Source organism: Equus asinus, chromosome 3, assembly GCF_041296235.1.
Source record: "Equus asinus isolate D_3611 breed Donkey chromosome 3, EquAss-T2T_v2, whole genome shotgun sequence".
In the NCBI taxonomy this organism is placed as follows: domain Eukaryota; kingdom Metazoa; phylum Chordata; class Mammalia; order Perissodactyla; family Equidae; genus Equus; species Equus asinus.
The window spans coordinates 77,533,860-77,605,948 of record NC_091792.1 but is presented as its reverse complement, the minus strand read 5'-3'; the positions used below and the strand labels follow the sequence as shown (position 1 = coordinate 77,605,948).

General features: G+C 42.8%; 1 long non-coding RNA gene and 1 pseudogene across 1 annotated transcript; both read left to right on the top strand.

Annotated features, from left to right (window-relative positions):
• Positions 1 to 36,923: 36,923 nt before the first annotated feature.
• Positions 36,924 to 37,883, top strand: LOC139044944 (olfactory receptor 2AE1-like; annotated as a pseudogene).
• Positions 37,884 to 44,260: 6,377 nt separating this feature from the next.
• Positions 44,261 to 70,717, top strand: LOC123276715 (uncharacterized). The gene is made up of 4 exons (XR_011502083.1): positions 44,261 to 44,816; positions 48,147 to 48,242; positions 64,057 to 64,121; positions 70,472 to 70,717. It is a non-coding gene; the product is annotated as an uncharacterized lncRNA (long non-coding RNA).
• The last annotated feature ends 1,372 nt before the right edge of the window (positions 70,718 to 72,089 follow it).

The following is a 72,089-nucleotide window of genomic DNA, read 5'->3' as shown; positions in this document are numbered from 1 at the left end:
ACAGGCATATGACCACTATAATTGAATAGAGAGCCCTGAAATAAAGTTTCATACGTATGGTCAAATCATTTTCCCCAAGGATGCCAAGATCATTCAATAGGGATATGACAGTGTTTTCAATAAATGGGCTGGGAAAACTGGATATGCAAAAGAATGAAGTTAGGCCTTTACCTTACATCATAAACAAAAATTAATTGAAAATGTATCAAAAACTTAAATGTAAGTCCTAAATGTATAAAGCTCTTAGTATAAACCATATGGGAATAGGTTTAGGACATTGTATTCGCCCAGAGATTTCTTGGATATGATAGAAGAACACAGGGAACAAAAGTATAAATGGATAAATTGGACTACATCAAAATTTAAAAGTTCTGTTCAGGACACTGTAAAATAAGCAGAGTGAAAAGGCAACGTATGGAATGAGATAAAATATTTGTAAACCATCTATCTGATAAGGGTTGATATCCAGAATACATAAAGAATGGCTACAACTCAACAGCAACAATAAAAGAACTCCATTAAAATATGAGCAAGGAATGTAAATAGACATTTCTCCAAACAAGGTGTGCAAATGGCCAAGAATCACATGAAAAGATGCTCAACATCACTAATCATTAGGGATATGATTAGGAAAAATAGACTCAAATTGGATTAAAGACTTGAAAGTAAGATCTGAAACCATAAAGCATTTAGAAGAAAACATAGAGGGTAAGCTCCTGGACATTGGTCTTGGCAATGAATTTTTGGATTTGACAACAAACACACAAGCAAAAACAAAAGCAAAAATAAACAAGTGGGACTTCATCAAACTAAAATGCTTCTGCACAGCATAAAGAACCATCCACAAGCTGAGAAGGCCACTTACAAAATGGGAGAAAATATTCGCAAATCATATATCTGATAAGTAGTTAATATCAAAGATATATAAAGAACTCATACAACTCAGTGGCAAAAACCCCCAAACTATCAGATTAAAAAATGGGCAGAGGATCTGAGTAGATGTTTTTCCAAAGAAGGCACACAGATGTCAACAGGCAAGTGAAAAGATGCTCATCACCAGTAATCACCAGGGAAATGCAAAACAAAACCATGATGAGACACCACCTCATGCCTGTCAAGAATGGTTGTTATTATAACGACAAGAAATAACAAGTTTTGGAGAGGATTTGGAGAAAGGGAACCCTTGTGCACTGTTGGTGGGGATGTAAATTGGTACAGCCACTATTGAAAACAGAATGGAGATTCCTCAAAAAATTAAAAATAGAAATATCATGTGATCCAGCAATTCCACTGCTGGGTATATATCCAAAAGAAGTGAAATCACTATCTAGAAGATATCTGCACTCCCACGTTCATTGTAGCATTATTCACAACAGCCAAGACATGGAAACAACTTAAGTGTGTATATATGAATGGATGGATAGAGAAAATTTGGTGTATACATATACAACAGACTATTAGCCAGCCATAAAAAGGAAAGAAATCGTGACATTTGTGACACCATGGATGGACCTTAAGGGCATTATGTTAAGTGAAATAATAAGAGAAAGAAAGACAAATACTGTATGATTTCACTTATATGTGGAATCTAAAGAAACTGAACTCAAAGGTACAGAGAACAGAATGGTGGTTGCCAGAGGTTGGGGGTGGGGTTGGGGAATTGGGTGAAGGTGGTCAAAAGGTAAAACCTTCCAGTTGTAGAATGAATAAGTTCTGGGGATGTGTGTACAGCATGGCGACAGTAGTTACAAATACCATATTGTATATTTGAAAGTTGCTAAGAGAATAGATCCTGAAAGTTCTTATAAGAAGAAAAAAATGTGTAACTTTGTGAGGTGATGAATGTTAACTAAAATTATTGTGGTAATCTTTTCACAACATATGCATATATCAAATCATTGTGTCGTACACCCTCAATTAACACAATGTCATATGGCAATTTTATTTCAATAATACAGGAAAAAAAACCTCACCCTTTCCTAAAAACATAAGCAAACACCACAATGAGACACCACTTCACCCCAATTAGGGTGGCTATTATTAAATAAACAGAATAGAGGTGTTGGTGAGGATGTTAAGAAATTGGGACTCTTATGTGTTCTTGGTGGGAATGTAAAATGGTACAGCCATTGTAGTAAACAATTTGGCAGTTCCTCGAAAAATTAAAAGTAGAATTACCATATGATCCAGCAATTCTATTTCTGGGTGTATACCCAAAAGAATCCAAAGAAGGATCTCAAAGGGTTTTTGTACACTCCTGTTCATAGCAGCATTATTCACAACAGCCAAAAGTAGAAGCAACCCAAGTATCCACTGATGATGAATGGATAAACAAAATGTGGCATATACAAACAATGCAGTATGATTCAGCCTTAAAAAGGAAGGAAATTCTGACACATGCTGCAACATGAGTGAACTTTGAGGGCACTACGCTAAATGAAACAAGCCACTCATGAAACGACACGTACTGTATGATTCTAATTATGTGAGATACCTAGAGTGGTCAAATTCATAGAAAGAGAAAGAAGAATGGTGGTTGCCAGGGGCTGGGGAAGGAGGGGTTGTGGAGTTGTTTCATGGGTACGGAGTTTCAGTTTGGGAAGATGAAAAGAGGTCTGGAGATTGGTTGCACACAATGTGAAGGTGCTTAACAATGCTGAACTGTACACTTAAAAATGGTTAAGATTGCCAATTTTAGGTTATGCGTATTTTATCACATTTTTAAAATTTATGTAAAAACTTAGCTTGGTTTTAATACAGGGCACTCTCATCATTAATGAGATATTCATTAAATGGCAACTAGAGTTTTGGTGGTGAACATGAGGGAGTCTATACAGGAGTTGAAATACAATGATGTATACCCGAAATTCATGAAATGTCACAAATTGTTACCCCAATAAAAGAATAAACAAAATTCATATAGAAGTTTAAGAAGTTGTATGATGAAAAACTTACTACAAACAAGTTTTAATGGAAAAAACCCACTGGGAACACTTTCACTAAAACCAAGGACAGTAAAAACTCACAATAATACTACATTTAAAAGAAACAGCCCATTTGATCCCTGGGCTGGTTGCTCTTAACTGCTGTATGATGTTAACTATAACAATTTTGACAAGTATACACCTGATTGGATGTATTATTTTCACATGTGTTTGCTCTTAGGAAAGAAAAGTTACTCCAGTTGAAGGAAGTTTAGATAGTTACTCAAGTTGGAAGGACACTGTGCTTCTCCTACTGAGCTGAAAGAGGTCCTGAAAGTCCCCACGGCCGGGCTCTGTTCTCAATAGACATGGGTCATAAATATCCAGCAATGAAACTGTGTCCAACCAGCCTCTTTAAACCCAGTGGCCCAGTCTATCTATTCTTCATATATGAAAAATCTTGACCATTGGAGCCTGTGGGACAAATTATTCTATTTTCACCTGAAGCCCAAGCGCACCAGGAAAGTTCCAAAAATTCTATCTTACTCTTTCACAGAGATTCTTTGCTGATCCAAATATACCAGGTCTGCAGCACTGTTGTCAAACTCGACCCTCTTCAGAAAGGAGTGGAGCTGGAAAAGTTGTAGTTGGGTTGTAGAAAGAATCCTAGATTTGGACACGAGAGACTGTTAGCTGTGTGACTTTGGAAAAGTTCCTTATCTTTTTTAAACTTTAAATTTAGAAGTACTCATTTGTATTATAAGAATCGAATGACGTAATGCATACGAATGTAACTTGATAAACTAAAACTTAAATGTAAAATACTTAAATATCATATAATATTTATGTGATTTATGCATGTGATATACATACAGATATATATACACACGGAATTGTTATGAGATAAATTTTGTAAATTAGCCACTATGGTTCTAGACCCAACATAGGCACTTTCTTGTCAGTCACTTACTTGAATGGATGCTTGAGAACATGAGAACAAAAAAAATCTATGCTTGAAATTCAGAAAATATTCGCCAGAGAATCAAATTCAGATTCACTCATTTGTCAATAGTAGTCTCTCAAAACTTCTCTTTACTCTTCTGCTAACTGGGGATAAAAATATTGCCTAAATAATTATATAATATTAACCATACACACATACAAATATATGTCATATATCAAACATCTCTCCCTCTCTATAAATATGCATAAGATAAAACATTTAAGCTAGCTACTATAGTGCCAGACCTGACATAGGCACTTTGAGAACTAGTGTTCTTTTTTTTTTTTTTTTAAAGATTTTATTTTTTCCTTTTTCTCCCCAAAGCCCCCCGGTACATAGTTGTGTATTCTTCGTTGTGGGTTCCTCTAGTTGTGGCATGTGGGACACTGCCTCAGCGTGGTCTGACGAGCAGTGCCATGTCCGCGCCCAGGATTCGAACCGACGAAACACTGGGCCGCCTGCAGCGGAGCGCGCAAACTTAACCACTCGGCCACGGGGCCAGCCCCAGAACTAGTGTTCTTTCTCCTCACATTTATGGCCATCACGGAAGAACTGCAGACCTATGATAAAAAACAAAACAGCCCACAAGATTGGCAATACTCTGAGGCTCTTTGTGACTCAGAGAGTTCCCTTTGGCCCATAAATTTCAGAATTTCATCCCTGCTATGGGCATCTATTGCTCTATGATTTTTTCTACATGAACAAATTGAATTTGAAAGCATATAAGACTAGATCTCCATCTTAGGCAGTGAAACTAGTAAAGAAGCTACTGTGACTCTGAAGAAAGAATCCAAAATGCTGATTTCCTATAGAAGTTCTGAAAAAGTGACATTTAACTATGTGTTTGGACTGGATCTAAAATTTCTAGATCATCAGATGAGAAGCAGCTCGATTTGCAACATTACCTGCAAAGGGTTAAAAACCAGCCTCTCTCTGTTTCTTATCTTTTTTTTTTTTTTTGAGGAAGATTAGCCCTGAGCTGACTGCTGCCAATCCTCCTCTTTTTGCTGAGGAAGACTGGCCCTGAGCTAACATCCGTGCCCATCTTCCTCTACTTTATATGTGGGACGTCTACCACAGCGTGGCGTGCCAAGCGGTGCCATGTCTGCACCCGGAATCCGAACTGGCGAGCCCCCGGCCACCGAAGTGGAACGTGTGCACTTAACCACTGAGGCAATGGCCGGCCCCTCTCTGTTTCATATTGGTTGCATGCTTGACTGCTGAAGAAGAAACATATGAAGAGTTTGGCCCACAGCATACACAGCATTGTAACACAGTAACTCCTGCCAGCCATGGTCACATCAAACTTGTGCAAAGGGAGAGACTCCAAAGAGGCATTAGGTGAACAGTCGTCCGATTTTTCAATGTCAGTTTCAGAAACTGAGCAATCGAAATACAAGTTCTATCATTTAGTGAGGTACAAGTCATCTGGGTACTTAGAAGGGTATCTATCTAGAGAAACTGTGTGAAACCAGGGATCTCACTATCCAGTTGTGAAAAAGTGAGAGTCCCATAGAATGTGCCAAGCAGGGGATAACTTTCACTAAAGATAAAATCCCGTTGCAAAATAGTGATCCAGTCATTCCCTGTCACCAAAAGGTTCCACTCTGAAAAGCTCAGTCCTAGAAGTATGTCAGAGTCACCATAGATGCCAAACACATTTGCTGATGAATCTCTTCCCTGAAGTGAAATGGCCAGGCCAATGAGAAATACATGCCCTTGGCGATAGGAAACTTTTCCAGAAAGGCCATACAGATGCCATTCTTATCAAACTCTCCTCTCAAGCCCCAGAGAAAGTGAACCCCCTTCTTGTCTTCTGAAACAACCAGCACAACCCAGATCCAATCAAAATGCAGCAGCAACAAGACCGTGCCAAGGGCCAGTGCTGTGTTTCTGGGGGCCCTCTGATAGAGAGATGGAAACTGGCCTTTGCCACTCAGGATGGGATCAAAGAAGCCATAGGAGAGCTCAGTGAGAAAAGAAAAGCATGATCCCATGTGAGATCAGAGGAAGCAACATGAGGACGGAATGAAGCACAATTATCAGCCCATCTAACTTCAATTAACTGTTAATGGGCATCAGGCCAAGCTGCCTGGTTGCTGTTCAGCTCAAGAGTTCCCTGCTGAAAGGAATCACAGAGAAGCCTTGCTCATTCCACTTTTATGCCTCACTCTCCCTCTGAAAGTTCTCTGCAAAACAATTGCCAGAGCTCAGAAATCCCCAAAACTTTAGCCAGTTAGGGCGTGCCCATTTTCTCCTTCTCTCTCACTCTCTGCAAGAGATTGAATTATTGACCCAAATCCTTCACCCCTCACTGTACTATTGGCCTTTGTTTTATAACTTTGCAGTTACTCTTGCTAGACGTGGAATGTACTTCCCTATCCTTTGACCTTGTTTATACTCAGCGTGTGACTTGATTACACCAATGGTATGTTAGTGGACACGACATAAGCAAAGTCTTGAAATGTGCTTACTCAATGGGGATTGACTTTCTGCACTTTTCCCATTATCATGAGAAAATTTTTTTCCTAGGACTTTACTGCCCCTTCAGCCTGGGCTTCAAAAGGTGAACACATAGAGCAGATGTGAGAGCAACCACCAGCAAGGAACAAAACCTGCACTCAGCAGAACCCAGCCTAGATCCGCTGACCAGCCAACCAACATAGAGATACATTCATGAGAATAAATAATTGCTGTAAGTTACAGAGTTCTATATGTTTTTGGATGTAGTATTATGATGCTAATAACTAATGGATATAGAAATTGGTAAGTAGAAGCAGGCTTCTGCTTAACAAAAGGATAGCATATGCTAGTAGTTTGGGAACACTGTTATGGGTGGTGAGAGAGCTGTTAGAGGGGGTTGGAAAATGGCCATAAAGCTATTATAGGGGACAGAAAATGGTGCCCCATGTTATGTAGACAGAAAAAGGTGATGAGACTGTCATCTGTGATAATTAAGAAAATAGGAAATATACTAATAAACTCGTGGACTTGAGCAAAATAGTTTTCCAGGCAGAATTTGAACTCAGATACATATAAGAAAGAGATGAGCTCAGAAAAGAACTGGCTCATTTGCAAAAGTAGAATTTACTGCGAATAAACGGAGTCTAGAAATTGTACTGTTGGAAAATCAAACCACTTCTCATAGAATCGATAGATGTAGCTTTTATTATATAACCTCATAAAGAAGACCAAATTCAGGTCACTGCCAGTAAAACACAGCCTCAGAGTAAAGAACAAATGGTTTTATTGATATTACATTCCTTTAAGACCTCTGAAGAAATAAAGTGGCTAGTAGCTTCTAGTAAGTTTCAAGGTATGATCCCACAACAATCTGGGGTATCTCAAGTACCATTGATTAAGTGTAGAAAGCGTGGTGTGTCTTAAAAAGAACTCTGAGCATGGCTTTTGACACATGGAGTTGACTAGAACCAAATATACAGAACACTCACAGTTTCTGAGAGTTTGGATTGGCAAAAGCACTGGCAGCCTGTAATAAAAGACACTTAGAACCTTTGGGATGTAAAATATTTGGGATGACCTCTAAAGCACCAATTTTCTATAAGTAAGAAACAACTCAGAGCTGGCCCAGTGGTGTAGTGGTTAGGTTAGTGCCGTCCACTTCCACGGCCCAGGGTTTACCGGTTTGGATGCTGGTTGTGGACCTACACACCACTCATCAAGCCGTGTTGTGGTGGCATCCCAAATAGAAGACCTAGAAGGACTTATGACTAAGATATGCAACTCTGTACTGGGGCTTTGGGAAGAAAAAAATAAATAAAAGAGGAAGATTGGCAACAGATGTTAGGTCAGGGCCAAACTTCCCCCCTGCCAACAAGAAACAACTGAAAAATCTGAGGGCATACTTTGGAACACCCTCCTTACAAGTGGCAGGGAAAAGAATTGTGTGCTATAGTGGAAAAAAAAATAAAGATACACTTCTAGGAATTTAAACTGTGGCCTAATCCAGAAGCTCTCTCTATTTCTAAGACCTGGCAACATTGACACAGATTTCATAATTGCATAAATCAGGGACTACCCTGTGCTTCCCAGTGTTCCTCTTTATGAATGGAAGTGTTTACTGCAGTTATCTTGTTGCTTTTCCAGCTTTGTATGCTGGCTGGGTGGGATGCAGTTAAGTTGTCTTGTTAATTCATAGGTCTTATATCAGGAGAAAGTGCATCCAGAACTGATGTGAATGCCGAGATCTTGGTCTTTGAGCCTGATGCTGTGATTCCATGAGACTTCTGCGGCTCTTTGGGGTGGAGTAAGCATAGTTTTCATGTAGAGGATCATGAAGAATTGTGGTCCAAAAGCACAGACTGTGGTAGATTGAATTACCAGTCTCAATTATTATCTCCTTCTATACATGCCCTTTGCCATGTAACTTTTAGCTCCTCCTATTAGAGGTGGAAAGTACTGCCTTACCCTTTGACCTTAGGTCTGGTCCTATAACCAGCTTTTGCCCATAGGATATTAGTAAAAATGAGTGAGCAAGGGTTTGAAACATGCTTGTCCAGTTGTGCTTGCCCTGTTAAGCTTCCACCGTTGAAATGAAAAGAGTTTCTGCTGGGTAGCTGCTTCTGCTCTAGTCTGGGCCTCAGAATCGACACAGATGGAGAGAACTTGAGCTCAAGACATAGCATGGAGCTAAGCTCAGTCAAATCCACATCTTGAAGCAGAGCAAGCAAGCTGACCAATGGCTCACATGTGCATGAATGAGAACGAATAATTGTTTTAAGTCATTCATCTTTAGGAAGTTTTGTCCCACAGCATTAATATTGTTGTGACAATAGGTAGCCAAGACACCCACCCCTACTCAAATAAAGGACGGACACACACACACACACTCCCTCTCACACAAACTCTGTGTTATATTTGTGTCTCTGTGAAATGAACTCTCTTGTTTCTTCTTACTTTTCTTAGGCACCTAGGAGCAGCACCCAAGGAGGAAAGATTCCATTTCTCCCCACCCCATCACACCTTACCTGTGGGTAATTGTAGTGTTCCAGCAGTGTCCCCATCTGAGCTGAAATGGCCCATGTGGTTCCTGCAATAACCGCTACAGACCTGTTCTCTCTCACACAGGTGTAGTTAGGTATCACATTGCCTAGTCCAAGCAACCACATGAGGGAACTCTCCAAAGTCCTTTGCTCACTGTGCAATGCATTGTAGAGATCCCATCCTAGGGATACGTTGGGTAAAGATAGGGGTTCTCTTTATTGTCTCAGTGGCAAAATCAAAGGCAAGAACATACTGGTAGTGTGATGAAAAAGCCCTGTATGGAGGGCATAAAGATCCTTAGGAAAGGCTCAAACCATGTGATTTAGGATTATTTCATAATTGAAGAGAAAGGACACAATATTGAAAGCAAAAGCCCAGTAAACTCATTCAATGAGAAGAAATAGCTGTCTTTACTTAGACATTAGAATTTGGACTTAATTACTTATTTAACTGGAGGCCTTGAAGACTGTCACTTAATGCCAAGTTTTCTGAGAGGGGATGTCTATATGAAAAGAACAAAGGGAGTAAGGAAGATTCAGATCATGTTCAGGGTGGACTAATAGGTTTTCTTAATGTTGGACTCTAAGTGTATGACGTTCTAATTAATGATAATTAAATACTGCACTTTGGTGATGCATTAACATGAATTTGGAGGTGGACATGGGAAGGAGAGTATTTTTCAAGCTGCTGCATGTGGAGAGCCATCAATTCAGTGCCAATAACCCAGGTAGACATAGAAAGTTAATGAAATAGGCAGATCGAGAAAGAGGGCTCAGCAGAATAATCGTGCTGCCTAAGTTGGTGCCTCACTCAGAAACACATAGATCTGCCATGTCCAAAAGTGAGGAAACGAAGGGCAGCATTTCAGAGTCCTCAGGAAAGGAGTCAGGAGAGGCACTGACTTTGGGGGAAGCATAAAGCGGCACTGACAGATTATGACTTTTGCCAAATCTAAAAGAACTAGGAACATTTAGGTGTTTAAGAGGCAACACATTGCAATCTTTTGGTGTCCATTTATGAATTTCATACATAATAATTTTAATACATTACATTTTTATATAAGATTATAATTAAAACTGTATCATCTGCAGTACCTTCTTTTTATCTGTTTTCTACAAGTTATAGCCATTTTCTTATTTCTCCTTCCAGCAGACTTAAGGGCAATCTAATAGTATCTCTGAAAGAATCATGCTGGTTACAGAAAATTCCCTGCTTTCCTCTTACCTGGTACAGGCAATTAGAACAGTTGTTCAACAGAAGGGCTTCTTTGGGTTACTTTAAATTCTCCCATCTGCACTGGTCTTTATCACACCAATAGTTTGCAATCAGTTGAAGGTTCTTTGTTGTAGAATACATGTTAAATTTTCATGACTGTGTTCGGTATGTTTTTAAAAACAATGTATTTTTTCTCGTTGACAGCAAGGTGTCTACATATGTGCAGTAAAGAAAACATTTTATACTTCAAATATTCTATATTTTTACTATATTTGTTGGTTTGATCTACTGACAATTGAGAGAAGTAAGTTGAAATCTCCTACTGTGATGATAGAATTTCTTTTCTATTTTTCCATATTTATCAATTTTTACTTTCTGTGTTTTGGGGTTATATTGTTGTCACACAACATTAGAATTGTTATATATTCCTGGCAAATTTGACCTTTTATCATTATGTAGTGACCCTTTCAACCTCAATGAATGCTTTCTGTCAAAGTCTCTTTTGTCTGATGTTAACATAACTAATTTAGCTTTCTGCTGAGTGGGATTTGCCTAGTATATCTCATTCCATCACTTTACTTTCAAGTTTTCTGCATATTTATGTTTTACATGTGTATCTTGTAAACACTATGTGATATTTTTTCTTTACCCTTAGAATTTGTTACAGAACAGTCCCCAAGATTGCTCACATTCTTTGCCTTAAAATAGACCTCAAGAAATTAAAAAGCATATATAGATATTTAAATTTGAAAGACTATATAGTCAAATATTAAATATATATGTTTGAATTTTAAAGACTATATATATTCCATGATCAAAATGGAATTAAACTAGAAACCACAAAGATACTGGAAAATCCCCAAATATTTGGAAAAGAAACAACACTCTTCTAAATAACGCACAGGTCACAGAAGAGATCACAAGAAAAATTAGAAAATATTTTGATTTGAATAAGTGAACATACAACACACAAAAACATATCAGACAATTCAAACTGAGTGCAATTTTCAGCGTTAAGTGCTTATATTTATAAGGAAGAAAGGTTTTTGTAGTGGGCAAAATAACTGTCCCTAAGGATGTCTACAGCCTAATCCCCAAACCTGCAAATATGTTACCTTACATGGCAGATGGAATTAAGGTTGCTGATCAGCTGACTTTATAATGGGAAAATTATATTGGACTAACCAGGTGAACCCAATCTAATGATACAAGTTCTTATAAAAAATGTAGAGAAAAGCAGAAGAATGGATTAGAGAGAGACAAATGGGACAGAAGGTGGAATAGGAGACGAATTGGAGAAGGAAGAGAAGGGGGAGGCAAGGGTGAGATCCAAAGTGTGAGAGGGACTTGAACTTTCATTATGGGCAAGATAGAGAAAAGCCACCATGGGCCAAGGAATGCAGTGGCCTCTAGAAGCTGGGCATGGCCCTTAGCTGACAGCAAGCAAGGAAACTGAGACCTCAGTTGAATAGCTACAGAAAAGTGAATTCCAACATGAATCCAAATGAGCAAGGAAAGGGATCATTTCCTAGGCCGTCAGAAAGGAGCACAGTCCTGCTGAGATGCTGATGTTAGTCCAGTGATACCTGAGTTGGAACTTTCATCTACAGAACTATAAGATAATATATTTGTGCTGTTTTAGCTGCTAAATTTGTGGTAATTTGTCAGGGCAGTAATAGAAATCTAACACAGTCTCTGATCAATTATTTATGTTTCTACCCTCAAAAACTAGAAAAGAAAGAGCAGTTTCAACCTAAATCAAGAAACAAGAAGAAAGTAAGAAAAAGCAGAAATTGATTAAATAGAAAACAGAAAAACAGTAGGAAAAAAGAAAAGAAAGGAAGTGGTTTTGTGCAAAAGTTAATAAATTCTCAAACTTTTATTTAGCCTGATTGAGAAAATAAATTAAACCAAAATTTCCAATAACAAGAATGAAAGAGGGAACAGCACTAAAGATCCTACAGTCATTAAAATGATGATAAGAGAATATTATGGATACTTTTTGGCAATGTATTGATAACATAGATAGAATAGACAAATTCCTTGAAGATCCAGTCTACCAAATTCACTCAAGAAGAAATTAGCAACGTGAGTAGCCCTATATCTATTAAGGAATTTGAATTCATAGTTAAAAACATTCCTACAAATCAAGACCCAGGCTCAGATGGTTTTCTTGGTGAATTCGACTAAACATTTATGGAATAAATATTGTTAATTTGCTCAAACTTTTCCAGAAAATCAAGAACAGCTTCCCAACTCATTTTGTGAGGCCATCATGTCTAATCCTAAAATCAAGAAAGGCATACAAGAAAAGAAAACCACAGACTAGGGTTCTTCCTGAACATGGATGCACAAAGCATTGACAAAATACGAGCAAATTGCATCCAGCAAGGTTGGTTCAATATTAGAAAATTAGTCAGTGTAATTCATACGATAAAATAAAGGAGAAAAATCATAAATTATCTCAACTGTTGTAGAAAAATGAAGTGCCTAATCGGAAGCAAATTAGAATTCTAAGAATATGTACCTGCCAGTTCAGTAACATTCCTTGATAAGGAAAATCCTAGATCATCTGAGATTAGACATAACTTGGCTAACATAGTATTAGGTAAGACAGTACAGCGAGTGGTGGATACGGCATGTGCTGCCCAGGTCCCCCTTCAGTGAAGGATGTGTTGTCCCAGCTGCTAGGGGTGCTGTCAGTCCCTTTAGGGATTGCTCAGCTGCAGAAAGCCTCCTTATCCAAGGTTTCGCCCCTTCCTGGGGTGACCCACATCCGATGAGAGATTGAAGTAAGACTACAAAGGCCTGACCATATTGGGCAAACTCGGAACAACTCTTAAGGGCCATTCTAGCTCCAGAACCCCCTGTGGTGTTGGTCCAAATTGTCCTTAGTCCTGCATCACAGCTCAACCTATTCCTCTGTGCACTCTTGCTTTTTCTTCAATCCTTCCACATGCGCTGATCGCAAGGGTACTCCTTAATAAATATCCTGCATAATAAACTCTGTCTTTGCATTTGCTTCCCACGAAACCCAATGTGTAATGGTTGGTATAGGAGATGAAGAACAATGACAACAAAAACAACCATTAAAATTGGGTTTTGGCACCTGATCATTCTCTCCTCTCTGGTCAGGTGGCAAAGAAGGCCCCACCATTACTGGTGTAGGAAGCAAAGATAATCTCTGGGGAAGATGAAGATCCAATTATTAATTGGATGAATTATGACGATGAATTGTGGATGATGAAATAATGAAACGTGATGTATTTGATTGTGTGATATACTAGGCATTTGAGAAAAATATGGGAAATACTAACTATAGTGGCAATGGAATTGAGTGACTATTGATAGACTAGATGGATAATATGGAAAAAGAAAATGAAAAGGTGAGAGCAATTAATTGCCAATTGTAAGCTAAGTGTCAAAGTCAAAAAGCTTACTAGATAGCATGCAATGATACTCTAATTTCCTTCAGTGGAAAGGCAGAGAAAGCAGACAACCAGAAGATTGCAAGAGCTTAGCCAGGAGCATGCTTTTGATATGCAAACTAATCAATCCAGATTCATTCTTCTCTTTGGTCCATAAACACCAGAAGGCAAAATTCCTCTGCTTTAATCATCCCATGGCCAGGTCCAGAAAGCTAGGGACCATCCCTATAGCTGAGAGCGCACTAAAATTGTTCAAACTAGCCAATCCTAAAGTGTTTACTCTGATCTTCCTTTGGAAACTCCAGTAATGGCTATGGCCTAATCTCTCACCTTGGTCTTGACCCTTTTGCCTCCTGACCATCACTGGTGCTTTTCCATGTGGCTCTTCATGGCATGCTGTCCAACCTCTTTCTATGAACTGTGAGTATAATAAACTTTGATTTCCCAAGGATCTCCTGTGTCTCCACCTGTGGCTGCATCTGACTGACTATAACATACAAGAACACAAAATAAATAGCACAATTAGGCTTGGTAAAACATACGCACCCCAGAGGATGGTAGATAAACCCTTCTAAATTTCAGGGGCCTGCCTGAGTTTCAGTAAAGTTTTTTGTGTCCACTGATTAGGAGCATGTTGGCACATCACACACAAAATAAAAGACAAATTATTGCATCTTACATCTCCCATAATAAATAAGAAAGTATATGCCAGGTAAGGCTTTTCAGTTTTTATCAGCAGCATATTCCACACCTGAGATTCTGCTTCAACCCATATATACCAGGTGACACGAATGCCTGCTAGTTTTGAGGGAGGCCCAGAGTAGGAAGTTGGTCTGTAGCCACCATGCTGAATATCACACCCTTTCCCAGGGTAGCCCAAAGCAATGACTGATTGATGAAGGAATACAAAGGTCTAGACACTTTGGCCTAACTTGATATGACCTGAAGGGTATTCTGTTATTAATTAATTAATTGCAGTGACATTGGATTATAACATTATATAGCTTTCAGAGGTACGTTGTAATGTATTTCAAATTCTGTGTTGATTACATCATGTTCACCACTCAAAAACTAATTACAGTCCATCCCCTCACATGTGAGCCTAATCAACCCTTTTGCCCTCCCACCACCCATGGTAACCACCAATCCATTCTCAGTTGCTATGTGTTTGATTGTTGTTGTTTTTATCTTCTACTTATGAGTGAGATCATATGGTATTTGACTTTCTCCCTCTGACTTATTTCACTCAGCATAATACCCTCAAGGTCCATCCATGTTGTCATAAATCGCCGGATTTCATCATTTATTATGCCTGAGTAGTATTCTATCGTGTATAAATACCACATCTTCTTTATCCATTCGTCCCTTGATGGGCACATAGGTTGCTTCCAAGTCTTGGCTATTGTGTATAATGCTGCAGTGAACATAGAGGTGCAGGTATCTTTATGCCTTTGCGTTTTCAAGTTCCTTGGATAAATACCCAGCAGTGGAATAGCTGGGTCATATGGTAGATCTATTCTTAATTTTCTGAGGAAACTTCATACTGCTTTCCATAGTGGCTGCACCAGTTTGCACTCCCACCAGCAGTGTACAAGAGTTCCCATCCTTCTACAATCTCTCCAACATTTGTTGTTTCTTGTCTTGTTAATTATAGCCATTCTGACCAGAGTGAGGTGATGCCTCATTGTAGTTTTGATTTGCATTTCCCTGATAGCTAATGATGTTGAGCATCTTTTCATGTGCCTGTTGGCAATCCGTATATCTTTGGAGAAATCGCTGTTCAGATCTTTTGCTCATTTTTTAATTGGGTTGTTAGTTTTTTTTTGTTGTTGAGCTGTATGAGTTCTTTGTATATTTTGGATATAACCCCTTTTCTGATATATGGTTTGCAAATATCTTCTCCAAATTGTTAAGTTGTCTTTTTATCTTGTTGATGGTTTCCTTTGCTGTGCAGAAGCTTTTTAGTTTGATGTAGTCCCATTTGTTCATTGTTTCTTTTGTTTCCCTTGCCCAGTCAGACACGGTACCTGAAAATATGCTGCTAAGACCAATGTCAAAGAGCGTACTGCCTATGTTTCCTTCTAAAAGTTTCATGGTTTTGGGTCTTACATCCAAGTCTTTAATCCATTTCGAGTTGATTTTTGTGCATGGTGTAAGGGAATGGTCTGCTTTCATTCTTTTGCATGTGGCTGTCCAGTTTTCCCAACACCATTTATTGAAGAGACTCTCCTTTCTCCATTGTATGCTTTTGGCTCCCTTGTGGAATATTAGCTGTCTATAAATGTGTGGGTTTATTTCTGGGCTCTCGATCCTGTTCCATTGATCTGTGTGTCTGATTTTTGCCAGTACCATGCTGTTTTGGTTACTATGGCTTTGTAGTGTATTTTGAAATCAGGGAATGTGATATCTCCAGCTTTGTTCTTTTTTTCTCAAGAATCCTTTGGCTATTCGCGGTCTTTTGTTGTTCCATATAAATTTTAGGATTCTCTGTTCTATTTCTGTGAAAAATGTTGTTGGAACTTTGATAGAGATGACATTGAATCTGTAGATTGCTGTAGGAAGTATGGACATTTTAACGATGTTAATTCTTCCAATCCAAGAGCACAGAATATCTTTCCATTTCTTTGTGTCTTTAATTTCTTTTAACAATGTTTTATAGTTTTCAGTGTACCAATCTTTCACCTTGTTGGTTACATCTATTCCTAGGTATTTTCTTCTTTATGTTGAAATTGTAAATGGGATTGTATTCTTAATTTGTCTTTCTGCTACTTCGTTGTTAAGGTATAGAAATGCAACTGATTTTTGCGTGTTGGTTTTGTATCCTGCAAATTGACTGTATTCATTTACTATTTCCAGAAGTTTTTTAGTGGATTCTTTAGAGTTTCCTATATATAAAAATATGTTATCTACAAATAGTGGCAGTTTTGATTCTTCTTTTCCAATTTGAATCCCTTTTCTTTCTTTTCCTTGCCTGATTGCTCTGGCTAGGACCTCCAATACTATGTTAAATAAGAGTAGTGATAGTGGGCATCCTTGTCTGGTTCATGTTCTTAGAGGGATAGGTTTCAGTTTTTCTCCATTGAGAATGATATTAGCTGTGGGTTTGTCATATATGGCATTTATTATGTTGAGGTATTTTCTTCCTATACCCATTTAACTTATTTAGACTTTTTATCATAAGAGGATGTTGGATCTTGTCAAATGCTTTCTCAGCATCTATTGAGATGATAATTTGAATTTTATTCTTCATTTTGTTAATGCGGTGTATCACGTTGATTGATTTGAGGATGTTGAACCATCCCTGCAATCCTGGAATGAAACCAACTTGATCATGATGTATGATCTTTTTAATGTATTGATGTATTTGATTTGCTAGTATTTTGTTGAGGATTTTTGCATCGATGTTCATCAGTGGTATTGGCCTGTGATTTTCTCTTTTTGGGTTGTCCTTATCTGAGTTTGGCATCAAGATAATGTTGGCTTTGGAGAATGACTTAGGAAGCCTCCGCTTCTCTTCCATCTTTTGGGAACAGTTTGAGAAGGATAGGTATTAAGTCTTCTTTGAACGTCTGGTAGAGTTCACTAGGGAAGCCGTCTGCTCCTCAACTTTTATTTTTGGGGAGGTTTTTGATTACTGTTTCAATCTCCTTACTTGTGATTGGTCTATTCAAATTCTCTACTTCTTCTTGATTCAGTTTGGGAAGGTTGTATGATTCTAGGAATTTATCCGTTTCTTCTGGATTATCCAATTTGTTGGTGAATAGATTTTCATAGTATTCTTTTATAATCTTTCGTGTTTCTGAGGTGTCTGTTGTAATTTCTTCTCTTTCATTTCTGATTTTCTTATTTGAGCCTTCTCTCTTTTTTTCTTGGTGAGTCTACCTAAAGGTTTGTCAATTTTGTTTATCTTTTCAAAGAAGCAGCTCTTGGTTTTGTTAATTTTTTCCATTAGTTTTAGTCTATTTTATTTATTTCTGCCCGGATTTTTATTATTTCCTTCCTTCTGCTGATTTGGGCCTTTGTTTATTTCTCTTTTTCCAATTCCTGTAGGTGTACTGCTGGATTGTTCATTTGGAATTTTTCTTGCTTGTTGAGGTACTGCAATCCAGAATTGCTATGAACTTTCCTCTTAGAACCACTTTTGCTGTATCTCATAGATTTTGGAATGCCATATTTTCATTTTCATTTGTCTTCAGGTATTTTTTGATTTCTCCTTTTATTTCTTCATTGACCCAGTTGTTGTTCAGTAGACATCCTGTTTCTTGATCTGTGTCCTGGTTACCTGATGGGTTTACTTTGTGAAAATTCATCATGCTGTGCTCTTATGATTTGTTCACTTCTCCTAAGGTATGTTATGCTTAATAGAAGGTTTTTAAAACACATATTGTTTCTACAATTATTAGAATTGAGCAGGGGGTTCAGAGGAAATAATTAAAAATATACAGTTCCTCTGTCTTTGACAAAATTAATGGTCAAATAGATCACACTTTCTAACCTTGAGAACCTCATTCAGCAGCTCACCAAGGAATCAGTATGATTTGGGATCTAATTGATGAGGCCACAAAGAACGTTTCATTTAATACCACAATGTAGGGAACAAATTAAATCAGTGTAATGTAATGATCAGTTTCACAAAGAAATCTTCATTCAGTGAGGAAACAAAAGTAGGAATCAGAAAATAGTAGCAAAGAAGTGAGGAGAAGTGTGGAGAGAGAGAGGGAGAGGATAGGTTGGTAAGTGAGGTGATGGAGCGACGCTGAAATTTCCCTACCCTTCACTCACCCTGAAAGAATGTCAGCAGTCAGCAGCTCCAGCCCCACCTAGGAAATGGAATATATGTAAATGAAATAAAATGATAAAAATGTTTCTGAACCACATTTTCAAAACTTTTTTTTCTGGAGAGAAAAACAGGAAGCCCAAGAGAGGGTCAAAGAATGAGAGAGATTTTAGACAAATACCTAGAAAAGAATACAAGGCAGGTGCAGAAGATATCTAAAAGAAAAAAGAGTGGCTGGCCCCTTTGGCTGAGTGGTTACGTTCATGTGCTCTGCTTCAGCGGCCTAGGATTTCACCAGTTCGAATCCTGGGTGTGCACATGGCACTGCTCATCAGGCCATGCTGAGGAAGCATCCTGCATAGCACAACCAGAGGCACTCACAATTGAACATACAGCTATGTAGTGGGGGGCTTTGGGGAGAAGAAGAAGAAGGAAAAAAAGACTGGAAACAGATGTTAGCTCAGCTGCCAATATTTAAAAAAAAAAAAGAAGGGGGTCAAACTTCCTACGTAAAAGGACCTCATCTGCATCATCCCTCCCCAGATGCAATGCTTCCTGCGAAATTTGTGACTTTAACTCATATGGCAACTGATACAGGTGTTAATGTGAAGAGGTCGTGTCATTCTGAAATGTATTCCCATCTTTCTCATGGGGAAAGCAAAATGTTGCACCATCATATTAACAGTCCATCAGACATAGGACTGGCGCAATTTGATTAAATATAGGGAAAAAAATGAAAGCTTGTCTTTATTATCCTGAAACCACTAGTAAAACAGAATGCAATGGAGAGAAAAGACCTCATAGGCTATTCATTCCCTTCTCCTTTCCTGGCATGTAGACATAGGAAGCTTGGGCCATTCCTAGTAAAATACAGAGAAAGTCTAGGTATTTCACAAATCAAAATGATATTTACATAAAATTCTGTTTCTGCAGGTAGGACACAAAAATTTTATTTATTTATTTATTTTGGTCATAACAGCTTATAACATAGCGAGATTTCAGTTGTACATTATTGTTTGTCATACACCATATAAGTATGTACCTTTACCCCTTGTGCCTACCCTCCACCCCCTTCCCCCAGTAACCACTAATTTATTCTCTTTATCCATAAGTTTGTTTATATTCCACATTGAGTGAAATCATATGGTGTTTGTTTTTCTCTGTCTAGCTTATTTTGTTTAACATGATGCCCTCAAGCTTCAACCATGTGGTTGTGAATGGGACGATTTCGTCTTTTTTATGGCTGAGTAGCATTCCGTTGCATATATATACCACATCTTCTTTATCCAATCATCTGTTGAAGGGCACTTGGATTGCTTCTATCCCTTGGCTATTGTGAATAATGCTGCAATGAACATAGGGGTGCACAAGTCTCTTTGAATTGTTGATTTCAAGTTATTTTGGTAAATACCCAGTTGTGAGATAGCTGGGCCATGTGGTATTTCTGCTTTTACTTTTTTGGGAAATCTCCACACTGTTTTCCACAGTGGCTGCACTAGTTTGCATTCCCACCAGCAGTGGATGACGGTTTTCTTTTCACCACCAGCTCTCCAACATTTGTTGTTTTTCGTCTTGGTGGTTATAGCCATTCTAACGTGTGTAAGATGGTACTTAAGTGTAGTTTTGATTTGCATTTCCTGATGATTAGTGATGTTGAGCATTTTTTCATGTGCCCAGTGGCCATCTGTATATCTTCTTTGGAAAAATGTCTGTTCGTATCTTCTGCCCACTTTTTAATTGAGTTGTTTGTTTTTCTGTAGTTCATTTGTGTGAGCTCTTTATATATTATGGAGATTAACCCCTTATCAGACATAAGATTTGCAAATATTTTCTCCCACTTGGTGGGTTGTTTTTTCATTTTGATCTTGGTTTCCTTTGCATACCAGAAGCATCTTAGTCTGATGAAGTCCCACTTGTTCATTTTTTCTTGTGTTTCCCTTGTCTGAGTAGACATGGTATTTGAAAAGATCCTTTTAAGTCTAATGTCAAAAAGTATACTGCCTATATTCTCTCCCAGAGGTTTTATGGTTTCAGGTCTTACCTTCACGTCTTTGGTCCATTTTGAGTCTATTTTTGTGCATGGGGAAAGATAATGGTCTACTTTCATTCTTTTGCATGTGGCTGTCCAGTTTTCTCAGCATCACTTATTGAAGAGACTTTCCTTTCTCAGGTGTATGTTCTTGGCTCCTTTGTTGAAGATTAGCTGTCCATAGATGTGTGGTTTTATTTCTGGGCTTTCAATTCTGTTCCATTGATCTATGTGTCTATTCTTGTACTAGTATCATGCAGTTTTTATACTACTCTTTGTAATGTATTTTGAAGTCAGGAATTGCCATGCCAACAGCTTTGTTCTTCTTTTTCAGTATCGCTTTGGCTATTCGGGGTATTTTCTTGCCCATGTGAATTTTAAGATTCTTTGTTCTATTTCTGTGAAGAATGTCATTAGGATTCTGATTGGGATTGCATTGAATATGTAGATTGCTTTATGTAGTATGGACAATTTAACTATGTTTATTCTTCCAATCCATGTGCATGGAATATCTTTCTATTTCTTTATGTCATTATCAATTTCTTTCAGTAATGTCGTATAGTTTTTTTGTGTAGGTCTTTCACTTCATTGCTTAAATTTATTTCTTGATATTTTATTCTTATCGGTGCGATTGTAAGTGGAATTGTATTCTTGAGTTCTTGTTCTGTTAGTTCGTTATTTGAGTATAGAAATGCTACTGATTTCTGTAAGTTGACTTTGTACTCTGCAACTTTGCTGTAGTTCTTGATTATTTCTAAAAGTTTTCTGATGGATTCTCCAGGGTTTTCTCTATGTAAAACCATGTCATCTGCAAACAGTGAGAGTTTCACTTATTCATCGTCTATTTGGATTCCTTTTATTTCTTTTGCTTGCCTAACTGCTCTGGCCAAAACCTCTAGTACAATGTTGAACAAGAGAGCTGAGAGTGGGCACCCTTGTCTTGTTCCTGTTCTCAGAGGGATGGCTTTCATTTTGTCCCCATTGAGTATGATTTTGGCTGTGAGTTTGCCATATCTGGCCTTTATCATGTTGAGGTACTTTCTTTCTATACCCATTTCATTGAGAGCTTTTATCATAAATGGATGTTGGATCTTGTCAAATGCTTTCTCTGAATCTATTGAAATTATCATGTATTTTTTGTTTCTCATTTTGTTAATGTGGTGTATCACGTTGATTGCTTTCTAGATGTTGAACCATCCTTGTGCCCCTGGTATGAATCCCGCTTGATCATGGTGCATGATCTTTTTAATGTATTGCTGTATTCAGTTCTGCCAATATTTTGTTCAAGATTTTTGCATTTATGTTCATCAGCTATATTGGCCTGTAATTTTCCTTCTTTGTGTTGTCCTAATCTGGCTTTGTTATCATGGTGATGTTGGCCTCATAGATTGTGTTAGGAATATTTCCGTATTGCTCAATTTTTTCAAATAGTTTGGGAAGAATGGGTAATATATCTTCTTTGAATATTTGGTAGAATTCTGCTGAGATGCTGTCTGGTCCTGGACTTTTATTTTGGGGGAGGATTTTGATAACTGTTTTAATCTCTTTACTTGTGATTGGTCTATTCAGATTCTCTATTCCTTCTTGATTCAGTCTGGGGAGGTTGTAAGATTCCAAGAATTTATCCATTTCTCCTAGATTGTCCAGTTTGTTGGCATATAGTTTTTCATAACATTCTCTTATAATCTTTTCTATTTCATTGATACCCATTGTAATTTCTGCCCTTTCATTTCTACTTTTATTTATTTGAGCCTTCTCGTTCTTTTTCTTAGTGAGTCTGGCTAAGGGTTTGTCAATTTTTTTTTATCTTCTCAAAGAACCAGTTCCTTGTTTCATTGATCCTTTGTACAGTCAGTTTTTGTTTCAATTTCATTTATTTCTGCTCTAATTTTTATTATTTCCATCCTTATGCTGACTTTGCCCCTTGTTTGTTCTTTTTCTAATTCTGTTAGGTGCAGTTTAAGATTGTTTATTTGAGCTTTTTATTATTTGTTAACATGGGCCTGTATTGGTAAAAATTTCCCTCTTAGGACTACTTTTGCTGCGTTCCATATGAGTTGGTATGGTGTATTTTCATTCTCATTTGTCTCCAAATGTTTTTTGATTTCTCCTTTCATTTCTTTGATAACCCATTTCTTGTTCTGTAACATGTTGTTTAGTCTCCACATTTTTGTCCCTTTTTCTGCTTTTTTCTTGTGGTTGATTTCTAGTTTCATAGCATTATGGTTGGAGAAGATAGTATACATGGTTTCAATCTTCTTAAATTTATTGAGGTTCGCCTTGTTTCCCAATATTTGGTCTATCCTTGAGAATGTTCCATGTGCACTTGAAGAAATTATACTCTGCTGTTTTTGGATGGAGTACTCTCAATACATATCTATTAATTTCCTCTGGTATAGTCTTTTGTTTAATTCCACTATCTCCTTGTTGACTTTTTGTCTGGATGATCTACATTGATATAAGTGGGGTGTTGAGGACCCCTACTGTTATTGTGTTGTTGGTAATATCTCCTTTTAGGTTTGCTAATAGTTGCCTGAAGTACTTTGGTGCTCCTGTGTTGGGTGCATATATGTTTATAAGTGTTATGTCCTCTTGCTGGAGAGTCCCTTTTATCATTAAATATTGCCCCTCTATGTCTCTCTTTACCTGTTTTATCTTGAAGTATACTTTGTCTGATATAAGTATGGCAACACCTGCTTTCTTTTGTTTGCCATTAGCTTGGAGTATCATCTTCCATCCTTTCACTCTGAGCCTATGTTTTTGTTTAGAGATGAGATGTGTTTCCTGGAGGCATTATATTGTTGGGTCTTGTTCTTTAATCCATCCTGCCACTCTGCGTCTTTTGATTGGAGAATTCAGTCCATTTAACTTACATTTAGAGTGATTATTGATATATGAGTGCTTAATACTGCCATCTTATTGCAGGTTTTCCTGTTTTTCTGCATATCCTTTATTTATTGTCCCATGTAGATCAGGCTACTGATTGGATTAGGTAGTTTTCTATGTTGGTTTTCTTCACTGTCTCTTGTTTATCATAGAAGGACACAGAAATTTAGAGCTTCTCTATAGGGATATTATCAATGATCATCCTAAGCTTGGACACACTAGCAGATGTATGACTTTGTAGGAAAAAAATTTGCATAGTCTCTTAGATCTGCCCTCCTGACAAAGGACTGCATCTCTGAGGAACACCACTTTTCCTACAACACTAGTAACAGCCAAGGCAGGAAGGGGTGGATCCAGGAGATCAGACATTGATTGAGATCCCTCTGTCTTACTTATGCCCTAGTAATGCAGGAAGATAAGAGGTGGGGAGAGTCCTAATGTGAGGTCCTGATGGGAGGTGTGTGTGAAAGGAGAGTGGAAGTAGGAATGAATGAAGAAAACTTGATTTCTCTCTCCAACTTTAAAGGGGAATAGGCCAATGGAAAGAGAAAGAGTAATTTAGAGGGGATGAGGGAATGGTGGACACAGACAGAATAGGAGAGAAGTAATTCAGAGTGCATTGGCTGAACCACCTGAAGCTTAAATAGATATCTTCCACCATAAGCTCTGAAGGTAAAAATAAACAGGCTTAAGAGGAAAAAGAAGAAAAGAAAAGGTACTTACTACAAAAATTGCATATCTTAGGTAGGATGGTATTGAAACACTTTCCGTAAAAATTCTGGATCTAGTTGAAATGAATAAAGTGAGAGAAAGCCACCAATAATCATATCCCAATCCCAGTGTAGACTAGGCTTTACTTTTGAAAAGCAGCTGGGGTTATCTAAACTGCACCCTGAGAGTGGAAAGTGGATGAACAGAGAGAGAAAAATCAGACAGATCATCACAGAAACATCTCCACAAATTACAGCCCAAACCCTTACTCTGTGGTGAGGGAACAGGCAGATCTGGGAGGAAGTTAGCAGCTGGGCCTCTGCCAAGAAATAAAAGTCAATGCCTCACTTCCCCTCCTCTGAGGAAGCATCCTGGAATGGGTGTTTGGGCCAATATCAAAGGCCAGGTGAAACACGAGTGCACAAAGTAAATATGGACATTTCCAGGTCTTAGGGGACACCTTCAATGTCCTTGTTGTAAATTAGGGAGGCGTCATCCCTCCCCTCAGCCAGTTAGGACTTGGGGACCATCTTTAACCTGAGGCTGTACATGTGGGGCTCTGTGCTCAGGTGAAAAAAAAACAGAAAAAAAGTTTGTATGTCACCCACTGTAGCCCAAGGCCACACGATTTCATCAGAGCCCCTGGAGAGCACCCCCAAAGACCTTCCTCTTCTGAAGCAAAGGATAATTTCAACTGTGTCAGTATGCCAAATTGACACCATCATCAATAGACCCCTCATTTCAGTGTTGGGCATCATGTAAGATAGTTCCAACATCATGCTCCTCGAAAGCCAAGGTAGAAGGATCCTTCTGGGTCTGTGCCTCCTTCACATATCCAAGGCCCACAGCAGTCATGATTGTGCCCTATAAGGCCTCCCAAGGGCCTCTAAACTTCCCTGTTCTTGAGATTCATGGGCAGGTCCAAGGAATCCTTCCTGAGGAAATGGCAGTCAGCTGAATGTTACTCAGCCTTACAGAGGAAGCAAATTATGACACATACTACAACATGGATAAACCTTGAGGACATTATCCTAAGAGAAATGGGCCAGTGACAAAAGGATAAATGCTGTAGGACCCCACTTATATGAGGTACCTATTATAGTCAAATTCATAGAGACAGAAAGTAGCAGGGTGGTGGCCAGAGGATCGAGTGAGGGAGGGTGGGTGCGAGTTAGTGTTTAATGGGTCCAGAGTTTCAGTTGGGTGATTCTGAAGTTCCGAAGGTGGAAGGTTGTGATGCTCTCACGAAGATGGGAATGTAGTTAGTCCCTCAGAACTGCACACTTAAAAATGGTTAAGATAGTAAAATTTATGTTATGATTTTATCACAATTTAAAAATAATTAATTTAAGAAAGAGCTTATGTTTGAACACTGGACTGAACTGGAGAGCCACTTTCTTATCTCACGTTATGGAGTGAACTGTGTCCACCTCAAATTCTGTGTTTAAGTCCTAACTCCCAACGTGACCGTATTTGGAGCTAGGCCTTTAAGGCAGTCATTAAGTTTAAATGAGGTCATAACGTAGGGTCATAATCTCATAGGATTGGTGTCCTTATAAGAAGAGGAAGAGACACCAGAGCTCTCTCTCTCCCTGCAGGTGCACAGAGGAAAGGCCATATGAGCACACAGAGGGAAGGTGGCCATCCACAAGCCAAGAGAAGAGGGCTCAAAATGAAACCAATCCACCTGGAGCCTGGATCTGGGGCTTTTAGCGTATATAACTCTGAGAAAATAAACTTGTGTTGGTTAGACCGCCTAGTGTTTCATATTTTGTTACAGCATCCTGAGCTGACTAATTCATCTCATATGGGCACATTCCTTGTTAGGATTCTCTTACAGAGAATCTCTTTCCAAGATGAAATTAAAGGGAAGTGAATTCTCTCTTCATTTCTTAAAAATCACAATGTATATCTGGGGAATAAGAAATTGTGGAAAAGCAAGGTGAAATCCCCCAGGGGAATGAGTTCCAGCAATTCTCATGACACACGGTGTGGCCTAACTCCCTAGCTTGTTGTTTTATGTGCCCGGAGAATCTGAAGAACAAGGCCATCTGGATCTCTAGACTTGAGTGCTGCTTTCCTGGAATCCCCCCTCGGAGCCCAGCCATGTTGCAGGCTGACCCCAACCACCTGGAGGAGCCACCTGGGAGCACTGTGGTCCATAGCCCCAGCTGAGCTCCAGCCAGGTGAATGTGCCATCTTGGATGTTCAGTCCAGTCGAGACTTGTGGTGGCACATCCTGCACGCCATCTGATGGCAACTCTGTGAAAGGCTCCTAGCAAGACCTGCCCAACCAAACCCTTCCTAAGCTCCTGACCCACAAAACAATTACCCAAATAAAATGGTTGTTGTAAGTTGCCAAGTTTTGAGTTAATTTGTCAGGTAGCAAAAGATAACAGGAACAACCACCCAAAACAGATGTGCATTTGCCAGGGCCAAGGGAACTTACAGGGAACCACATGTGATATTGGAGGAAGCAAAAAACCTTTAAGTTACAGTGAATCACTGGAAGCAGCAGTGGGGTTGTGGGTCAGCTCGGAGGAAGGAGTGTCGAGGTCTAAGCAGGAGTGTCCTTTGGAGTCACATGGTTCAGGGCAAAAGGGAATGACAGCATACTGACATTATTGAGCACTATTATGTGTTGGGTCAGCTTGATGCCAAGCCTTTGTGTTCCCATCATATGCCTTTCAGTAGGGCACATTTTGGCTGCAGGCTGTGGTAGACAGCTTTCAAAAACACCCCCAATGATTCTCTGCTCCTGGCATTCACACTACTTTGTAGTCCCCTCCCAAATAAGTCAAGTTGACCTGTGAAGCCACTAGGACGTTGTGGGCATGATGGTGTGTGATTTCTGCTTCCTCCTATTTGTCTCAGTTCTAATTATCTTCTGCATCCTATACATATTACTCTACGTGAAGTCAGTGAGAGATGTTTCAGTTATCTATTGTGGCATAATAGACCACTCCAAAACAGTGAGTAATATTGATCCTTTATGCTGTTCATGGATCTGGGGTTGACTAGGCTCAGCTGGGCAGCTCTCTGTTTTTTTATTTATTTTACTGCAGTAAAATTGGATTATAATATTACATAACTTTCAGATGTACATCGTAATATATTTCGAATTCTGTGTAGATTACATCATGTTCACCACCCAAAAACTAGTTATAGTCCATCACCTCACGTGTGAGCCTAATCACCCCTTTTGCCCTCCCCCCTCCCCCTTTCCCTTTGGTAACCACCAATCCAATCTCTGTTGCTATGTGTTTGTCATTTTTATCTTCTACTTATGAATGAGATCATATGGTATTTGACTTTCTCCCTCTAACCTATTTCACTAAGCATAATACCCTCATGGGCAGCTGTTTCTTGAAGTCTGTCATGTGGTTGCAGACAGGCTGGACCAGAGGTCATCGCAAAATTTCTCTCCATATGTCTGGGTTGGAAAGAGTCAAGCAACTGGGGGCTGGAATGCCTGCCTCTCCTCAGATATTTCTTATCTTTTTATATAGATTCACAGATGATGAGAGAGAGAGAGATGATAGATGTAGATAGGTGATAGATAAATAGGTAGAGGTAGACAGCTTATTGAGAGATATAGACAGATATATAGATAGATGATCGATAGAATGACCGATACATACCTGCAGACTTACTTACACTGTTAAACTTTCCAGGAGTTATTGCATCTTCCAACAGGATTCCATGGAGAGAACAATTCCTGGCCAAAAGAAGTGAATATGGAAGTTTGGACACCGAACTGAGGGTCTTCCACCCCATGGATAATTACCTACTCTGCAGAAGGTCTCAGCCAGTGTGTCACAGGAGAAGAGAATCTCTGAATCGACCAAGGTTGATTTGATATTTCCCTTGTCCAGACTGTGTATCTTTGAGTGTTGTAGGGATAAACCTGTCTCATTCTGGCTTGTTATCTATTTTGGAGACGGCACAGCCTGAATATCACCAGAGGGACTTGTCAGAATTCTGGGACCAGAAAAGCAATGCTATGGGAGGGCAGGTGAGGGCCCACATAAAGACAGTGGGAGCATTTCTCTAGAGTCACTGCAGTGCATGCCCCCAAGTTTGGTCAGGCTTACTTGTGATGACAAAGTCACTGCTAGAATGGGGATGTTTATATTGTTCTTAGGGAAATTATTCAACGGCATCAGCTGTGACACCAATGATTTCATACGTAGAACTCTGTGAAGGATGTATACAATTTTATTTCCTAAAATGGAAGATGAAGCTGGAGTTGGTCATGCTGTAGGCCAAACTTCAAAACCAATATTGGCTCCTGAGGACTGAGGATAATATGTCTTTGAAAATAACAGCTGACATTTATTAAGCTGTCACTGCATGCTTCGTGGTCTGTGCCCTAAACATGTTGCACACAGCATCTGATTTCCTCATCACTTGAGACAGGTGCTATGTTATCCCCTTATTTTGCAGATGGGGACTCTGAGGCTCTAAGTACAAAGGTGCTAAGGTATTAGGTAACTTGTTTATGGTTGCATTGATAGGAAAGGTACCAGATCCCTTTCACTGGGCTGTGCATCCATTGTCTAGTTGCTGGGAGTTTTGGCTATTACTAGCTCACAGTTGCCCCTTTCTCATGGAGAACCATCCATGACCAAACTAAAGCCCTTTCACCTGGCAGTTGTGCCTCCTGGAGGGTGGGAGACCAGTCTATGACTGACTGATGGGGTACAAATGATGGCCCCTGCCAAAAAATGAGATCTGCTCTGTAATGCAATTCTGGCTCCAAAGCTCCCCATGGGATCAGGTTCCACTGAGACCACACCTTCACTCAGCCTTTCCTCCTGCCCTGCTCAGCTCCCTTCACTCCCTTCTCCTGAAAACACTCTCTCAGTAAACCATTTGCACCATAATCCTCATCTTAGGCTCTGCATTTAGAAAACCTGAACTGAGACAGTGGCTAAACCCGAGGTAATTTGTGCACAATCACACTAATCTGAGGGGTATTCAGGGGCTGAAATTCAGTGCAAACCCTGTTGGGCAAGCTATGCAATGAGGGCGACTTGTCCTCATTGTCCCAAAGCCACTGATTGGTCTAGACTCAGTTCTGGATTGAACTAGGATTCAAAACCCAGGAAGTCCAGCTTCAGAGCCCCCATCTCTCAGTCACTGTGTGGCGCTGCCTCCTCCTATTAAAATAACACAAGTAAGACTAAGGTGAGAGAAGAGGAGAGCTGTGTAAGCGAAAAGGTGTCTTTGTGAATCCCCCACCCCCTAAATCGCGTCTTACAGAACAGTCAGTTCAAAGAACTATTTTCCTGAACCATCGCAGAGTAAGTTGCTCACCTGACACTTCATAGTGCCCTGTATTTCCTACAAACAAGGATATTCTCCTACATTGCTTCAAAACTGACATTCAAAGTCAGAAAGTTAATGCTGCCACATTATTGCCATCTAATCCTCAGACCCCATTGAATCCTCCCACTAGTCCCAATAATGTCCTTTATAGCAGGAGAACCAAGCCCACATGTTGTGTTTAAGTGTCACCTCTCTTGAGGTTCCTTCAGTCTGAAACACTTGCTCAGTCTTTGGATTTCATGACCTCGGCTCTTTTGAAGATTACACACAATCAGACAGGAGGAGTAGAATATTCCTCAGTTTGTTTTCTTCTGACCATTTCAGGATTTCTTTCAGGTTTGCCTCCTTGGCAGGACTGTCACAGAGGTAACGCTGAGTTCTTCTCACTGCATCCCATCAGGCGATGCTCAGTCAATTCACCCCATTCTTGGTGATGCTCTCTCTGATCACTTGACTAAGGGGCTGTCTGCCAGGTCTCTCCACTGCAAGACTACCATTTCTCTTATGTAGTTAATGGGAATTTTAAGCAGTAGCACTTTGAAAATATCATCAAATTGCAATTTATCCATTTTTATATCTATCTGTATGTACTCATGTTTCCTAGTTAACGCAATGTGTCATAACCTCTTACCATCATTCTTTATTATGATAAAATTGTTCATGCTTGGTCAGTCAAAGCTCGTCAGGCTGGTTTCTGCAACCTGTTGACATGTCTCCATCTCTGTTTAGCATTCTCCTGCTTTCTAGCACAAGATCTTCCGGGCTTGTCTTGTACTTTCCCAGTCCTAGCCTTAGAATCAGCCATTTCTCCAAGGAGTCCTGGTTCCTTTTAGCGGAAAATGACATATATAAGTCAAGATCCTGGCAGGAGGTGTGCTTATTGCTATTAGGGTCTCACTGTTTCTAAGCCCTATTGGCAGACAGAAGTAAGAAATGTGTTTTTATAACTACACACACACACACACATAGACACATACGTTGTCTGTCTGTCTATCTGTCAATCTATCTAACCTATCTCTCTCTCTCTCTCTGTATCTATCTAATCTATCAATATAGAAAAGTAGGAATTTACACCAATACATTTAATTCCAATCTGACTCCACAGGGTTCATTGGACTTCTCCCTTTCAGAATCAGTGACTCCTTTCTCAAACAGTGAGAAAGGTGGCTTCTGTCATCCTCAATATATTTACTTATTTGATCAATCCCCTTTTATGTGGCCAATCCTCACTCCATCCCTCTCCTCTCAGGGATGCCCTGCTCATCCTATGTGGGCTCTCCACACCGTATTTAGGCTCTGGCTGCTCTCACCAGGCAACCCCTCTGTATGGATCCCCTTCTTACCTTGATTTCTCTCCCATGCCCACCCCAGGATCTTCCTCCAGGTGCAGATCCTACGCATCATACCTTGTCTCTGATTTGGAGCAACTGTGACTCCCTTCTCTGACCTTGCAACCCAATATGTGGCTGCCACCTGATTGTGCCCCACATACTGGCTTTAGGACTGAATTATCTAGGAAGGGAAAAGCAGGCATGGGAAGAGGAGGAGAGAGAAGGGGAAGGAAGAGGCAGAAAAAGAAAAGGAAGAACGAGGGCAACTTCTGATACCAGCAGAAACTGACAAATGCTTTTAGCCTTTCTGCATAGTCAACTGACCTATCAACCATTTTTCTAAATTATTTTATTGAGGTTATATTGCTTTACAACATTGTGTAAATTTCGGGTGTATATTATTTCTATTTCAGCTTCTGTATAGACTACATTGTGTTTACCACCAATAGTCTAGTTTTTATCTGTCACCATACATATATGTCCGTTTACCCCTTCTGCTCTCCCTCCATGTCCTTCCCCTCTGGTAACCACCAATCTGTTGTCCTTATCCATGTGCTTGTTTGTTTGTTTATCTTCTACATATGAGTGAAATCATACAGTATTTGTCCCTCTCTGTCTGCCTTACTTCCCTTCGCATGATGCCTTCAAAGCCCATCCAAGTTGTCGCAAATGGCATGATTTTGTCTTTTTTAATGCCTGAGTAGTATCCCACTGTGTGTGTGTCTATAAACCACATTTTTTATTATTAAATTATTTTATTGAGGCTGTATTGGTTTTTCACTGAGAATAAACAAGATAAGCTGAGTGAAGTAAGATATTTTAGCATCTCGAGTGAGATAGAGTAACAAAGAATAGTTCAATACATCCTTATAATGGAGAGAAAGAGCAGGGTATGAGAATGAGATGAGAGTAAATAAGAAGGAGACGTATGGATATGCCGTTTTCTTCTTTTACTGCTATACCTGAAATCTTTTCACATGTTATATAAATGCAGTCTATAAAATTGGAGTATGACTAACAGCTAGCTTGAGAAATGCTAGTGGTAATTTCCTATCTCCATTATTTGACTTCTCTTCTGTGATATGGTAAATGAGGAAACCCTCAGAAGGATCCTGTGGGTAATAGAGACTAGATATTTCTCAGACTGACCTCTCAAAAGGGTTGGATGGAAAGGGGCTAGAGAGAACTTGATTCCGCAATAAAAAACAGGCCAGAGACTCTAGGAAATTTTTCTCTCCACTGTTAATTGACCATTAGAGAAGATACTCCCATGTTGTCTTCAGAGACTTGCTCATCGAAATAACTCTTTCTTCTCACCCCTACAAACTAACTCCAAGGAAGCCTTTTGGGAATGCTTATCTCAATGCATACAACAAGTGTAATTGGCATCTTGAGTAAAGGTTTCCAGCAGAGACTCAGGATGTGTCCTCTGAGTTGGAATCTCTGATGCCACATATGTAGTGTCTCCAGTTTTCCTCAGTGGACATCATAGGTCCTCTGGGTTAGGGGCTATTTCATTTCTCAACAGACGGTGCTCCTCTTCCTTCATGTTTGGCTTGTTTCAGGTCAAGTCTCATTCCTGAGGAAACATTCATGCAGCCATGAAGGGGCTTATTCTAAAAAAAACAGTGCTAGATGCAAAGTCTGATTTAATTCAGTAGGAAAGGAGGTGTGAAGCTAAGAAGAGAGTGCCTTGAGTGATCCCAAATAGCAGAAAATAGAAAACAGGTTTTCTTTTGACTCGTGACTCATAGACGATTAAGCTGGTATTAAATGTAGCTTCTTGATCAGGTAACATTAATGGAGAATCTTATTGCCCAAGTTCAAATTGTCATTTTGGTGTAGAGAGGCACCTGAAATATATGTTTCAAGGCAGAGGAAGCATATCATGATTCAAGGCCCAACTAGTAGAGGTTAAATAAATTCACTTACTTAACCTGTCCTGATGTATGCTGTTGGAGTGCAAAATCTGAGCCCAGATTGCCAGAGCATTACAGAATTACACATACAGTTGCTCCTGATGATGCTCTGTCCCTAGGGTAATTAGTGTAAACAGTGATGACTGTGTGGGACAATATCACCTATGCCATCCCAACAGTAAATGGAGATTTCCAGGGTTAGAGAAGGAAGTCTGATGAGCATCCCAGGAAAGACTTGTTTGGATGATCAGTAGCCAATGTGTGAGTGAATGTGGACCCATCCTGCCCTCTCCGTTTCACTGCTATACTATTGTTCTGCCCACATTTCTGCAGAGGAAACCCAGGTAAGGTAATGTTGGGGCTTGAGGTATCCAGGAAATGTTTAATGGAAACTAGGGCATCCTCTTGCATTGTCAGATTATTTCCCAATTACTTAAGTCAGAGGATGGTACTGGTCAGTCCATGAGGAAAGCTGCCTGATGAGGCAGAAGAAAACAGTCGGTTGAGGGCTGCAAATCAGAATGGGAAATTATTAGGAAAGTTAAGTGGGGAACGAATAGAGAGACACATGAATCAGATAGTGGAGAAACTTATGCTACAGAGATTTAGAAAGTAAGCTGTAAACAAATGAGGAAAGAGATAGGAAAATATATGAATTCTTTAGTAAAAGGGAAATGTGTGGCGGTCTTGTTGGGGTTGGAATCATAATGGGGAAGATGGGAAAGTTGGGCTCTTACTGCAGAAGAAGCTGGATTTGAAATAAGAGTGTGAGGTGACAGCGAAAATGATGATCCTAGGCTGCATGAATATGGCAAGAGATGGTAGGCGTGACTTCTTTCTTACTGGTCAAATTATACTTTGAAGAATATATTCAGTTATGAATTCTTCACTTTAAATGGTAGGTAGATAGTGTCTAATGCATGAAGCTCTAGAGATATGTTTAGGAAGAAAAACACAAAGAGGGATATTTTGAGGATCGGTTTAGATTAGATTTTCGAGTGGGGCTTTACCAGGGAGGTCAAACTCTCATTCTTATTAGTAGTCATAGAAGAATTAGATAAAGGAGTGATTGGGAAATTTAGCTGGTTAAAAGTTATAATCCTACTTTTATCAGCCTGATCCATAATCTTAAGGCTCTCATGTCTACCAGGACATATTTCTTATTTATTTTTAGGTACATAAATATGGGATATTTGTTATGTGTCAACTTGGCACTCATAGACATTTCTGTAAACTATACTTAATCTTCAAATGATGACAATACTGAGTTATTCTTATACCTAACATGATCCAATTATCAATGTACGCTCAAAAACACGTTAACCTTTTACAAAGAAGAGGATATAAAACACACCAAGCTGTTCCCCACACGAACAAGAGCCCTTTTGTGTCTTTGGGTGAAATTCATTCTACTCCTACTCCTGATTCATACTCTACATTTTCTGTCCTGTAACTTAAATACTGAGATATGTAGCTAACTGTGTGAATATGGCTTATGTTAGAAAAGGGGATGATGGAGGAGAAGAAGACAAAAATATTGAGTTAATATGTATGTACAAAACATTCTTATCCAAGTAAGGAAGAAATGCCTATTACTATTAGTTTTTATTTCTGCAGCTGCTCACATGGTCATGGCTGGTGTTTATAACTGTCTTCTTTCACTATCCATTCTGCATTCCGTTTGTCAGCAGTTGGTCATGGTCCTTGTCTGGTGTGATGACACAAACCTTCATTCTTGAAAGATCTGGGCCATTAGAAGTCCTGTCTGAAATGGGTTCTTGTAGTTTTCCACTGACTTTTCTCACAGACATTTGTGTAGACAGGCCCCCTAGAAAGTCTCCTGCATTGCAGACATGCTCCTCTTACCCCCACGGTCTAGTAGCAACTCAGTTTTTCCTTGTTAGTCAGGATCAGTCACACCAGCCAGTATATAGAACTTCCTTCACTTGTTGATTCAGTGATATGAAGAGCCAAAGTGGCAGTCATGACTCTAAGCAAATGAAATAATTGTTTTCTCACCTGGTGGCATAATTTCTCTTTTGGACCTAAAATGTCTAAACTACCAGAACCTAAAAGTGCAGACACAGGAAGCAAAAATTTTCTTAGTGGGTCATAGGTATAAATGTCATAGTGAGAGATATGATTGTCAATTCCACCTCTTGATTCCTGGTCCCATGAAGACTTATGACGGAAGAAACAGCACCATAAATTAGATGAGGATTTAGAGTATTTACCACATCCTGGAGGACACTGCCCCAGCAATGTGAGGAGTTGCCAAGTAGCTTTGCTGTAACTGAGTCATCAAAAACCCTTTCCACTGTTATATCAAACCAGTAGTTTCAGGATGATTGAGAATACAGAAAGACCGGTGGATTCCATGAGCATGTGCCCATTTCCATACGTTATTTGCCTTGAAATGAGTTCCTTAGTTAGGAGCAAAGCTTCATGGAATACAACTATGGTGAGGAAAGCATTCTGCAAGTCCAGCAGTAGTAGTTTGGGCAGCAGCTCTGTAGGCAAAGAAGGCAAATCCATATCCAGAGTAAGTGTCTATTCCAGTAAGAACAACGCACACTCCCTTCCATGATGGAAGCTATGCAATGTAATCAGTCTACCACCAAGTGGCTGGCTGTTCCCCTGGGCAATGATGGCATATCAAAAACTCAGTGTTGGCACCAGCTGTTGGCAGATTGGGACACAGCAGTGTCTGTAACTAGATTGGACTTGGTGAGTGGAAATCCATGTTGCTGAGCCCGTATATAGCCTCCATCCTGGCTTCCATGGCCACTTTGTTTGTGAGTCCATTGGCAGGAACAGGAGTGCCTGAGGAAGACTGTTAACTGACTTCCACAGAATGGGTCAGCACTTGGATAGGAGGACTCATTCTGTGGACAATAGTAATGGGTATTTCTTCCTTGTTTTTATATGAGTATTTGGCATCCTTTTGGTTATGTGCAGGCTAGCTATATCATGTTAGGTGGAAAGATGACTTTGTTGTGTTTATTTTGGGATGAAGTGTGGCTTAAGGAGATGTGCACGTGTACCAAATTGACAGGGGATGGACCCTGTTGGTATTTAATGGGTGGGTGAGGCTAGGATGAAGTACATTTCCCTGATTTCCCATTTCTGTGTGTTTCTGGTTATGGTGGACCACAGGAAAGATTCTCAGGGAGATTTAGAGGCAGATGGGAAGCAGCTGTTTTCTGCTTTACAGATGTTGTTCCTGAACAGCTGACTTGCCTCCTGTTTTGAAGCAGCAGCCGGGACTTCGATTGCTCTACCTTTCCCTGGATCCTCCTTTAGCTTCTGTGACTTCTGGGTTACGTGTGTGTGTTCGGCCTCATTAAGAAGGGCCCCAACTTCTGCAATACCACCAATTCCAAAGGCCACAAGATCTGATATGGGTTTCAGTCTACCTTGTGGAATTACAGCTCAACCTTGTACATTCCAGCTTGCTCTTGATCTACACTTTATATGCACCTTGCCTTGCTGACTGCTTGTCTCATGGACTTCAAGTACATCAGACACAAAGGTGACAGCCTTACACAGACTGCTTCACCAGCTCTCACGACTGCATAAGGCCAAGTTTCTGTACAATATTAAATGTATGTTTCTATGTATGGTAAATATCTTAGTGGTTCAGCTTCTCTGGTTAAACCCTGACTGATAGAATAAGCCAAAAAAGCAGATATGTATACTTTTTATATGTTCATTTAATATAAATAAAATTTAGTGTATTTATATAAAAGTATATATATGTGTGTATGTATATTTATAAAAGTATATACATGTGTGCATATGTATTTCCTGCTTAATGAGGAGATACTCTTGTTTTGAAATTTGGCACTTAATAGATCCCAGATATTCTGGAATTTCAGAGTGATCATATTTGGGAAAAGAGATTTGAAATTCTTTTTTTTTTTTTTTTTAAGATTGGCACCTGGGCTAACAACTGTTGCCAATCTTTTCTTTTCTTTTTTTTCTGCTTTATTTCCCAACCCCCCCAAACCCCCGGTACATGCTTGTATATCTTAGTTGCATGTCCTTCTAGTTGTGGTATGTGGGATGCCTCCTCAACGTGGCCTGATGAGTGGTTCCATGTCCGCGCCCAGGATCCGAACCCTGGGCCGCCGCAGTGGAGCGCGCGAACTTAACCACTCGGCCACGGAGCCAGCCCCATGAAATTCTTCTTTTAAAAGGGTACTTCAATAATTTGAGCTGATGAATAATTGAAAATAGAAAAAAATTTCTCCAAAAATTATTTCATGGATGAAATGTCTTATCGTCAGGTATGCTGAAACATAGTATTTTTGATACCACACTTCATCTCCACTTCCTGTTTCTCCAGGGACTGAGAAAGGGGAGATGCGGCAGAGGAATCAGACCTCTCTGGGAGACTTCATCTTTGAAGGGCTCTTTGATGATTCCCTCACCCATCTTTTTCTTTTCTCCTTGACCATGGTGCTCTTCCTTATTGCAGTGAGTGGCAACGCCCTCACCATTCTCCTCATCTGTGCTGATACCCGGCTTCATACACCCATGTACTTCCTGCTCAGCCATCCCTCCCTCGTGGATCTGATGCTTGTCTCCACAACCATCCCCAACATGGCTACCAACTACCTATCTGGCAAGAAGTCCATCTCCTTTGTGGGCTGTGCCACCCAGCACTTCCTCTATTTGTCTGTGGGTGGTGCTGAATGTCTTATGCTAGCTCTCATGTCCTATGACCGCTACGTTGCCATCTGTCATCCACTGCATTACTCTGCTCTCATGAAGAGAAAGGTGGGACTCATGATGGCTGTCATGTCATGGTTGGGGGCATCCATAAATTCCCTAATTTATACGGTGATGTTGATGCAATTGCCTTTCTGTGGGCCTTGAAAAATCCACCACTTCTACTGTGAATTTCCAGCTGTTGTGAAGCTGGTATGTGGAGACGTTGCTGTTTTTGAGACCACAGTGCACATCAGCAGCATCCTACTTCTCCTCCTCCCCATCTTGCTGGTTTCTACATCCTATGCCTTCATCCTCCACAGTGTCATTCAGATTCGTTCAGCTGGGAGTAAGAGAAATGCCTTTGCCACTTGTAGCTCTCACCTCACTGTGGTTTCCCTCTGGTTTGGTGCCTGCATGTTCTCATATATGAGGCCCAGGTCCCAGTGCACTCCATTGCAAGACAAAGTTGGTTCTGTGTTCTATAGCATCATTACTCCCACAATGAATCCTTTGATTTATACTCTCCGGAATAAGGATGTAGCTAAGGCTCTGAGGAGAGTGCTGGGGAGAGATGTTATCACTCAAAGACAGCAATTGGAGTTGCCCTGAGTATGGCAATAGAATGGGATAATCTCCTTAAAGTGATCTGAGTAAACCTTTAAGAGTTTTCAAGGGTTCAGGTTCCCGATGACTACTACATAAACGAAGTGGTCAGCACACAATTCCAGTATTCTAACTTGGTCGCAGGCATCAAAGCACCATAGAGTACTATCTTACTCCATTTGGGTTGCTATTCCAAAAATACCACACACAGGGTGGCTTAAACAACAAACATTTTTTTCTCTCAGTTCTGCCAACTGAGAAGTCCAATATCAAGCCTTGAAAGTGCTTGACACTCTCTCATTTCCTTTTTATCTCTTTTTAGATGTAAGCATTTCTAAGCATGTTCCTGACTACCCTATCCAAAGCAGCACTCTCCATTCTGTGTGCCCTTCCTTCACTTTGTAGCACTACTTCACAAGATGTTACACAAAATTACTTTACATTATACTTATTGTCTATTTTACAAGTATGTAATCTCCCTGAGGGCAAGGACTTTACTTTGTGTACTATTGTTTCACCAGAGTCAAGAAAAGAGCCTGACATGAACTAACTGCTCAATAACTATTTGTTGCTTGGGTTAATAAATGAAAAGGACCTGGATTATTTTACTGTCCCACATGACATTCAAGGTAATTAATTCAAAGAGCTGAAGATATTATAAAAAGAATACTACAGTGGATAGCTTGGTAAGAATCATTTGTCTCAGCCAGATATTAATCGCATGTATATGCAGAGGCCTGGCATCCCAGTGAACTTTCCTGGGGTCTAATGGTCTGAGGGATGCCAGAGTGAGGGACAAATTTTTATATCCTGCTTTCCCTACTAGTTAAAAATGTCATGAATCCCTGGGACCATCTTCAGAATAATAACTCTTAAGGTTTGAGAGGAAAGTTATACTGTCTTCGACAACTAAATATTTTCCCCTGAGAAACAGCTTTTTAGTCATCTGTAATCGGGTGAGCCACCCCTCATGAGCTGGGCGTCGTCTTACCCACCTAGCCCTGAGGTTGGATTTACTTTGTAATACTCCAATGACAAGTGGAATTAATTTTTACACAAACTATACCTGGGTTGTTTCTGAAGTCCCAAGGGTGATTTATAAACAGCTAGCTCACAATCCCAGTTAGAGACAGGGGGTTATTCTTCTGCTGCCTCTCCCTCTCTACACACACAACAATGCCCTTGTCAGGAATCCTATAAGATTATTTGAGAACAAAACAATCGAAGCCAACATAATGGATACTTATTCGAGGACAGTAAGGGCTATAAGATGGATAAGTTCTGAGGATATAGTTTACAGCATGGTGACTATAGTTCACAAAACAGTATTGTATATTTGAAAGTTGCTAAGAGAATAGATCATAAAAGTTCTTCCGATGAGAAAAAATGTATAATGTTGTGAGGTGATGGATGTTAACTAAACTTACTGTGGTCATCATTTCACGATAGATACATAAATTATTGTGTTGGACACCTTGGGTTAATATAATATTATATGTCAACTATATCTAATAAAACAGGAAACAATAAATCTCACCCTTTAATAAAAACAAACAAACACTACAATGAGACACCATTTCATGTCCATTAGGATGGCTATCATTAAAGAAACAGAATGCAAGTGTTGGTGAGGAGGTGAAGAACGTGGAACCCTTGTGCACTGTTGGCGGGAAGGTAAAATGGCACAACCATTATAGAAAACAGTTTCACGTTTCCTCAAAAATTAGAAAATGAAATTACTGTATAATCCAGTAATTCCATAGAATATTCATTTTCTGTGAGAGTTGTTTTACCCTTTAATCCTGGCAGGATATTCCTATCAGGCTTTAGCGGAACCTTATAGCTCCTGGGGCAAAGTAATATCCTAGTAGCCCAGCACTAGAAGCCAAGATGGAAAAGATCTCCACAGCCACCATGACCTCCCCCTTGGTGCTGTTATGCACAGGGAGGAAGGTGATCCAGACCCGCACAGAACACCAGCATGCTGAATGTGAGGCACTTGGCTTCCCTGAAATTGCCAGGCAGGCTCCTGGCCAGGAAAGCCAAGGTGAAGCTCATGAAGGCCAAGGAGCCCAAGTATCCTAAGGAAAGGTAGAACAAAACGACAGAGCCCTTATCGCACAGAATTATGGGGAAGGTAGGCTCAGAATGTGCATGTACATCAACAAAAGGGGGAGAGTTTCCCAACCAGAGAGTAGAGAAAATCAACTGAATCAATGAGCAGATGGGGATGATGGAATTAGGTGCCCCTGACAGCAACCACTGCCTCATCTTTATCCCTGGGGTTGTGAACTTGAAAGCCAGAACTACAGTGATGGCTTTAGCCAAAATGGTGGGAACCACCACAATAAACATGATTCCAGACAACATTTGTTGGAGGATCCAGGTGGAGGGTTGGAATGTCCAATGAAGAGTAAGGTCAGAGGAAGCAGAGGATGAGGGAGGTGAGCAGGAGTAGCTGAGAGCCCAGTTAATACCTTGGACTATGGGTGTGTCACTATACTTCACAAAAATGCCAAGAACCACAGCTGTGAGGACAGACAGGCAAAGAGCTTCACAGGCAAGTACCATCCCCATAGGATCTCCATAGGCCAAGAAGATCACAACTTTTGAGAGGCAATGATCTCGATCACTATTTGGGTATTGATTGTCTGGACACTTCATACATTGCTTCATATCTGGCAAGAAAAGCATGGTGCCACTAACTTGGGTTCAATGATTCTTAAGAGTCCTCAAAATATTCACATTTGGCCAAATTGATATGATTAGACAACAAATAAAGGAATGCTATAGGGAGAGAAATTCCAAGATAATGGTGTCTATTGTGTTCTCGGTATAACAAAGGTCAAGGAGCTCTAGCCTTACCTCTTTTGTTCATCTTCTGTATGCAAGGGAATTAGTTTTTTCTTAGAAACAAAAATTACACCTTTTATATCACTTAAATATGGGTAGGGTAGAACATATCCTCGATTCGCTCCCTCAAAAGCAGGCACTTGTTGATAACTTTCAGTGACCTAATTTCCAGAGGTTTGCAGATATAGAGATGGCCAAGATATAACCTGTCACTGAAGCTTCAAAATTACATTTCTGCCATCCAATTTATTGCACACCTATCTCCTATTCGTTCCCACTTCTATTATTTTTGTTCAGATTTGAATAACATCTATTTTAACAAAATAACTCCCTAACAAGTCTTCCTGTCTTCTGTCTTGAATCCCTCTCACCTCTCACCCATTCAATCACACCCATTCATATTTCTATTATTAAATCCATCCACATAATTTCCTTGCTTAAAATATCACAGTTATACTCATCTTCTTCTAGACCACTGATTCTCAAACATTGGTGCATGTTAGAATCACCTGGATGGCTTGTTAAAACAGGTTGCTTCACCCTGCTATCAGGGTTCCTGATTCAGAAACTCAGAATTTACAATTTTAATAAGTTCTCATGATAGGCTGATGCTGTTGGTATAGGTACTACACTTTGAGAACCATCATTCTCGATGGAATCCAAACTCCTAGCAACATAGAAAATGTGCATGATTATCTCGCTTCTAACTACTTTTCCTGTAGCACCTTTTTTGAGAGGAGTTGTGTAGTGAGGATAAAAGTACACATTTTATTGTAGATCTGTGGTATTGTAGGCAATTTGCTTGATATATCACATAATATATCTTTCTTTAATTCTTACAGAATCGTTTGAGGTAGGTGGACAGTATCAACACATTTAGCAGAAGAAAATAATTGAGGCTTAAAGAGCTTGAATAACTCACCTGGGATCTTGAAGGTAGTGAGGGCTGGGCTAGGATCCAGACTTAAGAGCACGGGGCCAGACTAGGGTGAGGGGAATGAAAAACCAGAGGTGCAAAATTTAAGGAAGCACTCACTTTCATGTGCCAACCCTGCCCTTGAATGACCCTGAGAGTGAGTGCCTCCATAAATTTTGTACCCCAGGCACCTCACCTACCTTTCCCTAGTCCTGGCCTTACTCAGTACTGTCTGACTCCAAAGCCAGTGCTCTTTCCATTACATACCTTTTGCTGACTTTAATGTTCATCACAATCTTTTCTCTTAAAAAGTTGTCATACTCTTAGAATTACAGGATTTATAGATATTTCCGTATTTTGATATTTTTTCTCAAGAGGAATTTCTGAAGATTTAATTTCATAAATTTAATTCATCACTAAAAAGAATTATAAACCAATCTCATTACTGAAAGCCTAAATCCTTAAATAAAATATTAGAAAATATAATCGAGCACATTAAAGAAATGGCACACTACACTCAATTAGGGCTTTTTAAGTGTTTCAAATGGAAAAACTTCAAAGAACATTCAGCTTATAGTGAGGCAGAAATGAGTTCAAGACAGTCCAAATATTGGTATAAATTTTATATTGAATTATAATCAATAAAAACAAACAACAAAATTCCTGAAGCTTTCCTTCTTTTTAATTTTGTGGTTTAGTTCAAATTGCGTGAAAATTATCTGTTTCCTGAAGATTTGATGAAATTCCCATGTGAACCTATCTGGACGTAGAGCCTTTTTGGGTGGGTAGCCCTTTGAAATCTTTAAACACTATTAAAACCTTAAAAGAAATCTATCTTCAATTCTCAAAATGCTCCATTATCCTCGTACAAGTGCATGTAACACATGCTTTCTCTTCTTCCTGGGGCATCATTCTTTCCTTCTACATCTATCAACACCTGTCTTTAGACTGAGCTTGAATCGTCTCACCTGAGTAGCATTCCTTGTCTTTGTAAGGCTTATTGACTCCTTATGTCCCTAGTACATCCTACTTCTATAATCACTTTTTATACTTTATTGGAATTTTTCTTTACTTTCCTGCTTATATCATTAGGCTGGAGATGTTCGACGGAAACGTGGTTTATTTGAAAGAGAATAAGATTTGGAGTTAGAATAGTATTGAAATTTGGGCTCTTCCACTTATTAGGGGGTCTAACATTAATCAATTTCATGCATAAAAATTATTAAAAACTTGGAAATAATGCAAGAAGATGACTGAATGTCCTTTCATTGGCATACCATAGCATCGTCTAACCAGCCAACCTAAGGCTTATTCATTTATCTAGAACAATGTATCTGTTTGACTTTATGATTTACTATTTGGTTAGAACCCAAACATTGTGCAGTTATATGTTAATCTGTAGATTTCTGTCCAGGAGAAAGATAAAGCAGAGATTACAGTTTTATTGACCTTTAGGATCTTAACCATTTTCTATATAACCTAACAACCTTGATCTAACATTCTTTGGTTGATGTTGTGTTGTCAAATGTGCTTTTACTGATAAACTATATAAACCCCTGTTTCCCAAAAAGGGTTTGTGATTCTTGGAACCACTTTGATCATCTCATTGATTTCCACAGTACTTAGTTGAATAAAATATTTGATAGAAGTTTATTTTGTATTTTGGAGGGTCATGGGCTTAACTTTTAAATATTTATAGTCACAGTAAACTCAACTCCCAGAAAAAAAAGGTAATGATGATAACGTCTACCCCCATAAGTATTTTTATGGAAAAAAATGAGTACATATGTATATTCATGTATTGTAGTCACTCAGTAACTGGTATTTGTAGCTGGTATTACTTCCTCCTAACATGGTGTATTGCACCCAATAGGCACTCAATATGTTTTTGTTGAATATACATATTGGTGAATACAAATACAGTTACCTATTGAATAACTAATTGCCTGATTATCAACAATGAGATGGGACAGAATAACCACACCTTGATCTTCAATAAGCCTAAATTTCTGGGTGTTAATTGACATTAAAATGCTGTGTTTCAGTCTGTTTTCCTAAATGTGAGCTACGTGATTTTTAACTTAAACTTTTTATTTTAAGGTAATTGCAGATTCTCATGCAGTTAGAAATAATACAGGGATATCCTGTGTACCCTTTACCCAGTTTCCTCCAATGGTAACATGGCACAGAACTCTAGTACAATGGCACCACCAGGATACTGACACTGATGTTCATTGCTGAAATCTTCCATTTCTTTGCTGAGGCTTTCTATTTTTTCATTTGACTCAAGTGTCTTCAAAATTGCTCAGATCTTCTGGCCCGTCTTTTTAATTGGGTTGTTGATTTTTTTGTTGTTGTTGAGATGTATGAGTTCTTTCTGTATTTTGGATATTAACCCTTTATCCGATATATGGTTTGCAAGTATCTTCTCCCGGTTGTTAGGTTGTGTTTTGGTCTTGTGGATGGTTTCCTTTGCCGTGCAGAAGATTTTTTTGACTTTGATGTAGTCCCATTTGTTCCTTTGGTGTTTCGTTTGCATTGCCCAGTCAGACGTGGTACTTGAAAATAGGCTGCTAAGACTGATGTCAAAGAGCAGACTGCCTATGTTTTCTTCTAGACGTTGCATGGTTTCGGGTGTGACATTCAAGTAAAAGCCGAGGGAGGAGGCTGCAGTTCCCCGAGAGCGAGCATAGCGGGGACCCTGCGTCCCTTTCAGCGCACCTTCCCGTTCCGCGAAGGTCCGAAGCGTGTGGGCGGGGCCGCAGGAGTTCTCCCAGGAGGGTGTCCCTGTCGCTGTCCGCAGTCCACCGCCCAAGGGGGGGCGGGGCAGCGACCGGGGAGCGTCTGGGCGGCGGCGCGCGCGCGAGGAGAGGAGCGCGCGGCTGCTGGGCCACCGTCCGGGGAGGCGTCGGCGGCGAGCCGCGCCTGCCTGCCCAGAGCCAAGCCCGGCGGAGTCCAGCCGCGCTGTGCTGCTCTCTCCCGGGCCGGGCTCGCTCGTCCGTTCCCCCGGCGTCCGTGGATTCCGCTCCGTGTCCCCGCTGGGCACAGCAGCCCGGGCCCTCCACAGCCATGGCCGCTAGCCTGAGGAGGCCCTCCTTCAGCTCCCGCTCTTCCTGCTCGCTGGACACGGACGACCAGGGCGCCCGCGAAGATGATTCCATCTGGGAGAGGTACCTGGGGGGCGTGGGCCTGGGGGCTGGTGGGAGGCGAGCGTGTCCCTGAGGAATAGGCTTGTGCGCCGAGAGGTGCCCGTCAGGTCGAGGGACAGCTGTGTGGCGCGGGGAGCGAGGGGGTCTCTTCGTGCGCTTCAGGCGTTTGTGGAACGGGCGGTGTGTGCCGGGCACGGGGCCAGCCTGGGGCTGCGGTGCCCGGGAGTCGGGCGCTGAAGTGGCACCCGTGGTCTTGGCTTCTTGGAAGGACAGACGCGAAGTCGATAAGGACACTGGTCTCGAGGCGTTCTGAGGAGTGCAGGTCTCCCTCTTTTCGAGGCTACGTTCCGTTGGGGTTTTCACGAAGCCTGTCGTGGGCCTGAAGCTCAGGCCGGTTCAGGGGAAGTGGCCTGTCGAGGGCCACATAATATTTGTGTGCAGAGCCAGTGCTTTCCAAAGGCCTTGACTGTGCAGAAGTCTACCTGTTAGGGGTGCAGTGGGGGCTGTCCGGGGAGCGTTGTGAGCACAGGTATGTGTCCCACACTTGAAAGTATGGCAAAGAAAGCATGAGGCTCGAGGGTGCTCCGTTTGTTCCCTCCTTCCACAGAAAGTCTGGAGAGTTGACTTTGGGACAAGTCCTTCCTTTCCTCTGGTCGGCGCGTGTTCAGTGGTCTGGACACTTGAGGAGCAAGACTGACAGGGTGTTTGACGTACTGGACCTCACAGCCTAGTTGGAAAGGACAGATAGGCGGCAACAAATTACCTAGGAGTTATGTGAAAGCAATTTTGTGTTGAGTGTTGAGAAATACGGCATTTCCTGTTAGACTTTGTGACTTAGGCAGTGATGTTGAAGCTGAGAGCAGATGCCTAAAAGAAAAGGAGGACTTGTGCGGGAGAGTGTTGGGACAGGGCAAGGGAGGAGTGTGGCCTGTCAGAGGAGCTGAAAGAATGCCCTGGAGACTGGGGCCACCGCGTAGGGACTGTAGGGTGGGGAAAACAGAACTTTTCGATTGAGGCTGGCGCTTTCTGTAGGTTTTTGGAGGCTAAGCGTGGTGATTCAGAACGTGGACTCTGGAGCCAGACTCTGTCAAATGGGTCCTGGCTGTGCCACCTATGGGCTGTGTGAACTTGGGCAAGTTACTGTACCATTCTGTGTGTCAGTTTCCTGATCTGTAAAACAGGGATGATTATCATACACACTCCATAGGTGAGTGTAAAGGTGAGAGGATATTTCATATCCGTAAAGTACTTCGAGCAGTGTCTGGCCTTTAGTAGGCGTTAGTAGTGGTTGATTAAAGAAATGGATAAACGCATACATAAGTAGTAAAGGCTTGGAGGCTGTCCCTGGTGAAACGTGTGAACTGGAATGGATTACAGCCAACTTTGTTTCCTTTCCAGCTTGCGGTGGCTACTGACCGCATCTGCAGCACTGTGGAATTAGAAATAATCTCCCTCGACTTGGCTGCTCTTGGTAAAACAATCTAATGCTGTCCAAATTATCCCAGGGAAATCAAAGCCTTTTCAGTAGCCTAGTAGGGTTAGGCTTATTTAATATGTATTGTTTATATTGGTTTGTTTAGTGTTTGTTGGTTACCTTTTTTTTTTTTTTTGCAAAGCTGCTGGGTTCAAAAAAGCAGATTAGCTATGAAATGGTTCAGACCCAGAGCAAAGTAGAGAGTCGTGTAAGCAGAGCACGCCTTTCCTTGACTCCCTGTTGAGAGCTTTTGTGATTCCAGCTGCTCTCTGCCTCAGACACGGTGCCCTCTGCGTGTGCAGTCATCTAAACAGTGCAGGGTCTGGGACTGTGGAGAATCCAAGGTAGTATAGTCATGCTTTGCTTAACAGTGGGGATAAGCTCTGAGGAGTGTGTCGTGGTCAGGCAATCTCAAGACTGTGCCAACACCACGGAGTTCCTAAACCTGGATGGCAGGGCCTCCTACACACCTAGGCCATAGGGGACTAATCTGATGGGACCCCCGTTGTTGACTGAAACGTCCCGATGTAGGGCATGACTGTACTTCCCAACTCCAAGGGCACGGAAGTGTAGCCTGTGGGGCTTTTGAAAAGCACAGAGACGCTCAAGGCCTACTCTGGACCCACTGACTCAGAATCTACTGGGATAGTTCCCGGCTTTAAAGACCAGACGTAGTCCTCCTCTGCAGACATCTCCTCAACGGTTTTTCACGCTGGGTTTTCCCTCATCTGAGAAAACAGGCCAAGAGATTGTGAGGATCCATAATTAGTGTTTTAATACATTTGGCAGGACTCAGTGTTTTTCACGTTCTGTGATACTGGGATCTGCATCTTCACCGTAATGTGTTAAACCTTTAAATCTTGTCCAAAAGTCGTGTCATTACCTAGAGAATCCTTCTGTGAATTCCAGGCAGATTGCCATCTTTCTGCTTCCGCCTCCTCACCTTGAAAATGGGGAGAATAACGGTAACCTGCCTTTTGGATGTGAGGATTAAATGAGACAGTTGGTGCAAAGCAGTCGGCACAGGATCTGGCACAAAGTGAAGCCTTCAATAAATTATGATTACAGTAGTTTTGATTTCCCTCCAGTCGGAACATGATTTAGTTGAAGTTAGTGGCTGTGTCACAGCTGTGTCTCAGGCTGGTGTCTGCCGCCCTGAGCTAAGCCATACAAATCCCTAGAATAACTTTTCAAAAGCCTGTTAGCCTCTTGAGGCTCCTACACTTCTTTATTTTAATTTATTTTATTTTATTTTATTTTATTTTATTTTATTGCAGTAACAGTGGATTCTAACATTATATAGCTTTCACACCCTTCTGTTCATGAGAGCAGTGTAACACAGTGGATGGCAGATGGCAACGTAGCGGTCATAGGACATGAGAGCTAGGAGGAGACACTCAGCACCAGCCACAGATAAATAGAGGAAGTGCTGGGTCATACAGCCGGCAAAGGAGATGGACTTCTTGCCCGATACATAGTTGGTAGCCATCTTGGGGACGGTTGGGAAGACATACGTCAGATCCATAACCGAGAGCTGGCTGAGCAGGAAGTACATGGGTGTATGAAGCTGGGGATCGGCACAGATGAGGAGAATGGTGAGGGTGTTGCCACTCACCGCAATCAGGAAGACCACCAGGGTCAAGAAGAAAAGAAAAAGGTGGGTGAGGGAGTCATCAAAGAGGCCTTCAAGGATGAAGTCTGCCAGAGAGGTCTGATTCCTCTGCCGCATCTCCCCTTTCTGTGTCCCTTGGGTAACAGGAAGTGGAAAGGAAGAATGATATCAGAAATACTGGGGCTCAGTATACCTCATAATATTACCTTTTGATCTACAAAAGAATTTTTGAAGAAAAATTTTTCTATTTCTAATTATTCAACAGGTCAAATTGTTGAAGTACCCATTTAGAAAAAGTGAGAACTTCAAATTTCTCTTCACAAACATGGTCACCCTGAAATTCTGGAATCTACTGGCCCCCGTAAGTGTCAAACTCCAAAACAATAGTCTCTCCTCTTTAAGAAAGAAATCTATACACACTTATGTATATATTTTATAAGTACATATACGCACAAATACGCTTTTATAAAATACGTAAACACATGTATACAGTTTCATATTTTTGTAAACATTTGTACTTTTATCCTTATGTATACAACAAATTTTCTATATATTATATTTATATGTATAAATAATACATGTATAGTATTTTTGCTTATTATAACAGTCAGAGTTAACTAGAGAAGTTGAACCACTAAGAGATTGATACATACGTAGACATATACATTTAATGGATTGTATGGAAATTTGGCCTTGTGCAAGTATGAAAGCTGGTTAAGCAGTCTGTGTGAGGCTGTTACCTTTGTGTCTGATGCTGGACATTGAAGTCCCTGTGGCAAGCAGTCATGAAGGGAAGATGGGTATGAAGTGTGGTAGATCAATTGCAGGCTGGAACCCACATGCTTCAGCTGTAACCCCGCAACATGGACTGAAATTCATGTCATTTCTTGCTGTCTCTGGAAATTGTGGTATGGTTATCTTGTGGAAGTCAGGGACCTTCTTCATGAGGCTGAACACACACACCTGGCCCAGAAGTCACAGATGCTAAAGGAAGGTTGAGGGCAAGGTAGAGCCAATCTCAGGCCCAGCTGCTGCTTCACAACAATGAGGTGAGCCAGCAGATCGCCAACTTTACATTCTGTAAACAACACAGCAGCTGCTTCCCTTCTGCCTCGACATCTCCCTGAGAATCTCTCCTGTGGCCCCCCTTAGCCAGAAACACACAAACATTGGAACTCTGGGAAATGTAGTTCATCCTAGCCCCATTGACACATTACAAAGCGACCAGAGTCCATCCCATGTCAACTTGGTACACATACACATCTCCTTAAAGCACACTTAATCATGAAAGAAACAGGACAAAGTCATCCTTCTGCCTAACACGTATAACTATCCTGCATACAACCAAAATCATGCCAAATATTCATAAAAAACAAGGAAGAAATGCCCATTACTATCATCCACAGAATGAGTCATCCTATCCAAGTGCCAACCCATTCTGTGGATGTCAGTTAGGACTCCTCCTCAGTCACTCCTGTTGATGCAAATGGACCCACTAACAAAGTAGTCATGGAAGACATGATGGAGGCTACACATGGGCTCAGCAACATGGGCTTCCACTCACCAAGGTCAATCTAGCTACAGCCACTGTTGGGTGCCCAACCTGCCAACAGCTGGGACCAAGATTGAGTCCTTGATATGGTATTACTATCCAGGAGAACAGCCAGCTACTTGGTGGTAGAGTGGGTCAACTGGATAACTTTCATCACAGAAGGGACAGTGCTTTGTTTTTATTACAATAGACACTTACTCTGGATATGGGTTTGCCTTCCTTGCGTACAGTGTTGCTGCCAAAAAACCACCTGTGGACCTATAGAATGCTTTACTCACCATAGTGGTATTCCATGAAACATTGCTTCTGCCTAAGCAACTCATTTCACAGCAAATGAAGTGTGGGAATGGGCCCATGCTCATGGAATCCACTGGTCTTAGCATATTCTCCATCTTCCTAAAACAACTGGTTTAATATGATGGTGGAAAGGTCTTTTGAAGACTCGGTTATGGCAACAGCTGGTTGGAAACACCACATATGGCTGGGACAATGTCCTCCAGGATGTAGTAAATACTGCTAATCTGCATCTAATTTCTGATGCTGTTTCTTCCATCAATCAGGTTCTCGGGACCAGGAATCAAGAGGTAAAAATGGGAATGAGTCCTCTCACTAGAAAATTTATAATTATGATCCACCAGGAAAATCTTTGCTTCCTGTTTCTGCACTTTTAGGCTCTGCTGGGTTAGAGGTCTTTGTTCCAAAGACAAGTGTTTTTCTACCAGATGACACAACAATGATTTCATTTACTGAGAGTTGAGCCTGCTATCCTGCCACTTTTGGCTCCACATATCACTGAATCAACAAACTAAGGATGTACTATATACTGGCTGATGTGACCGATCCTGAGCCGCAGGGGGAAATTCAGTTGCTCCTACACCATGGAGATAAGGAGGAGCATGTCTGCAATGCAGGAGATTTTCTAGGGAGCTTCTTTGTGGTGAAAGTCAGCGAAAGCCCATAACCACCCAATTCAGACAGGACTACTAATGGTCCAGATCATTCCAGAATGAAGCTTATGTCACCCCACCTGACAAGGAAACTGACCAACTGTAGACTAAGGGAATATGGAATGGGTAGTGAATGAAGGCAGCTATAAACACCAGCTATGATCATGTGAGCTGCTGCAAAAACTAAAATTTTAATAGTTACAGGCCTTTCTTCCTTGTTTTGATATGAATATTTTGTTCAAATATATTAACTAAATATTTTTGTTTTCATCCTCTCCTTCATCACCATTTCTAACATACGCTATAACAATATGGTTAGCTTCATATCTCGGTATTTAAGTTATATGACATAAAAGGAGGGGTATGAATCAGATAGGAGTAAATGAATTTTGCCTAAAAACAAAAAAAAGGATTTTGTATCCTCTTATGGGGAAAGGAACAGTGTGTTTTGTATCCTCTTCTTGGGAAAAGGTTAACATGTTTTTCATTGTACATGGAAACCTTTATCATGTTAGGTGGAAGGAAAACTCAGTATTGTCTTTATTTGGAAGTTAAGTATAGTTTAAAGAAATATGAATGGGTGCCAGGTTGAAACATAACAAAGCCATTGTACTTATGTACCTAAAAACAAACAGGATATGTGTCCTAGGTAGACTTGAGAGCCTTCAAATTACAGATCAGGCTGACAAAACTAAGATTATAATATTTAATCAACCAACTCTCCCAATCAGCCCTGTATCTAATTCTCATATGAATACTTCTCAAAATGAGAGTTGGTCGCCATGGTGAAGCCTAGTGCAGAATACTAATCTACACTGATCCTCAAAATATCCACTCTATCCCTCTTTGTGTTTTTCCTCCTAAAAGTCTCCCTAGCTCTCCGTGCATTCCACACCATCTACTTAGTTTTTAAAGTGAAGAACTCAGAGCTGAACGTATTCTTTAAAGTGTGATTTGACCATAAGAAAGAAGCCACATCTATTAACTCTCTCCATATTAATGCCACCTAGTATCATCATTTTGGCTGTCATCTCACACTATTTAAAATTCAGCTTCTTGTGGACTAAGGGCTCAACTTTTCTATGTTCCTCCTGATCACTCCAGCCCTAAGCAGACATCCACACATTTCCCTTTTACTAAAGTATTCATATATTTCCTATCTCTTTCCTCATTTTTTTTCCCATCTTTCTCTTTAAATCTCTGTAGCGTAACTTTTCCATCATCTGATTCATGTCCTCTCTCTTCCTGCCCCAGGTAGCTTTTCTAGTAATTTCCCATTCCGATTTGTGGCTCTCAACTGACTTTTTTTCCTCTGCCTCATCAGGCAGCTTTCCTCATGAACTGACCAGTATCACCGTCAGATTTAACGAATGAGGACATAAACTGACATTGTCAGGGTGTGCCCAGTTTCTAAAAAAGATTTCATGGATTCCTGAAACACCAACATTACCTTACCTGAAATTTCCGCTGCAGAGACTCGTGGGCAGAACAAGTATAGAAGTGAAATGGAGAGGGCAGGATAGGCCCGCGCTGACTCACACATTGGCTATCGGTCATCCAAACAAGTCTTTTCTGAGGTGCTCATCAGACTCCCTTCTCTAACCCTGGAAATCTCTATTTACTGGTGGAATGGCATAGACTATATTGTCCTCCACAGTCAGCACTGATTATGCTAACTATCCTAGTGACAGACCATCATCAAGAGCAACAGTGCATGTAATTCTGTAAGGCTCTTGCAAGGTATGCTCAGGTTTTGAGCTCCATCAGCACACGTCAGGATAGATTAAGTAACTGGACTTCCTTAACGTCTACTAGTTGGGTCTTTGAATCATGCAAATGCTTCTGCTGCCTCTAAACCTATATTTCAGATGCCTCTCCATTCCAAACTGGCCATGCAAGCTTAGGCAATAAGAATTTCAATTAATGTTACCTGATTAAGAAGCTACATCTAACACCAGCTTAATCATCAATGGGCCTAGAGTCAAAAGAAAATCTGTTTTGTGTTTTCTGCTATTTTGAATCGTTGAAGGCACTCTCTTCTTAGCTTTATACCCCCTTTTCTATTTAATAAAACCAGAATTTGCCTTTAGCACTGGTCTTTTTAGAATTAGCCCCTTCATGACTCCGTGAATGTTTTCTTAGCAGGAATGAGACTTGGTCTGAAACAAGGCAAATGTGAGGGAAGAGGAGTACTGTCTGTGAGAAATGAATCAAGCCCTAGTCCAGATGACCTATGATGATGTCACCTGAGGCAAATCAAAGACACTAAGTAGATGGCATCAGAGATTCCAACCCAGAGGACACATCCTGAATCTCTTCTGAAAACCATTACTCAAGATGCCAATTACACTTGTTGTATGCACGGAGATGAGCATTCCCAAAGGGCTTTCTTGGACTTAGTCTGTAGAGGTCAGGAGAACTAGTTATCTCGATGAACGTGGCTCTGAAGACAACATGGGGATATCTTCTCTAAGGGTCAATTAACCATGGAGAGAAATATTCCCTAGAGTCCCTGGCTTTTTTCCATCTTGGAACCAAGTTCTCTGTATTCTTTTTCTACCCAACACTTTTGAGAAGACAGTGAGAAAGATCTAGCCTCTGTTACCCACAGGACACTTTTGAGGTTTCCCCATGTGCCATATCATAGAAGAGAAGTCAAGGAATGGAAGCAGGAAGTTACTGCTAGCATTCCTCACTCTCGCTGTTGGTCATACTCCAATTTTATAGACTACATTAATATAACATGTGAAAAGATTTCAGATACAGAAGTAAAATAACATCATTAGCTATCAGGGAAATGCAAATCAAAACTACAAAGAGGGATCACCTCACTCTGGTCAGAATGGCTATAAATAACAAGACAGGAAACAACAAATATTGAAGAGGATGTGGAGAGAAGGGAACGCTTGTTCACTGCTGGTGGGAGGGCAGACTGGTGCAGCCACTGTGGAAAGCAGTATGGAGTTTCCTCAGAAAATTAAGGATAGATCTACCATATGATCCCACTATCCCACTGCTGGGTATTTATCCAAGGAACTTGAAAACACAAAGGCACAAAGATACTGGCACCCCATGTTCGTTGCAGCGTTATACACAATAGCCAAGACTTGGAAGCAACCTAGGTGCCCATCAAGGGACGAATGGATAAAGAAGATGTGGTATTTATACACGATGGACTACTACTCAGCCCTAAGAAAAGATGAAATCTGGCCATTTGTGACAACACGGATGGGTCTTAAGGGTATTATGCTGAGTTAAATAAGTCAGGGCGAGAAACTCAAATTCCATATTATCTCCCTCATAAGTAAAGGATAAAAACAATGACAAACAAACACATAGCATTGGAGATTGGATTGGTGGTTATCATAGGGGAAGGGAGGAGGGGGGAGGGCATAAGGGGTGATGAGGCTCACATGTGAGGGGATGGACTATAACCAGTTTTCTGGTGGTGAACATCATGTAATCTACACAGAATTCGAAATATATTATGATGTACATCAGAAAATAAATAAATAATTAATTTTAAAAAAAGAAACGTGACAGCTGCATCATGGTAAAGTCAGTTGTTCTCTTTGTCTGTCCACTTTACGTTACACCTAGTGGGACATCAATTGACCAAAAAAGGACTCGCTGCAAAGAACACCAGAATGCCTGAGACTTCCGTGCATCTATACATCAGAAGGTTGGTGGGCTAGAGCAATGGAACTAGGGAAGCAGCCCCCTACCCCTCCCAAGGCAGTGGCAATACAAAATGTGTATGCTGCCCGTGGTGGTTCTGGTGTCTTAACCTGAGGAGCACAGCTGCATGCATCAGCAGCCTGAGGCTACAGGAGCAGGCATGGTGCTTGTTGCATAGCCCCTCTTTGTCCCAGCAGTGGTGGGTGGTGCACACGATCTGAGGCTTCAGGACACACAGCAGTGCCAGCGACCCAGCTCCCTCTCTCCCTCTGACAGTGGCACTGGTGTTTCCAGCCGTGGGTACAGCATCCACAGCACAGATCTCCACAGCAAGGGTGGTGGTGCTCTGACCTGAGATTTCAAAATGCTCACCAGCGCGGGCCAGTGACCAGAGACTGCAGGAAGAACAATGACATTCGGTTTAGCCCTACCCCACCCCCACGATGGTGGGGGGCGCCCATGCCCTGAGACTGCAGGCAACACAGCAGTGCCAGTGAACTAGCCCCCTCCCTTTCCCCAGGCAGCAATGACTCTGACCCTGGTCTTTCAACATCAAGGTCTGCATTCAAAATGCAGATACCACTGGCAGAGGCAGTGGTGCCCTGATGCGAGGTTTCAAAAATCACACTTACCTACAACAACAACCAGAGGCTACAGGAGGAGAAAAGGTACTTCTGGCTTCACACCTACCCCTCCCACAGCAGTGGAAGGTGGCATCTTCAACCTGAGGTGTCAGGAGCCACAGCAGAACTTGTGACACAGCCTGCAGCGGCAGCACCTCTGACACGGGCTCTACCACCATTGGGGGCTGCATACCGGACCCTGGGCCCATGCAACACCCATAAATCCAATGCCCCTAACCCATGTGTTTCTCTGGCAGTTCTCTTTGCCCAGGCAGATATGCTTCTGTCTTGGGTGGCTGTTCCAGTTACCTTTAGCTAGTTAACAAATTATCCTGAAACTTGGCAACTTGCAATAATTGTTTTATTTTTCTCACTATTTTGTGGGTCAGGAGTTTGGGAAGGGTTTAGCTCAGCAGGTCTTCCGTGGGGACTCTCGTATTGTTGCCATCTGATGGTGTGCAGGCTGTGTCATCACCAGGCTAGACTGGGATGATCATCCAAGATGCCGTTTCTTCTTCTTTGTCCTCTTTTAAGCCTATTTATTTTTATTTTCAGTGATTATGAAGACACATATCTATTGAAGCTTCAGGTCATTAAACCAATGCACTCCAAATTCATTTTCTCCTATGCTGGCTGTGTCCACCATTCCCTCATCCCCTCTAACTTACTCTGTCTCTTTCCATTTGCCTTTTTCCCTTTAAAGTTGGAGAGAGGAATCAATTTTTCTTCCTTTGGTCTTACTTCCCTTCTGCTTTCACACACCTCTCCCTTCAGGACCTCACATTAGAACTCTCCACACACCTCTTCTCTTCCTGTGTGGCCAGAGCATAAGTGAGATGGGGGATACGAATCAACCTCTTTTGTTCTGGGTCCACCCCTTCCTGCCATGGCTGTTACTAGGAATATAGGACAAGTGGTTTTCCTCAGGGATGCAATCTTTTCACAAGAGGGCAGTGCTTATAGGCTACACAAAAATTTTCTCCTACAGAGTCATATATCTGCTAATGTGTCCAAACTGAGGATCATTGATAATATCCTTATAGAGAAGCCCTAAGCGTCTCTGTCCCACCTGCAGAAACAGAATCTTATATAAGAGTCAGTTTAATTTGAGAAATACCTAGACTTTCTCTATATTTTACTAGGAATGAGCCAAGTTTCCTAAGTTTGTATGCCAGGAAAGGGCAGGGAATAAATAATCTGTGAGGTCTTTCCTCTTCATTAGATTCTGTTTCACTAATGGTTTCAGGAACAATAGAGTTGGGCTTTCTCTTTTTTCCTACATTTAATCAAATTGCACTTGTCCTATGTCTGATCAACTGTTAATGTCATGATGCTGCCACATTTTGTTTTGCTCATGAGTAAGATGGAAATTCACATACAAGTCCCATTACTCCTTCACGTTGTCAACATTTATATCAGTTGCCATATGAGTTAAAGTCACTACTTCTGCAGGTAGAATTGCATCTGGAGAGGAAAAGATGAAGTAAGTCCGTATAGGTCTGAAGTTGGACCTCTTTTTGCTCTTTGATGTCTTCTGCATCTGTCTGCCTTTCTATTCTTTTCTTAGTATTTGTCTCATATCTCTCTCATTCTCTGACCCTCTCTTGGGCTTCCCGCGTTTTTTTCTCCACAAGTTTTCAAAATGTAGTTCAGAAACATTTTTATCACTGTATTTGTTTTATGTATATTCAATGTGCCATGTGTAGCTGGAACTGCTGACATTGCTCCAGGATAAGTGAAGTCTGGAGAAATTTCAGCCTCACTCAACCTACTCACTTATGTATCCTCTCTTTCTCTCACTCTGTCATCTCACGTCTTTGCTACTATTTTCTGATTCCTGTCTTTGTTTCTGCTCTTACCCAAGAGCCCTTTAAGAAAGTGACCATTATGTTACAAATGATTAGATTTGTTCCCTACTTTGAGATATTAAATGAAATGCTTATGTGGCCTAATACATTAGATCCCAAATCTGACTGCTTGCTTGCTGAGCAACTGAATTAGATTCTCTAGGTTAGAAAGTGTGATCTATTTAACTATTCATTTTGTCAAAGACAGAGGAAGTGTGTTATAGTTTTAATTATTTCATCTGACCCCTCTACTAAATCCTAATACTTGTAGGAGTAATATGGGTTTAAAAACATTTTATTAAGTATACCATATATTCAGAGAACTGAACAAATCATAAGGGTACAGCATGATGAATTTTCAGAAAGTGAATCCATAGGGTAACCAGCACACAGATCAAGACAAACAATGTCACTTGCCCCCCAGCAGTTCTTATTATTCTGCTTTCCATCAGTGTCCCACAGGGGTAACTACTATTTGACTTTGAATACCATAGCTAAATTGAGCCTGGTTTTGAACTTGATAAATTTAGAATTGTACGGGCATACTCTTTTGTGTTTAACTTCTTTGGCTCAATATTTTGCTTCATGAGGTTCATTCCTGCTGTTGTGTTTAGACATTTGTTCTCGTTACTGAATAGATTTGCATTGTGTGCCTATCCCACAGTTTAATTACCCACTCTAATATTGATGGATATTTGGATAGTTTCCACTTTGGTCTGTTATAAATAGTACTCGTATGAAAATTCTAGAACAAGACCTTGGTGGCCAAATACTAGCATTCCTGTTGGCTGTATTCTCATTCTCAGCTATAGCAGATACTGACAAAGTGTTTCACAAAGTGGTGGTTGTTGTAATTTACTCTCCAACCTGCAGTGTATGAGAAATCCAGTTGTTCCACTTGTTCAATCTCCTTGCCAAAATTCGGTTGGTGTGTCTGTATTTTTTATTTTAGCCATCATAGGAGGTGAGTGACTCTATTTCAAATGTAGGTTTACTTTGCATTTCTCTGGTGACTAATCATGTTAAGAGCCTTTCATATGTTGATCAGCCATTTGGATGTTCTCTGTTGTGAGTGCCTGTTCAAATGCTTTGCCTATTTTCTATTGAATTGTCAGCTTTTTTCTTAGTGAGATTGTAAGGGTTCTTAATATGTTTTGCTCATGAGTTCTTTCTTCAACGTAAGTATTGATACCCTTTCTCCTCTGTAACTCTCATTTTTAGGCTTTATATGGTAATTTTTGATAACTGGAAGTTCTTAATTTTAATGTAGTGCAATGTTTCTATTTGTAGCCTGTATAGTGTTTTAATGTCCAGTTTAAAAAATCTGTCCTACTCGAAGCTCATAAATATTTTTCTATTTTTTCTTCTAAAAGAGTCTTTACTGTTATATCTTTCACATTTAGATTTTATATGCACCTGAAATTGATGTTTGTGTATGGTGTGAGGTCGGGATCAAAATGTATTCTTTCCATATTCACATCCAACTTACCCAGCATTATTTATTGAAAAGAACATCCTTCCCCCACTACATTGCAATATCATCTGTCTTATCTGTAGGTGTACTTCCAGACTTCTATGTTCCATTTGTCTATGTGTATAACGTTGTGCCAATAGCACCCTGTTTCAATTATTATAGCTTTAGTCTAGATATTTAGCAGTGTAAGTCCATCGCTTTTATTTTTCTTCTCCAAGAGTATCATGACTATTTTTGGCTCATTATGTAAGTCCCTCCACCCACCACCCATAACTGCTTTTAGTTTGATTGCCATTACATTGACTCTATAGAAAAATTTGGAGAAAATTGACATCTCTAAGTACACAGTCTTCCAATCCATGAGCATGTTGCAGCCCTCCTTTTATTTAGGTCTTTTAAATTTTTCTTAAAAATATTTTGTTGTTTGTAATCTAGGGGTCTTCTACATATTTCATCAAATTTAATCTTTCATATTTGAAGCTTTTGCTGTTATAGTTAATGGTATAATTCATAAAGTCTAATTTTCTGTTTGTTTATTATTCCCCTTTTTGTAGGGTCCTTGTAAGGTTTTGGTATCAAGATTTTACAGTCCTCATAAAACAAGTTGGAAAATTTTCCCTCTTACTCAGTTTGCTGGATAGCATTATTTAAGATTAGCATAAAATATGGAAGCTGTGGGCCAGCCCCATGGCCTAGTGATTAAGTTCCTGTGCTCCTGTTTGGCAGCCCAAGGTTTGCCAGTTCAGATCCTGCATGTGAACCTGCACACTGCTCATCAAGCCATGCTGTGGAGGCATTCCACATAGAAGCGCTAGAATACACAACTATGTACTGGGGCTTTGGCAAGGAAAAAAAAGGAGGAAGATTGGCAACAGATGTTAGCTCAGGGCCAATCTTCCTTACACACACACACAAAAAGGTAACACAGATTAAAGTGATGATCAATGTAAAGTAAGAAACTATTCTAAGAATTTAAACACATTTTTTTAAAAATACGGAAGTTTGGATCCAGACTGTAATTCTAAATTTTTGTGTATATTATGATATACATCATAATATGTTTCAAATTCTGTGTAGATTAGATCATGTTCACCAGCCAAAGACTAATTACAATCCAACAAGACACATGTGTGCCCAGCCACGCCTTTCACCCGTTTCCCTCCCTCCTTCCCCTCTGGTAACCACTACTCCAATCACTGTTGATATGTGATTGTTTGCTGTTGTTTTTGTCTTCTACTTATGGGTGAAATCATATGGTATTTGACTTTCTCCCTCTGACATTTTTCACTTAGTATAATACCCTCAAGGTTGATCTATATTGTCACAAATGGCCAGGTTTCATCATTTCTTATGGCTGAGTAGTATTCCATTGTGTATATATATACCACATCTTCTTTATCCATTTGTCCCTTGATGGGCACCTAGGTTGCTTCCAAGTCTTGGCTATTGTGAATAATGCTGCCATGAACATAGAGATGCATGTATCTGTATGCATTTGTGTTTTCAAGCTCATTGGATAAAGACCCAACAGTGGAATCGCTGGATCCTATGGTAGATCTATTGTTAATTACCTAAGGATACTCCATACTGCTTTCTATAGTGGCTATGATACGGACCCTGATATCAGTTTCCCCACATTAAACCCAGAATATATGGGTTTAAAATCACACTCATTCCTTGCTTACTCTCTGGCTTCCTGGCTCCATAATCCACTATCCTCCATGGAGACAGATACCATCAAGGACAAGCACCTGGATTATCTCCTCCCCGCAAAGAGATACAGTCCGGTGGGAAAGCTGCTGACCAGCAAGGTCACAGGCTTCCTCCTCTCTGCAAGTAGTCTCAAGGCAAAAGACAGGCTGGTGGGAAAGCTCCGACCAGCAAGGCCATATGCTCCCCCTCCCCTACCTAAAGCCCCAAATAAAAACCCTTCCTTTTAGCTTTTCGGGGAGTTTGGGATTTCAGCGTTAGCTGCCCTCTCTCCTTGCTCAGCGCTGTGCAAAAATAAAGTTCCTACTTTCTTCCACCACACCCGGTGCCAGAGATTGGCTTGCTGCGCAACAGGTGAGCAAACTCACATCAGGTTCAGTAACAAATCTGGCTGACCTTTCAGGGGACAGACTCATCTCCCGCGGTCCACTGAAACCTCAGATCTCCACCTGGGGAGGCAGTTTTCCTCCACTGCTCAGAGTCATCTGTCATCCTGGTGGGTCCCAACATGCAGCTCATGTTCTGTCCACACCGTGTCCAAGAACCAACTTTCTACAGTTTCCCGGAGCCCGAGCACAGTCTTCCTTGGCCACCCTTCCAGCTGGCAGTCTTTTTCACTGAAGCTGGCCCCTGCCCAGGGACAGGGCTCCTGTGCTTCCCCCACCTCACCAGGCCCTGCCCTCAGGCGACACCACATCCTGCTGGTACAGTGTCCGTCATCTCCTCTTACGCCATCCAGAGACCCGGTCTGCAAGTCTGGGGCTTGGGTCAGCTGCTCCTAAGCTCCCTGCAGCAATGAGAGAACTCGGGAAAACAAGCCTCAGGAGCCAAGTTGAGGGTGGTGATCTGAGGCCAGCAGAGAACCAGGATTGAGGGCACCCCAGCCAGCCACCAGCCACATCCATTCTGTTTTGCTGATGGTCTGAGACTGCTGCCCTCCTGACCATGCAGCTCCCTGCATGGGGGCTCCCCCTACATCTGCTCTCCCTCCTGCAGGCATTAGGTCCCTCCCCATCCCCGTGGACCCTGACAAGTCCAACATGGCTCTAACCTGTGTCCCTTCCAGGGTGGAGAGCCATCATCCATGTCTGCTTCATCCTGGAGAGGGACCAGTGCACCAGCGACTTCAACGAAAAGATGAATAATCAGGACATGCAGATGAAGCTCTTCAGTGGGGTCTCCATGGGCAGGAGGGGCCTTAGGGACAGTGGCGTGGCTACAAGGAGTGGGCCGTCAACATCAGCCAGCACTAGAGGCAGCTGTGCTCAGCCTTTGGGCCAACAGCACCCTGTGTTCTGATCACAGTGTGTGTGTGTTCGTGTGTGTGTGCATCGAGGTGGGTGTGCATCGAGGTGGGTGTGCAAGCCAGTCCTTTCTCTCTCTACACCACCACTGTGAATCGACCCCTCTTGGTCACTCTGCATCCACCCAGAGGATCCTTCTGACATCCCAGACCCTTGTGGCCCTGCCTCCTCCCTCCTCCACTCGAACCCCACCACCCACTGCCCTGGCCTCACAGAACACATTTAAACATCTCCACCATGACTGACACCCCTTTTCAGGCCAGCCACCTCTAGCCAGCACCCACTGGTGTCGTTCCTGCCCTCTCACTGTTGGTTCCTTCCCCCAACACCTCCTCAGCCCAGTGGGTCTCCGTCTGCCACCCTTGCTCCATGCCCACTTTCCTTTCCCTACATCACATCCTTCCTTTCCCAGCACACACTGAGCTCCGGGACAGCCCCACGCTCCTGACCCGCAGCTCTGCCCATTCCTTCCATGGTCCCGGCCAGGTGAAATCTGCCCTGGGAGCCCAACTCTGTGCCTCTCCTGCACCTGACCCCAGCAGTCAGAGGGGCCGAGGCTGCTGCAGAGCGCGGGCTGCTCCCACCTTCACATCATGACTGCAGATGTCAAGGCCCCCAGTGCCGACCATATCGTGCCCTGGCTCCCCTGACTCCTGCCTGCTCTAGGCAGCTTTTCACTCATCTGTCCCCTCCTCACCATCCACTCCTGCTTCCCTGTGCAGCACAAACCTTCACCCCAAACAAGGCTCAGTGCATGGATTGTACACACCGCAGGTGGACACAGCTCAGTGGCACAGGATGTGAGTGGAAGCACATATTGCTAGCTGGGAGGAGCCCAGGTGCAGCTTCTGAGACCCAGACTCCCCCAGGGAGAGGCCAGGCCCAAAGGCTGAGAGGGGTAGATACCCTGGAGTGGACAAAAGCTGCACTCATGGACTCTCTCCTCTTGAGCTTCTGGGGGAGTTCGGATTCTAATGGGTCAGGCTGGGAAGATGGGGCTCCACCAAGGGGAGGCTAGGGGCTGATTCAGGGCAAGAAGGAGGAGGGCAGAAGGTCACGGGTCCCTGGAGGACAGGCACTGACAGCATGAGCCCCCTCCTCTTAATGTAATCCCCCCACAAGCCATCAAATGCAGGGACATCCCTCATGGAGGGTCTGTGGCAGGGCCGACAGAGCATTCCGGAGCCCAGGGACTTCCATGCCGTCCCATCCACAGAACGTGACTCTCTGCTCTCCAGGGCCAAGGGACCCCCTTTCATGTGGAGTCTTGAGATAAGGGAAACACCCCAGGAGCCTCAGCCACCCAGGAAGCTCCTCAGCTTGGGTGGCTCCCATCCCAAATAGAAAAAGGTACAAGGAACAGTATAGAAAGGACCCATAATCCCACCACTGATCTCCAACTCAACTCACTCCCAGAGATGGTCCTTTGTGTTTGAGAGGGGATCCAACTGGGAAATTTGTTTTTGGCTTTTCATGGCCTAACCGTCACCCTCCCAACTCTCCAGTGTCCTAGCTGGAAGGGTGAACCATCTAGAGATCACCTGGTTAGTTCACCTCCTGTGTTTACAGATGGCAGGAGCTGAGATGGGGAAGGAAGGAGGGGACTCAGGCCTGGGACCCTCCCCTCTGCACCTCAGCATCAGCTCTGCTCTGTCCCCTCACCCTCACCTGGAGAACGTGTCTTCACTTGATCCCCATCCTGCTCCTCCCTCCGCCACAGGCCACCATCCACCAGCTCCCTCGCCCAAACATGGAAGAACAGCAAGAACAACCACAAGAGCCCTTGTTTATGGAGTTCTTGCCCTGTGCCAGTAAGGAATGGATCCTCCCACTAACTAAGAGACAGCTTCCATCTTCAAGCCAGCCTACAGATGAAGAAAGTGACGCTTAGAGAGGTAGTCCCTTGGCCAGGGTCTCTGAGGCAGGAAGAGGTTAGATCTGGGCTATGCATCCAGGTCCTTAATTCCAGAGCTTTGCGCCAACCACTGTGCCTTGCCTTGGGACTAATCAGTCAAAAAGGGTACAATCACAAGATTGGATTGGCGATTGGGAGCATAGCATACATACCAGAAACTATGGAAATCATACTTGCCTAGTTCCATGAATTACCCAAAGGGAACACATCCGGCAACCGGTACCCACAAGAAATAGAACATGAGCTGCCCTTGAACGGCCACCTGATGCCCCCTCCCAGGTCCCTGCCTCTCTCCCCCAAGGGAAATCAATATTCTAACTTTCCATTTGTCTTTCTTGTCTTTGAACTCTATTGAAATGGAATCATACTGAGTGTCTCCTTCTATGTCGAGCTTCTTTCATTACGCTTGTAAGATTCATCAATATTCTTGAATGTGGCTGTGGCTGAACATTATTTCTGTATGGTATTGCACTATGAAACCTAACCCATTTTATTTGTCCACTCCACCACTGATGTCCAGTGAGTTGTTTCCAGTTTGAGGATATGCCAAAAGATGCTGCTCTGAACATCTTGTATAAGTCTGCTGGCCAACATAGGAACACATCTATGTTGGGGACATCATTGTTGGGTCATAGACTATGTGCACGTCCATCTCTAGGAGATACTACCAGAGAGTTTCAAAGTGGATGAAATAGTTTACCCTCACAGCTGTGTATGAGAGTTCTAGTTGCTTCACATCCTCATTAACACTGGCTGTTGTCAGAGTTTTTGATTTTGACCATTGTGGCGTACATGTAGGGGTATCTCGCCGTCATTTTAATTTGCATTTTCCTCACGAGTAATAATGTGGACACCCATTCATCTAATGATTCCCATTTGGGTATCTTTTTTGTGACATGCCTAGTCAAATCTCCTGCCCATTTCTTTTCATGGTGGATTGTCTGTGTGTGTCTTTATCAATTTATAGGAGTTAGTGACACATCCCAGAGTCATCTTTTGTCAGCTAAATAAATGGCAAATATTTATGCCCTTTGTGTCTGCCTTCTTTACTCTGTTAAAAGTTTCTTTAGACAAAAACAAGTTCTTCTTTTTAATACTTTCCAATTTATCCTTTTGTTTTTTAAGGTTAGTATGCCTTTTGTTCTATGAAATGCTTGCCTGCCCCAAGACCTTGAAAATATTCTCCTAAGGTACGTGGCGGACAAGGTATTTTTATAACTTCCATTTGTATTTAAAATCCACCTGGAATTGGTTTTTGTTAGTCCAGCCATTATGCAAAACAATATGGAGATTTCTCAAAACATTAAAAGTGGAACTGTCATATGATGCAGCAATCCCACAGCTGGGGCCAAACAGAAGACAACAGAATCTGTGTCTTGAAGTAACATCCGCACTCCCGTGTGCACCACAGCATTTGTCACAACAGCCACCATAGGGAATAAACTACAGGGCTTTTCATGGATGACGGGACAAAAAAATGTAGTCCATCTATACAACTGAATATTACTCAGCTTTAAAAAAGAAAGAAATCCTGCCTTTCCTGACAACATGGATGTACCTGGAGGACATTGTGCTAAGTGAAATAAGCCAGACACAGAAAGGCAATTACTACATAGTCTTACTTATATGTGGAATCTAAAAAAGTCAAACTCATAGAAACAGAGAGTAGAATGGTGGCTCCCAGGGAGCAGGGGTGTGAGAGGGGAATGAGGAGATGGTTAAAGGGTGCAAACTCTCAGTTAGGAAATAAATAAGCTATTGAGATCTAATATACAAAAAGATGACTATAGTTAATAATAATGTATTCTATACCTAAAATGAAGTAATTGATAAAATGATTAGATGATGCTATATCATGCAAATATTAAAAACTGTAACTGTGAAAATTGTATCAACATGGGGCTGGCCCCATGGCGTAGTGGTTAAGTTGGGCATGCTCCACATTGGGGGCCTGGGTTTGGTTCCCCGGTGCAGACCTACACCACTTGCCAACGGCCGTGCTGTGGTGGCAAGCCACACACAAAACAGAGGAAGACTGGCACAGATGTTGGTTCAGGGCAAATCTCCTCAGCAAAGAAAAAACATTCTACCAGCATGGAAAAATGTTTTCTGTAAATTGAAATGATACAAGAAGCATATAAAGCCACATCTAGGTTAAGATTACAGTATAAATGATGGACACATAGGAAGAAGGACTGGGAGAAAACAGGAGACAATGAGGCAAAGATGACTTCATGCGGTGGTAGGATTATTGAGAACTTATATGAGATTTAATCTTAAATTTAATGGCCCTCCCTCAGGCAAATATCAGAGACAAAAAGATTCAGCATACAGGGTTGAGAAAGCTTGTCCCTCATTCTTCCCTCCATTAATCACATTCTCAAATCAGCTACAGTTGAGCTCCCTTCAGGTGGCCCCTGTGTCTTCTTCGAAAGCTTCAGACAGTTTCCTGTCTCTGTGAAGAGAAAGGCTCAGAACTCCTTTGTTGAGGGGCAGCTCTAGTCCTGCATCCAACCGTTTGGCAGGTGCTGTCCAGGGGAGCTGGGGCTGAGGGGATATGGACCGCACAAAGAGAACAGTGTCCCCAGGAAGTGATAAGAGAAGGAAGAGTGAAAGACAGGCAGATGGTTCCAGCCCCTAAGAGCCCTACAGCTCACAGCTGCATACGGCCCCTCCCAAGGGGGTGTGAGGGGCACTGTTTGTCCATCTGTGCCCCATCCACTAGAACAGACTTCTCCTCTATCCCTCAGGAACAGACTATGGTCCTGACCACACGCAACCTATCAGACAGAGCAGAGGTACATGAGAAGAAGTCTCTGAAAGCCCAATGTCCTACTCAATGGACCCAAAGCACGATAGCATTCCTTCATTCTCCATGAGGGGGAAGGATCCAGGCAGGCTGCCCCACATGGCCTCCACATCGGATTCTTTCTCAATCCACTGCAGCCTGGCTTCTGTGCCACTGCACAGAAAGTGCTCTTGCTAAAGGAGTGTGCCCGACGTCCTAAGTAGCAAACCCAAGAGCTCCTCAATCACACTGCATCCCCAAGGAAACGCTCCCTCCTCTGGGAGACTTTCTCTTCCCCATCCCTCTCTAACTCCTCACTAATAGCTTCCAATCGGTGTCACTAGCTCGGCCTCTACTCCTTACCCTTCAGTGCTGGAAGCCTTCTCCAAGGTCTGTCTTCTGCCCTCTTCTCTCCTCACTATTTACTCCCCTGGGAGGCAGCATCTGTTCCCAAGACTTTCCCTCTCCACTGTACACTGTTCTGTCCAGTCCCAAAGACTCTACTGAGTTCCAGATCTATTTTTCTAACAGCCTAATGAAAAGCACCTTTAATGACTGCTTATCATGCCTTCCACTGTGCTAAGACAATATCCAAGACCATCTAACAAGAAACTGAATCTCAGAGAAGGTTGGTAAGTTGTCCAAGGTCATCCAGTTACTATTTGGGCAAGCAGGGACTTGAACATGTGACTTTGAAGCCTGTGCAAGTAGCACTACACTCTACTGCAACCCTAAAAGCAGATACACTCTCTACCTCCTCCTCGCTTCCCCCTCCCACCCAGCCCAAGCCCGCTCCTCCTCTGGGACTCCCCCATCTGGGCTGAGAACATCAGCAGCCACTCTTTGGCCTGTGGAGTCATGCTGGACTCCCTCTAGCTCACTCCGTCCATCGAATCAAGCCCCAAATCCAGTCAATTCTCCTCACATGTCTCCCCACCTGTCTCTCCTGCCCAAAGCTCCCCAAGTGGCCTTCATCACCTCCTCCCCCAACTCCACAAAATCCTGCATCGCTCACTCTCCACTGGTCCTCCAGCCTCTCCCACACTGCTTCCCTGGAAGCAGATCAAACTCCAGCCACCCAACATGCTCTCAGCAGTTAAAGCCTCCCCCCTGCCCCTCCTCTCTGCCATGGAACCTTTCCTGCTACCCATCCCCAGTCTACCTGGTAAATTCCCTGCCACCTCCTCCATGATGCCTTCTCTCCCTTCTGTTCCACCCTGGGAGACTTACCAATTCCCCTTTTGCTACTGTCACAGCACTTTCTGTTTGCATTCACTTATGGATTTAAGTATTGACTATGGGTACCTACCATGTGCGAGGCACTGCCCCAGGGATGGAAATAAAATGGTGAGCAAGATAAACACAGCCTGGAACAGACACAGTGCTGGGATACAGTCTGGCACAGCTAGTTTTTTTAACCTTTTTCTCCCACGAGAGTGTTATCCCCCCAAACATTATCCTCTGCACAGGCTCCTGCAGGAGACCTGTAGCCGAGTAAGGCCCCACTATCCATGCAGGAAGAGCCATCCTTGCACAGGATCCTGCAGGAAACCTGCCGCCAGCTGAGGCCCCACCATCCATGCAGGGAGAGGCATCCTTGGAAAGGCTTCTGCAGGAGACCGCTAACTGACTGAGGCCACACCATCTGAGCAGGGAGAGCCATCCCCTGCACAGGCTCCTGAAGGATACCTGCAGCCAGCTGAGGCCCCACCGTCTGTGCAGGGAGAGTCATCTCCTGCACAGGCTCCTGCAGGAGATCTGCAGCTGAACGAGGCCCCACTATCCATGCAAGGAGAGCCATCCTTGCAGAGCCTCCTGTAGGAGACTTGCAGGGGCCTGAAGTCCCACCTTCTGTGCAGGGAGAGCTATCCTTGCACAGGCTTTGGCAGGAAACCTACCACAGGATAGCCACCACCATCTGAGCAAGGAGAGTCTTCTCCTGCAGACTCTAGCAAGAGACCTGTAGCTGGCTGAGTCGCAACTAACTGAGCAAGGAGAGCCATCCCCTGCACAGGCTCCAGCAGGAGACAAGCAGGCAGCTGAGGACCCATTCTCCATGCAGGGAGAGCCATCCTTGCACAGGCTCTTGCAGCAGATCTGTGGGGGAATGAGGTCCCACCATCCATGCTGGGAGAGCCATTCACTGCACAGCCTCCTGCAGGAGACCTTCTGTTGGTTGAGGCCCAAGCATCACAGCCAGGGGACCCCTCCCCTAAACAGGTTCCTGCAGGAGACCTCCCACTGGCTGAGGCACCCCCATCCGAGCAAGGAGAGTCATCCCCTGCACCGACTGTGGCAGGAGACCTGCAGCTGGCTGAGTCCACACTAACGGAGCAGGGAGAGCCATCCCCTCCTCCGGCTCCTGCCTGGGCCCTGGAGCCAGCAGAAACCATGGCCAGGGAGCAGGGAGAGCCATCCTCTGCTCTGGCTCCTGCTGGGACTGTGGAGCTGGCTGTAGCCACCGCCGCTGAGCAGGGAGAGCCACCCCCTGCTATGGCTCCTGCTGGGGCTTTGCAGCCGGATGAAGACACGGCCGTGGAGCTGGGAGAACCATGCCCTGCTACAGCACCTGCTAGGGCTCTGGAGCCGGCTGAAGATGTGGCCATGAAAACCAGGGAAAGCCACCCTCTGTTCCAGCTCCTGCCAGTACCCTGGAGCAGGCTGAAGGTGTGGCAAGGGAGCAGGGAGAGCCACCCACTGCTACGGCTCCTGCTGGAGCTGTGGACCCAGGTGAAGCCGTGGCCACTGAGCAGGTAGAGCCATCCCCTGCTCTGGCTCCTGCCAGCACCCGGGCACAGGCTGAAGACGCAGCCTCGGACAAGAGACAGCCATCCCCTGCTCCGACTCCTGCCGGCGCTCTGGAGCCAGCTGAAGCCGTGGTCACAGACCAGGGAGAGACATCCCACACTACCTCTCCTGCTGGGGCTGTGGAGTCAGCTGAAGATGCAGCTGTCAAGCATGGAGATCCATTCCCTGTTCCGGCTCATGCTGGGACCCAGGAGTCGGCTGAAGTTGCGACCAGCGAGCACGGAGACCCCTCCAGTGCAACGGCTCCTGCTGGGGCTGTGGAGCCACCTGAAGACATGGCCAGGAAGTGGGGAAAGCCTTCTCCTGCTCCGGCTCCTGTCTGGTCCCTAGAGCTGGCTGAAGTGGCGGCCTTGGACCAGGGAGAGCCACCCCCTGTTGAGTCTCTTGCTAGGGCCCTGGAGCTGGCTGAAGATGCGGCCACAGAGCAGGCAGATCCATCACCTGCTCAGGTGACTGGCAGGGCACAGGAGCTGGTGGAAGCCGCGGCAGTGGATGAGGGAGAGCCATCCCCTGCTCTGGCTCCTGCTGGGGCTGTGGAGCTGGCTGAATATGTGGCCATGGACCAGGGAGAGCCATCCCCTGCTGCAGCTCCTGCCAGGGCCCTGGAGCAGCCAGAAGCGGTGGTCTTGGATGAAGGAGAGCCATCCATGCTACGCCTCCTGCTGGGGATGTGGAGCTGAGTGAATGCGTGGCCATGAAGCATGGAGAGCCATCCACTTCTCTGGCTCATGCAAGGGCCCTGGTGACAGTGGAAGGCATGATCAGGAAGCAGGGAGAGTCATGCCTGCTCTGGGTCCTGCTGGCGCTTGTGGAGCCAGCTGAAGCTGCAGCCTCAGACCAGGGAGAGCCATCCCCTGCTACGGCTCCTGCTGGGGCTGTGGAGTCAGCAGTAGCCTTGGCTGTGGATCAGGGACAGCCATCCCCTGCTCTGGCTCCTGCTTGGGCCCTGAAGCAGCCTGAAGCCATGGACTCAGACCAGGGAGGGACATACCCTGCTATGCCTCCTGCTGGGACTGTGGAGTCAGCTGAAGCCCTTGCCGCAGAGCAGGGAGAGTCAACCCCTGCTCTGGCTCCTGCAGGGACCCTGGCGCCTGCTGAAGTCTCTTCCGCGGAGCAGGGAGAGATATCCCCTGCTCCGACTCCTGCCAGGGCCCTGGAGCCTACTCCTGCCCAGCCCTTTGTGGAACCCTTCCCGTGCTAAGTCTGGGCAGGAGCTCCATGGGGTAGCGGCCCATGGGTTGACAGGCACTAGAGGGATTGATAGGTCTAGACACCTGAAGACATCCGTGGCAAGTAGGTGCTAGAATGACCCGCACCGCACAGATTGGGGCATGGGGAGGCCCTGAGAGGCACATGGCTGTCCAGGGGGACATCACTGGCAAGAAGGAGGAGCCAGGTCTGACCAGCTCTGCGTCCCCAACGCTGGCTTCTGACTCGAGCCAGGCCTCCTCGGGGGCGGTGGGATGGGCTGTGTTGGTGCAACTGTGGATGGCCATGGTGTTGGGATGGGGGGTGAGCAGTCAGCAGCCCAGGGGGCCCTTAGGGAGGTCTTGTGTGAGCAGGAAGCCTAGGGAAGGGGACCCCAGGAAATGACCTCACTGAGCCCAAGAGAACTTGGAACCCTGGTCTCTAGGCACCCAGCTCCTAGAGACAGCCCCCAACAGCTCACTTGTCTAGCACTTGTCTAGAAGGAGTGATGTGGATTAAGGCTGCCCCAGTTAGAGAAGCCCAAGGTGACCTGGCCTACACGCCAAACTATATGACCCGGTGGATTTTTATGGTATGAATTAGGGCTGCCCCAGGGAGAGAAGCCCAGGGCATCCTCACCTAGATGCCAATCTATATGACCAGATTCATGTCTAAAGTTATATGAGCGCACAATAACCAGAACCCATCTGCACTGAAATCTTTTAATGAATTTTACATCATCTTTTCTTTTTCCAGTAAAAATAAGTCATGTACCCATGACTTATAAATTTAGCACTAACCCTCAACTCCAGGCAGCAGCAGAAGCTCCGACTGGCCATGGGTCCTGTCCCCATGCAGCAGCAGCAGCAGCTCTTCAGTGCCCATGGGTCCTGTCCCCATGCCTGCAGCTCTTCACTGCCCATGGATCCTGTCCCCATGCTATTCTGTACTATTCTCTAAATAAAAGAGCACCGCTGCCAGACCTTGAGAGTCCAAAAAATCTTTCTTTCGACTCCTCGGCTCACTGACCCTGCATCAGAAGCACCGTGTTTTCGTGTTGTCTGCCCATCTGATGGGGCTGCAGCCTCAGCAGAGCCTGCAACGAGCGCCCAGGATGCAGATGCAGGCTCCTGTCCCACTTGAGATGTCTCTGGACGTTTGTGGGGAGGGACACAAAGGTAACACAGGGACGCCCAGGGTGGGCCAATCCAGGCCAGGCCACTTGGACAGCACTATGTCCCCTCCCTCTGTGTGTGTGTGTGTGTGTGCGCGTGTGTGTGTGTGTGTGTGTATGTGGAAGGGTGGTTTGAGTGGACCACTGCGAGGAGGAGCAGGCTGATGAGGGGTTAGAAGCCTGGTGGGCTGGTCCCATTGCCAACCCAGCTCATGGCTGATTGGGTGAGACATGGTGTGCCGGGCAGCACCGTCTGCCCGAGGTTTCTCCCGAGCCCCTGAGGTCTATCTGTTTCATCCCGGGGAGAATTCTGCGCAGACACAGGGTGGTGCCTGATCTGGGAGCATTAGGCGCAGAGGGCAGAAGAAAGAGCAGGGGCAGCTGAGCAGGGCTCTGATGCTTCTGGGCTGGCTGTTGGTCACTGTCTTTGCAGAGGTCCACTCGGGAGATGGGTGTGGAGCTGGTGGAAGGGGACACGGAGTCCATCTCCCCGAGGGAGGAGAAGCTGTGCAGGAACACTGGAGTGGCATGTGTGGGGAAAAGGCCGGCGTCTTCAGGGACTCTTCTAAAAACCTCAGAGCCATCACAGGACTCAGCACGTGTGTGGGGAGAACAATCCTTTTCAGCAGCTCCTGCAGAAGAGCAGGAGACAAGTGGGGCCTCACGCCGGAAGCAGGGAGAGCCAGCCCCTACTCAGGCTGGTGCAGGTGCCATGCAGCCGGCTGTCCTCGAACCAGCTGAGCATGGAGAGCCTTCCCCAGTTCCTGCTCCTGCCCTGGCTGTGAGCTTGCTGAAGATGAGGCCTCAGACCAGGGAGTGCCATCCCCTGCTATGACTCCTTCTTGGTCTGTGGAGCCCACTGAAGACGGGGCCTTGAATCAGGGAGAGCCATACCCTGCTTCGGCTCCTGCCAGGGCCCTGGGGCAGGCTGAAGTTGTCGCCAGGGAGCAGGGAGAGCCAACCCCTGCTCCAGCTCCTGCTGGACCCCTGCAGTGGTCTCAGGCCCCAGCGTTGGCCCTGGGAGAGCTCCCTCTCCAATCCCCGTCATCCCCAGCTCCTGACCCATCCCTTCCACCTTCTCCCTCACAACAACCTCCCTTCCTCTCCCTGGTTACCCTCTATGTATGTTTAGCATTTTTTTATTTTCGTGTTTATGTCTTTGTTTGGTGTTTATATAAATTTTGAAATTAATTGATTTCT